A 66,929-nucleotide genomic window follows, 5' to 3' on the forward strand; every position below is an offset into this window, starting at 1 on the left:
GCCAGCCTGAGATCCATGTGAAACCCTGTTGGGAAAAACAAATCAGAAGGGCTGGAGACATAATTCAGCAGTTAAGAGCACTTGTTGCTTTTCCAGAGGACTGGAGTTCAGTTTCCAAAACCCATATCTAACCTCTGCATAAACCTACACCCATGTGGCAGACACATGCACGTAAATAAACAATAAAAACAAATCTTTTAAAAAAATCAGAATTATTTATTTTTTGTTTGTTTTTTGTTTTGTTTTTCAAGACAGGGTTTTTCTGTGTAGCTTTGTTGCCTGTCCTGGAACTAGCTCTTGTAGACCAGGCTGGCCTTGAACTCACAAAGATCCACCTTCCTCTGACTCCTGAGTGCTGGGATTAAAGGCCTGTGCCACTACCACCAAGCCAGAAGTTTTTAAAGGAAAAGAAAGGAATAGAGGGAGGAGTGAGGGAAAGAGAATTGATTTCTCATAGTCAAAGTTCCTAAGTTACAGTGTCTAATGAGTTCAGACCTCCTGGTACTGGTATCGTGCACCCTGTGGCCCCTCACCTGCTGAAAGGCGGTAAGCATGAGTCAGGTTATGCAAGGACTCCTCCCTTCCCCGACTCATCCCATAGCCTATCTGAATATAATATTTTAATTCCTTGAGAATTTCATGCAATGCTCTTTGATCATATTTACCCCCTACTCTTTCCAGTTCCTTCCATATCCACTCCCTACCCTCAATTTCGTGTCTTCATCTTTGTTTTTCATTTTCTTTTCCTTTTTGGATAACCGTGGAGTCTAATTTGTGCTGACTCTAGATCCTGGATGTGGAAACCCGACTCCCTTCCCCAGAAGCCATCAACTGTCACAGCTCCTTCGTTATGCGGTACATTTGAATTTGAATTTCTACTAGCTTTTTTTACAGTCTGGTTACAAAGAAAATTACATATACTAACCGTGCCTGTCAGATATATGAATATGTCTGGGGAGTGTCCAGACCTTTGACATTGCAACATGATCATTAATCTTCAAGGTTTATGCTTGAGTATCATGCAAGTAAGTTATTTTGAAATCCATTTAAAAAAAAAAAAAAGCTCACCTCACAATGTTTTAAGTAGTTTTGTGTTGGGCCATGCTCACAGGCTGGGCAAGCCTGACTTGGTCTCATCACTCCATCAATCACCATTCTCACATATCCACGAATCAGATTTTTGCATCAAGAACATTTAAGTTCTGCCCTTCGCTTGGGCTTGGATGAGTCACCCCTGGAACTCTGAAATCTTAGCATCATTACTGGATATTAAGGGGGGGCAAAGTGAGCTTTTAAGAGGTGATTAGGGGTTTGGCCCTAAGTAGTATCCTTTCATGCAATTAGCTGATTAATAAGTGAATGGAGCATCATGAAAGTGACTGACATCAGAGCCAGTCTGGCTAAATCTCTAGCCCTGTCTCTCACCATGGAAAGCTCTAGGTCCTGCCATCACCCAATGAGATGCCCTCAGCCCAGAGCTGGAACTGAGAGCTCCAGCACTCCTAATTTCCTCACCATCTACCTGATGTGTGATGGTGTGGACAGAAACAAGACAGACCCAGACAGACGCTCTCCCAGAAAATTTTAAGCATGTCATACGTATCATTTACTGCAGCCACTGAGCTGTACAATAGGTCAGCACGATTATCCTGTCTGAAGCCTTCTACCTCTTGACCAGTCACCCCCACTCCCCCATCCATGGTAGCTACCATTCGACTCCATGTTTATGAGCTCAGCCTTCTAAGCATTCTTCATGAGGATGGAACCATGAAGGGTCTGTCTTTCTGTCCTGGCTCACTTCTCTTGGTATAATGTCCTCCAGGTCCGTCCATCTTGACACAACTGACAATTTCATTCTTTTCCCTTTCTCTCTCTCCCTCCCCACACCTCTCTCTGAGACAGGGTTTCTCTGTGTAGCTCTGGCTGTCCTGGAACTCACTCTATAGACCAGGCTGGCCTCCAGCTCACAGAGATCCACCTGCTTCTGCCTTCTGAGTGTGGGGATTAAATGCATGTGCTACCACTGCCTAGCTGAATTCTGTAAAAGGTTGAATTGCACTCCATTGTGTAGGTGTACAACATTTTTTATTCTTTTAAAGAAGTGGGTGGGTGGGTGGGTGGGTGCTCATGCGCACATGTGTGCATATGCACATGTGTATGCAGGTGCTCCTACTCCTGGGGGCCAGAAGGGAGCATCACTCTCGGCCTCTTCCTCTGAGGCAGAACCTGAACTGGGCTCACATCTTGGCTAGGCTGAAAGCCAGCAAGCCCCAGCAATCCTCCAGTCTTCCACCCCCTGGGAGCTGAGGTTGCAGAGATGACTCCACTTGAATAACTGCAGAACAAGCGCCCTGAAGACTGAGCCATCTCCTAGCCCCGGTATACCAACATTGTCGTTAAGTGTGTATTGATTTTGTGGGTGCTGCTTGTTTCCATTTCTTGGTTCTGAGAATAATGCTTCAGTAAGCACGGTAGTGCAGATGTTCTCCTGTATGCTGAGTTCATTTCCTTAAGATATGTGCCCGGTAGCTAGCCATGTTTTTAATCTTGCACAGCACCGCCATCTCATTGTCCACAGTGGCTACTAATTCAGATTCTTACCAACCACTATTAGGTTCCTCTTCTTCATAGGTTCATTCTCACCAACACTGTAAGGGTTCTCTTGTCTTTATATCTTCACCAATCTTTGTTATCTTTTGAATTTTTATTCTTTAGATTGCCACACAAGTATATGCTGTATGCCGAGCATGTTCCTACCCCTCCCCCTCCATTAGTCTCTCTCTCTCTCTCTCTCTCTCTCTCTCTCTCTCTCTCTCTCTCTCTGTGTGTGTGTGTGTGTGTGTGTGTGTGTGTGTGTGTGTTATTCGGGATTTGAGCCCAGGGAGCTACACAAGTCCTCCACTTCACAGCCATCTCCTTAGCAATTTCTGCTTTTCTTTTTCTGCTTTGGTTACCTGTGCTTTGTCATCAAATCCAAAATATCCTTGCCTAGAACAATGCCAGGAAGCATGCCAAACAGGAAAAGCAGCAGCGGGAAAAGCAGAGAATGAGGACTATGGGGAGGAGGGTGGAGAGAGATTCTCATCTTCAGGAAAGGGAGTCAACTCAAGGAAATGCAGTCCCTCTGGGAGGAAGAGAAGCACAGATACTGTGGTTCCTATGAGAAGGGCTGAAGCTCAGGGGCCCTGCACAGTTAAAAATGAACAATTTAGGAACAATTTGGTGGTGATCACTGGGCTGTGCACAAATTGGTATTTGAAGAAGGGTTTAGCCAAGCACCAATGTGGTGGATATACATACACGCAAGCAGAGCAGTCATATACCTAAAATAAGGCTTTAAAAATTAAAAGCAAGAACGCAAAAGCTCAGGTAGTATCCCCAATGTGGCTCTGTGGGTGAACTCTTCTCCCTCTGCCTTTGATCATTACAGCATCACTCGGGTCTTTAGTTGGTGTATAGGGGTGAGTGGCCAAGCCTAACTTCTTGGAACCCCCGAACTTGGGCTTTTGTCCCCTAAACTCTAGATATGCAAACACTAAGCCTTTTCCAGTGGCCTTCTTTTTCAGCATTAACATAGGTTGAGCCTCTAAACGGTGGACAGAGCTGTGAAGTTCTCTCCTGTGTACCTCATGGGTAGGATAAAGTCCTTAACAGAGCAGCCACTGTCCTGCAGCTGGGGCTCAGGTTGGACTTTTGATTTCCAAGGGGCAGGGACACCATCTTAGTTACCATAACTGTAGTCCTCAGAATCCTGGTGTGCTCTACAACCTACAATTAACTACTGTATTTTAAACAAACCAACGGGGTTTCCAGATGAAATAGGGGGGCTCACGACTGTCTGAAAAACAAATCTCACTGTATTTTATCTGGCAACCCTACCTATAATGAAGAGAACAGCTCCTTACAGGGAATAATTATCCAAGCATGAACGTTTTGAGTATGGGGATTGAGAAACCCGCCAATAGCGGTCTACATTCGCTTTTCACAATCACCTCCAAGCCTTGCAAAGCTCAGACTGCTCACACTCCCAGTCAGGAAGTGTGAGGGAGGTCCAGGATCCACAGTTCCACCGTTTCTCCAAGTGATGCCATAGACAGTATGAGTCTATATGTGAGCATCATTGCCTAAGCTAGAGTATTCAAAGCTGAGGAAGCTGCTACTGGGCCAGCACCGCAAGTAGCCCCCACGGTCACAGAGGCACTTTCAATCCTCTGTCTAGGCACCTGGAAGGCCTGTGCTCTCGGTAGATGGGTAGGGTAGGAGACTGGCTGCCCTGGGGGCGTGGCCTAGAGGTGGGCCCAGATGTTGTTGCAGCCATCTCGGCCGCGATCTGAGCTGCCCAACTAGGTGTTGCCCGGTCGGCGCTGCAGGCAAGCTTCTGGCTTTAGTGCAGCGGCAGCGGCAGGCCTGCTGCGTTCCCCAGCAGCACCCTTGCCGTTCGCCGTCATTGCTTGTGCGTGGACGGTGGGCAGACGGGACCCACACCAGGGCAATGGGCCGGCGAAGACTGAGCTCCTAGTGCCGCCAGGGGACGCAGCGGCCACAGGTCTGAGGGCGGGGCCGACTGGGCAGGGGAGGAGCCAGGTCGCGTGGACGACCTGTGGGCGAGGTCGACGGCGGGAGGTTTGAATCCCGGCGACCCGACCCGGCAAGGGTGGGGCGTGATATAGACGGGGCGGGCTGAGATGGGGTGGGGTGGGATGATGGGTGGGAACGGCTGGCTGGGGGCGCAGTCTGGCGAGGATGAATTGGTTTGTGGGCAGGTTGGAAGCGTCTGACTTGGTTAGGGGTGTGGCGAGTAGGCGGGGTCAGTCCGAGTACTACCTAAAGTGAGCGAGGTCAGGATAGTTCTGGTGAAGGAAGGATGAATGGAGCGGGGGTCAGGATAATGGATGGAGAGTATGTCTTAAGTTGCCTTAAGTTGCGTCCTTTAAGGGTGAGGCCAGACATATTAGGCTTAGTGTGAGTCTGATTTTCCATAGCCTAGGGTCCTCGCTCCCTGCCTTTTTCTGTTATTGTTTTGAGACTGGGTCTCACCTGCTAGCCGAGGCTGAACTCTCATCAGTTCTCCTGCTTCAACCTGCTAAGGGCTGCTGTTATGTACCTAGTGCCTTTTAAACAGAAAGTTTTTTAAAAAGGAAGGTGCTTATGTCAACCAAAGCTCTCTTGAACATGGCTTAGGGTTGGGGGGCATTTGTATTTACAAAATGCTTTTATAAATAAAACTCACTTTATTGTAATAAATCCACAAAAAAAAAATTCACACGGCTATATTAAGGTAGCCACTCAATAAACACTAGCCCCGTTCTAAAGTCTGTACATCCCAGTGAACTTCTGAACAACCGGTTAGAAGGGCATTTGAAGCCCTGGAGCGTCTCTCCGGGTTTTACACTTTTGTTTTTCTAGTTCCAATTATGTCATAGTTCTTTCTTCACCTTTTTCTGCTTTTGTTTCTTTGTTTTTCTTTTTGAGGGGTGGATTTTTTTTTTTTTTCGAAACAGGGCTTCTCTATGTAATAGCACTGGCCATCCTGGAAATCGTTCTATAGGCCAGGTTGACCTCAAACTCACAGAGACCCACTGCCTCTACCTCTTGAGTACAGGGGTTAAAGGTGCGTGCCACCAACACCCAGCTAGTTCTTTATTATTTGTAAAATACCTCAAAATTATTTTTTGTTATTGTTCTGTTTGTTAGCTCCCGAGCTGGCCTCAGATTCCTTATGTAACTCAGGGTGACCTTAAACTTCTGATCCTTCTATTTCACCTCCTGAATTCTGGGATTACAGAAATTTGCCTCCAAGCCTGGTTTATTCATTGCAGGGGATGGAATCCAGGGCTTGGTGCATGCTAGGAAAACAATCTACCAATTGATATCTAGTCCCATCTTAAAATAATTTTATTTTGCTATTTTCACAATTTAAAAAAAAAAGTTGCAAAACAAGTTTTTTTAAATAAAAAAAAAACTATCTTTAACTCATCCATACTATTTCATTCTCCACTAAATTACCATCTTATTTAACAGAACAACAGACCTGTACAAACCTTGTTTAGATCCCTACTCGTCTTAAGGATTCGTTGTCAGGGGGTCTAATTACGATGCCCTGTCTCCTTGGAGAAGCTTATGTATCAAACAGCAGAGTTGCTGATTTCCCTTCCCCCACGACCCTGCAGAATGGTCCTTAAGGCTCCAGGTTTCAAGTCTCAGCAGTTAAGCATGGCCACGGCGTCTTGGAACAGTTCTCTCCCCTATCCCATTGGCCCGCCTTCCCCTTCCCTTCATGATGGCATGTGTTTGCCTCCACCAATCTTTAAAGACTCCTTCCTCCAGTCTTCTCATTTACTCTGGGCTTCCATCCGGGATAACCTTTTGTGGCTCTGTCCACCAAACCGGAGAACAAACACATTTATAAGGCTAGGCCAGGTGTCCCTCCCAAACCCACAGGGCTCTCGCTCTCCAGCCTGCTTCAACTGTGCCTGGGCAGGTGTCCGGGACAGGCTGTGGCAGAATGGCTGGTTGGGGCTTGTCAGGCAGCATGTTGGTAAGTAATTGGGGCCTGCTTTTGCACAGCAGAGGAAAAGGCATGAGCCGTGATTAGAAGGCGGGACACCTTCCCTGTCCCAAACACGACGAGAAGTGGGGAAAAGGTCAGGTATCTTTTACCAAGCTCACCCTAAAGCGTTTCTTCGTCGGTGTTTAAGGTAAACATGTGGCTGTCTATCTAGAGCGAGTTATGGCAGGGAGGAGAGGTTGTAAAGAACCTTCCGTCTGCTCAGGATGAGCGTGTGGCAAACTCAGCTTTCAGAGCACTTTTGACTTCTGTCATTGCTTGGGAGAGGCTGGGATCTGAAGCAATCACCTACACCGTGAAGCCAGGCCCATCATCCTCCATCACACACAGGCTCCCTGTTTCCACAGCCCAGCAAAAGTGGGTACCTAAGTGATCCTGTTTGCCCAGATAAGGAAAATAACACGTCAGCGCTGCACACCTTCTCACTGGTGGCTCCAAAGTCCACATTTTCTCCAGACTCGTGTGTGTGCTGGGGAGTGGGACAGGATGCTCAGAGGAGCTGAGGCCAGTGGGGGCTTGTATGAGCCTCTCCAGAGCTGGGATTAAAGGCTTGTGCCACCACTGCCCGGCCCAGCTCAGCCTGCTTTCTTATAGAACCCAGGACCACCAGTCCAGGCATGGCCCCACCCACAATGGACTGGGCTCTCCCCCATTGATCACTAATTGAGAAAATGTCTTACAGCTGGATCTCATGAAGGCAGTTCCTCAACTGGGGCTCCTTCCTCTCTGATGCCTCTACCTTGTGTTGAGTTGACACAGAAAAGCAGCCAGTACATAGAGGCTCAGTTCTGAAGGTCTACTTAATCATTTTCATGATGGTTTCACTGTGGATCTGAGTGTATTTTCAGGGAATATGACTCTGGTTTTGCTTAACATTTTGGTCCTTGTAAAAGGTAAGAGGTTGTTTGTAGTTGTTGGTTTGTTGAACTCACTGTTTAGCCGACGCTAGCCTTTGACTCATAATGATCCTCCTGCCTCAGCCTCCCAAGGGCTGCGATTATTAGATCATATCTAATCATAGTATATTTTCAGAACCATTAATGGCTTGTGTGACTGAGGTTCGTTCCTTTCCTGTTGTATCCATTATGTCCATTCTGTGAGGTACTCGCTCTAGGTCAGAATTCTCTGTATAATCAGGGAAAGCTGCTCTGGGTCTGAGCAGCTGTTGTTGGGGTGTTGCTGCCCTCTAGTGACAAGTGCAGGACATGCTGGGCACCCTGAAACTCGACAAGACAGCTTCCTGGCTCCCACAACTGCGCAGCCCACCCCAAACACAGACAAAGAATTGTCCTATGCCAGGCCAGACTTACAAATCTTAAGGTACAGAAAGATTGTATTTTAGCAGAAGTTTTAGAGAGTTAATTAAACCAAGAACGGGAGTATGAGACAGGTAGCTGCCATCGTTACAGGGAATCATCTACTTTTTAAAATTGTCTCAAAGCATGCTGTGTCTCTCCTGGGCTATTCCCTTTTTTCCTTCCATGTCAGAGTCAGAAGACCTCTCTATCTCCAGAAATGTTGGTGAAACTTTTAAACAAGCATGCTTGGGTTGGAAGAAGGGGAACCAAAATTCAACTCCAGAGCCGGCTTTTCAATGCCATAAAATAGCATAAAACAACACTTCAATATTATCCATACTCAAATGACACCTTAATCTCTGCAAAACTGGATCCAGTGACCAGAAAACAGGATAGTGGGAGGCAAAGCAAGCCAACAACAAAGAAAGTTCAGAGATAAGAGATTTTGTGGGATTCAAACAGCCGGCTCCAATGGGACAGAGACAGCAAGCTCCAGGAGGGAGCTGGGAGAGAGAGCTGGCTAGGGAGGAGGCAGCTGCACTTGATCTGGTTCATGGTGGCAAAAAAAAAAAAAAAAACTTAAAAGCACAATAGAAAACATAGATTCATCAAATAAAAGCAAGCAACATAAAAAGACAGAACAAAAGGGCAGGGGGAACTGTGGTTGGTATGTAAAATGAAGGGAAAAAAACTTTAAAATAAAAAAATGATAAAAAGAACATCCACACAGTCAGAGAGGATCAGACAAACTCAGACATATAATAGCCACCTTCATTCATACACCAGAAGCAGAAGGACAGAGGGACATCTCCTCTGTCCCAGAGACTGGGCCTATGATTGCATCCGATCTTCCCCCGTGTCTCTATAAATGTCCCGACTCCAAAACAGAACAGAAAAACTCAACAATCAGTCCGAGTTTCAGGTGCCCGTTGGCTTGCAGTTCTTACTTTCATTTTGCTCTCAAGGCAAACGCGGTGGAGGTAGCAGTCTGAGCTCCTTGGAGCCTGTCAAGTCCCCTTTGGACTTGCTCCCTCTGGGGCCTAATCCCTACCAACAACCTTTAATTTGTGGTAGCCACGATCTCCGGCTCCCCAAACGTACAAGTCCACTGGGGCCTATTCAGGTCTCAGACTCCCCAGGCTTTCAAGTCTATCCCAGACCCCTAGCCGAGTCCTGGGGTCACCATGTAATCTCCAAATGTTGTAGAGTTTGTAACCCCTGTGAAAAGACCATAGGCTCAACCCAGTTATAATTAAAAGATTTATTAATTTTTGCTGTCAGGACAACAACCTCTGAGCAAACTTGAGGTTACCACGTGGAACAGAGTGAACAGAGGATTTTTAAAGGTGAGACCCGGAAGAGGAGGCTGACCAGCCTCACAAGTGAGCCAAGGCTCTTCCCTGCCAAGATTAGATAGTAGAGGCAACCTCAAAAAGACGTCTGAATAAGCAGGTTACAGAAGTCAGAAAGCAGTTAGTCATATCATAGCAAGTAGATGGTCACAGCAGCACATCTTTGGGCAGGGAAGTCACTGAGTCAGGATTACCTGAAACTTATCTTCCAGGGCCTGGAGACAGAGACAAAAAGCTAGGGGGTAACAAGGTGGATGCCAAGGTGGAGTTTCTTTAGTCATCTAACAAGATTGTTCTTACACGCTGTGCTAGCACAGTGCATTTAGGCCGAATGTGAGCCACAGTACGTGTGGTTGGAAAGTCACATCCGAGTGTTGTAGTCAGCACGTCCACACTCCCCACGGTCCCTCCAATGAAAGCCATTGGGCCCCAGGGTAACAGCCTGATGACCCAGGGCTTCAGAGCTCTTCTTCAAGACTTCTGAGCCTAGGCCATGTTGTCAGCCATGAACCACATGATGATGGGTTAAAACAAGATCTCTTCATTAGAAGGACCATCATTCCCAAACACCTGTCTGTAAATCAAAGTGCGTGCCACGTTCAAGTTGTATGACTGCCAGGGTTCCACAGTGGTTCATACCAATTTCTTTTTTTCTTTTTCCAAAACAGGGTTTCTCTGTGTACCCCTGGCTGTCCTGGAACTAGCTCTTATAGACCAAGCTGTTCTCAAACTCACAGAGGCTTGCCTCTGCCTCCTGAATGTTGGGATTAAAGACGTGAGCCACCACCGCCCGATCTCATACAAGTTTCTTCCAGCAGTGATTTGGGCATTTTGCTGCTCTGAGAGTGAAGGTGGCCTACAAAGAACTGGTTTATAGTATTTGAAAGATTCTGCATCCTAGGTCTTATGGTGAAAGATTTTGTGCTCTGTTAGTGAAACTCTCAGACAGCGACTCAAGAAAGCATTGACTGAGGCACTGTTAAGGGTAAGGAATTTGCTAGAAGAGTTACTAACGCCATAGACAGACAAACAGCAGTGTGACTGGGATGCTGACAGGAGGAAATCAAGACCTCCATGACAGAGGCGGTGGTCTCTAGTACCTTTCTGAGGATGGGGCAGGTTTCACGGCACAAGAATGCAGCCAGGATTTCTGATTCCCAAGCAGGAGGCTGGGAAGCGGGTGGAGAGCAGGATGTGAGGTTTGATGTGTGTTGTGCCTGAGTCCTAGGACCCCCAAGAAGACCACCATGGAGCCACACTTCCAAATGCAAAAGCAAGGTTTCGTGTATTAAGTAGGGGCTAGCGCGGGTCCTCTGCCTCACAGTCTGACACAGCAGACGGAGGGAGAAGGACCCCGTCTACTATTATAATGGGTTCATAAAGACAAAACCACAAAGCAGTCACAAGGTTATAGCCTCAAAATACAAAATTACATACCCTATATCATAATTGGCTGAAGGTTAGGTGAAGCTTAGCTGTTGGTTCCTGATAGGCTATTATTATGTAAGGAGGATAGCAACAGCCCCCCCCCCACTGCCCACCGGTTACATCCTCCAGACAGCTGCTGACCCTTTGCTAACCACGGGGGCTGTTTGAAGTATTACCCAGCTGATAGAGGAAGGTGAGTGGTCAACATTCTCTGTATGACTACGGGTGGGGAAATGGGCTACAGTCAGCAACTTTGTGTAACTTAGGTTTTTCCGTTAGCTGATACTTCCCCTAAAGAGGGGTCCTGCAGCCTTCAGCTTATCGTGGGGGCTGGGGTGTCAGCCTTCAGCTTTTCCTGGAGATGGGGTATAGTTCAAGGTCCCAAAGGGCCCAGCACAGAAATGGAATCTTTTCCAGCCTTTCGACGTCAACTCACTTCAGAGGGTGAAACACTCAAGCACTGGGAAATCTCTTAGCTAGGGACTCAGTGTCTCAGTTGGGCACCTGCGAGAAGAGGCAGCTGTAGGCGCTGCGGCCTGAGCAGCATCTGCATTCCAGCCTTACATGGTGACAGTCATTGATGCTTCAAACCACTCTCTTGTGCTTTCTCACCGTAAAGAACGCTATGCTCATCACATAAAAGTGAGTGAGAACCGCCATCTTGTGACAGTTCCTGGGGAGAACTGAACAAATAAATATCTGTTCATCCCAGACGGGGCACCCACGGCAGCCTGGAGATGCGATTCCACCCAAGTCCAGCTTCCTAAACCAGTCGGTTTATGGGGGTTACAAGAACATAGGCGAAAGGTTACTGATAGATGCAGAATGCTTCAGAGACTACACTGCTGAAAAGCCCCACCTAGCACAGGTCAGAGGTCATGAAAGCTGTATCCATGGAGCTGCTCGGCAGCCCCATTGATTGGAGATGCCCACTTCCCCAAAATTGTTATTCCTTATATAGCTTTGTGGAGAGGGGCCTTGTGAATGTTGTTTACTCCTCAGCATGTAAGCATCCCAGGAGGAGACATGTCAATTCTGTGGAAGTAACCACCCCACAACCCGTAACTGCCCTCCAGCAGAACCTCCTTCCCAAGGAGCAAGTCTGTCACCCAGCAGGCTCTGGGTTCCTGGGCAGTTTTATACAGAGCTCTTTTCTATTGTCTCTCTAGAGCTCATTCCGGTCTGTTTGGAGCAACACACTGAAAGTGACTATGTGTTCATGCTAAAGGGGAGACAAGGCCTAAGCAGAGAGTCAAATAATTCCACGTTGAACTAGCCAGGCCGCCTGCGTTCAGCTTGTTTCTTTGTGTAGACGCTGGGATTTGATGTAGAGAGGGAAGGCTGTGGTGTAGGGGGGCCCCTGTGGTGTAGGGGGCCCCCGTGGTGCAGGGGGGCCCCCGTGGTGCAGGGGGGCCCCCGTGGTGTAGGGGGGCCCCGTGGTTGTGGAAACAGATTTTGACACTTCTGATGTTGTGAGTGAGATTTGAAAAAAAAATGATGTGTGTGTGTGCATGTATGTGCAGCAGGGTGTTTGTGTGTGTGTGCATGTATGTGCAGCAGGGTGTTTTTGTGTGTGTGTACATGTATGTGCAGCAGGGTGTTTGTATGTGTGTGTGCATGTATGTGCAGCAGGGTGTTTGTGTGTGTGCATGTATGTGCAGCAGGGTGTTTGTGTGTGTGTGCGTGTATGTGCAGCAGGGTGTTTGTGTGTGTGTGCATGTATGTGCAGCAGGGTGTTTGTGTGTGTGTGTACATGTATGTACAGCAGGGTGTTTGTGTGTGTGTGCATGTATGTGCAGCAGGGTGTTTGTGTGTTGTAGGGATAAGAACACGCCTTAGGGGGCGTGTTCGCCTCGGGCTAATGTCTGCCTATAAATTTGGCGAGCAAGCTCCGAGCGCTTGCTTCTGCTTTCCTGGTCTCCGCGGGAACGGTGGTTCTGTAAGTCTATTTCTACATTAAAGCTATATATATATATATATATATATATTTACACTCTGTCTGCATTCGTTTACGCCGTTACATTTTGGCGTCCAACGTCGGGCTATTTTGCCCCCGACTCAAGCGGGTAGCCCGCTAGCTAACACAGCACCCTCCCCGGTGCTGTTTTTCAGTTCGTGACTCCGGCCCCAGTGCCGAGTCCGAGACACACTCGGCGACACAGGCCCATTCTGCCTGCCTTGGCTAAGTTTTGCAGCGGAACCCCACTGCCTGAATTAGCAGAAGCTCAAGTACTTGCGGTTTTGCAACAAAAGCTGCCACAGTGTCAGATTTGGTCTGTTACAAAGTGACTTGGCCGGTTGTGGTGGCGCACGCCGGTAGGATTTGCTGAAGGAGGCAGAGGCAGGAGGATCACAAGTTTGAGGCCGGCCAGGCAGTGGTAGAGCACGCCTTTAATCCCAGCACTTGGGAAGCAGAGGCAGGCAGATCTCTGTGAGTTTGAGGCCTGCCAGGCCTTGGTAGTGCACGCCTTCAATCCCAGCACTTGGGAGGCAGAGACAGGCGGATCTCTGTGAGTTCAAGGCCAGCCTGGTCTACAAGAGCTAGTTCTAGGACAGGCTCCAAAAACACAGAGACCACCACTGTCAGGAACCGATCTTTGCAGGTAAAAAAATTTTCTTTTATAAATAAAATGTCTGAACACATTACTGTTCAAGAATTTAATGATTTTTTTAATTGTACCATGTGGGAGATTTTACAAGAGGTGTCTATCACCCCACATATATGGATCCTTCTGGGAGTCGTAGTTTTCATTGGCACCAAATGGTTTGATAATAGAAATATGATAAAGTCTTTACGAGACGAATCCAGGATTCTTAAGGTAGAGATTGAACGCTTAAAAACAATTGAGAATGACAACAATCTTCTCAAGAATCAGTTTGAAGTTCTCCAGGCTGATAACAATCTTATCAAGAATCAGTTTGAAGTTCTCCAGGCTGATAACAATCTTCTCAAGAATCAGGTTGAAGTTCTTCAGGCTGATGTTAAGGAGAAATTCATTAGTATGGAAGAGGGAACAGCTGATCTGGACCATAAGATTCAGTCCCTTTCTGTTGGAAAGGAAACATTAACTGAGAGAATCAAAACTGCTGAATGTGACAATCGGATTTTGTCTAAAGCTTATGACAGATTGACGGAAAGATTGTCAATACAAGAAGGCACGGTTTATGCCATAAAAATTATGTCCAAAGATGAGATGTTATCTCTAACGGACAAACTTCATACATTAGAATCCTCAATGAAGGCTTTGGAACATAATTCTGGACAGGAGTTTCAGACATTGCAGAAGGCAATGGTGAACAGAATTGAAAAGATTGAGGAATTTCTAAATTCTGATGAAGAAGAGCAAAGGGTAGAAAGGCAAATTTTAACTACATCTGTGGGTAAGTCTCTCCGGGACAATTTCCACAAAGCTCTACCTACAGCTCTACCTGCCTTTCCAGTAATAACAACAGAGAAGGTGATTGGTTCCAAAAACCCTAGGGTCATCAAGGAGGATACATGGGAGCCTGTGCGTATGAATGATCTCAAGGAAATAAAACAGGCTGTCATGACTTTTGGGATGCAAGCCTCTTTTGTTAAAGAGATGCTAAGATCTTGGGCCACGACAAGCAGAGCAACCCCCTCAGACTGGCTCCAGCTGAGCTCTGCGGTACTCGAGAGTGGACCGCAATTGAAATGGAAATGCTTATTCAGGCAAGAGGCTAGACTCTTAGAACAGCAGGAAAAAGCGAAGGGAATTGACATTTCCCTAGATCAAATTCTAGGTGAAGGGCTCTTTTCTGATCCTCAGGAACAAGCTAATTTGGATGAAAACACACTCTCCATGTGTACTACAGCAGCCTTAAGGGCTTGGGACAGGGTACAAGACCCAGGACAGAGAATGGAATCATTTGTCAGAGTTAAACAGGGTCAGAGAGAACCCTTTAGTGACTTTTTACAAAGATTAACTAAGGCTGTACAAATAGGAATATCTGACCCAGAAGCAAGACGTATAATGATTGAGTCTTTGGCTTATGAAAATGCAAATGTGGAATGCAAAAGGATTTTGGGTCCTTTAAAGCTCAGATCAGCACCGTTGGAAGAATGGGTCTTGCATACACTCAATGTTGATACATTTGATTATGGCACTGAAGCATGGGTAGAAGAAGCAATTTCCAATGGAAAAAGGAGACACCAGAATACCAAATGTTTTAATTGTGGAAAAATGGGTCATATTAAAAGGAATTGTAAACAACGGATTTTCAGAAATAATAATAATAATAATGCATCTTTCAGAAATAATAATAATAATGCATCTTCTAGAAATAACAGAAATAGGAGGACTCAGCCTTCAGGTTTATGTAGAAGATGTGGAAAGGGCAGACATTGGACGAATGAATGCAGGTCTACAAGAGATAGACAAGGCAACCTGATACAGCCGGGAAACGTGAGAGGGGGGGCCTCACAGGCCCCCATGGCAAACATGGTTCAGTCATATCCAGTTTCTGCAGAGAACGTGCCTCATCAGGACAATTAGGAAGCCCCATGCCTACTGTTACAAGCAATAATGATCAGAAAGATAAGTTACGTGTGTTTTGGCAAACTTCGATAAATGATCAAAGACCTAAACTGAGAGTGTGTGTAAATGGCATTTTTATTACTGGCCTGCTGGACACAGGTGCTGATGTAAGTATCATTACCCCAGAATCTTGGCATCCGTATTGGCCTCTTCAAAATGTAAATGTTCAGCTCCTGGGAATTGGAACCCTATCTCGAGTAAGGCAGAGCACGAGATGGGTTGAATGCATAGGGCCAGAGGGACAAATAGGAAAATTAAAGCCATATGTAGCCAATATCGCAATGAATTTATGGGGTCGTGACCTATTACAACAATGGAATACCGAAATTAACATTCCTGCTAAATCTAGAGCCTATATTTCTGAGAATAATATTAAAAGATATTACAAACAGAGAAAACCGGCCATTCGGGCTGTACAAGAACAAGCAATTGATGTCCCTTCAGAGATACCAACAGCCTTGCCTCTAAAATGGTTGACTGAGAAACCAATATGGACAAAGCAATGGCCTTTAGCTGAGGAAAAGTTACAGGCTTTAGAACAGCTGGTACAAGAACAATTAGATGCTGGACATATAGAAGAATCTACCAGCCCTTGGAATTCTCCTGTATTTGTGGTTAAGAAAAAATCAGGTAAATGGAGAATGGTGACAGATCTCAGGGCCATCAACAAGGTTATTCAACCTATGGGCCCTCTGCAATCTGGAATTCCTTTGCCCTCTTTATTACCAAAAGGATGGCCTCTCATAGTTATTGATTTAAAGGATTGTTTTTTCACTATACCTTTGCAAAAAGAAGATAGAGAAAAATTTGCCTTCACAGTGCCTAGTTATAACAATTCTCAACCTTCGAGGAGGTACCACTGGACCGTTCTCCCCCAGGGTATGTTAAATAGCCCCTCCCTGTGCCAATATTTTGTGAACCAACCATTGCAAATAATACGCAAGAAATTTCCCAAATCTATAGTATACCATTACATGGACGACATCTTGTTATCCGATTCAAACATGGATACCTTGAACAGACTGTTTGAAGAAATAAAGATACTTTTACCTAAATGGGGATTGCAAATAGCTCCTGAAAAGATTCAGAAGGGAGACTCTGTTAATTATTTAGGTTATAAAATAGGTTTGCAAAAAATTAAGACACAAAAAGCACAAATTAGGAGAGATCGCCTACGGACTCTTAATGACTTTCAAAGACTGTTAGGAGACATTTCCAGTCTACGACCAGCTATTGGAATAACACCTGATCTAATAATTCATTTGAACAAAACCTTGGATGGTGATAAGGATTTAAACAGTCCCAGAGAATTAACAGCTGAAGCAGAAAAGGAACTGACAATGATTGAGGAAAAATTACAACAGGCACATGTGGACAGGGTGAATCCAGAGCTCGATTGTATTCTCGTCATACTACCATCAAAAATTTCTCCTACAGGAATTTTAATGCAGAGAGATGATATTATTTTGGAATGGATCTTTTTACCACATAAACCAAGTAAGAAACTGAAAACTTATGTGGAAAAAGTCTCTGAGTTAATTATAAAAGGCAAGCTGAGACTTCGTCAACTAGCAGGCATAGACCCAGCAGAAATTATAGTGCCTTTCACTGCTGATGAACTAAAGAAATTATGGGAAGATAATGAACCATGGCAAAGAGCTTGTGCTAATTTTTTGGGAGACATTAATAACAACTATCCAAAAAGCAAGCGGCTTAACTTCATAAAGAGAACCTCTTGGATTCTTCCTCGAATCGTCCGTGATGCTCCAATAACTGGAGCCCGTACATTCTATACTGATGCCAATAAATCAGGGAAGGCAGGTTACAAATCAGAAGACTTGGATAAGGTGGAACAAAGTCCGTATAATTCTGTCCAGAAGGCGGAATTATATGCCATTCTTATGGTGCTAAGGGATTTTAAAGAACCTATTAATATAGTTACAGATTCACAATACGCAGAAAGAGTTATTTTACATATTGAAACTGCTGAATTTATACCTGATGATACTGAACTAACCTCATTGTTCCTCCAGGTTCAAGATTTGATCAGGAACAGGCTTTGCCCTATGTACATAACACACATCCGTTCCCATACGGGTCTGCCAGGTCCTCTAGCACAAGGTAATGCAGAAATTGATCAATTATTGATTGGTAGTGTGCTACAAGCCTCTGAATTTCATAAAAAACATCATGTTAATAGCAAAGGTTTGAAGAAAGAGTTTTCAATTACATGGCAACAAGCTAAGGAGATTGTAAAGAAATGCCCTACTTGCTCTTTCTATAACCAAACGCCACTGCCTGCAGGGGCTAATCCAAAGGGCACCCAAAGGAATGAAATCTGGCAGATGGATGTGTTCCACTTTGCAGAATTTGGCAAATTAAAATATGTACACCACACCATAGACACGTATTCAGGTTTTCAATGGGCTACTGCCCTGAGCTCAGAAAAGGCTGATTCAGTAATCACACATTTATTGGAAGTTATGGCCATCATGGGTATACCTGCGCAAATAAAGACAGATAATGGTCCAGCATATGTATCTAAGAAAATGAAATGCTTTTTTGAATATTATAATATAAAACACATTACAGGTATACCAAATAATCCTACAGGTCAGGCAGTTATAGAAAGATCAAATCGTACTATAAAGGATATGCTGAACAAACAGAAAGGGACCGAAAATACCCCCAGAAATAGATTACATAATGCTTTATTAACCTTGAATTTTCTTAACGCTAATGAGAAAGGAACGACAGCAGCAGAAAGACATTGGATAATGGAAAAGTCTGCTGAACTAAATCAACCGATTTATTTCAAAGATGTGCTGACCTCTCAGTGGAAGCCAGGAGATGTGCTACGTTGGGGAAGGGGTTTTGCTCTTGTTTCCACAGGAGAAGAAAAATTGTGGATACCATCAAAATTAATAAAGTTTCGATTTGAAGAGGAGAAACCTCTTGGAAAGGAGAAATGACAACTCATCCACAACGATGATATTCATACAGGTGGTAAGAAAAACATATAGAATGGGGGCAGGGTTCTGTTCTTATTTCCACAGGAAAACACTCATCTTTGAGAAATTCAAGGGACCCTGGATGTTTGGATACTGACAGATGGAAAAATACCTGCCCAATAGGAAATATCAAGACAACTGAATGGGTTGTGTAAGTAATATTAAACCATATTTCTAAATTTATAAAGCTGGTTTTGAAGTTGGACTCTGGCTCAGTCCCTCTCCAATTCCAAGCCTGTTAGTAAGAGAAAAACCCAGAGTTTCTGGAGTTTCTGTCTCATGTCAAGAGCCATGATATGGGACAGAAAGAAATATGAGTTTAGAAAACATCTTTGCTTCTCTTCATATCTATCATACTTTTCATTGAATATATCTATCATGTCTTTCATTGAATATATATATATATGTCTATATGATTAATGTTTAAGTTTTTCATAATGAACAATGAGTTTTTCCTGAAGTGACATTTGAAGTTTCCAGGAAGAAGATGGGGCCCCATAACAACAACTCCACCTGGTTGATATGACGTCATGATACTGATAGCGCTACTACAAGACCTGCTTTTGATACCAGCTGCACAAGACAGTTCCAACTTGGTTAGCTGAAATGGTGCACATCTTATACAACATTTTGGCCAGACCTGCACGAAAATACTCAGAGACTATTTGCAATTTTAAAAGACATTATCTTGAAATTTAACCATCATTTTACTTTCACAGGATCCCCCAGAAAGAACGTCGCCCCTATGACAGCAGGAAGTAATTCTAGAGAACGACGTCCCCTCTCCCAGTAAAGTTTGCCCTTGGGTTTAGGGACATCATTTAGGGGTTGATTATAATTAGTATATGATTGAGGGTTGGGAGAGGAATTTTATAAGCTCAAGGATCATTTTGAAAAAAAAAAAAAAAAGAGGGAATGATGGGATAATAGATTTATAATTGTGAGTTACTGCTTTTAGACAAATATATTGGTATCAATTCTTGTATAATGAAACAAAGTTAAATTATATGGACTATTGTACGCATGCATGTTTCTACCTCTGTTTAAAACATTTTTATGTATTGACATATATTGTATTGATATATATATTGTATATATTTACCATATTGCAGTGTACATTTCTACCTCTGATTAAGATACTTATATAATATTTGTGTATTGATATATATTTACCTACTGCAATGTATATTTGTACATTGTTTATATTTGGAGGTCATTGTCCTCATTTGTTTCACAGTCGTTTATTGTCTTAGTCTTTAAGTTAGATAGATATTGAGAATTATATAGACTAATTGTCATCTAAGTTTGTCATTTATAATTAGACTAATCAGGTTCTTTAGATATATAGAGATTATACTCAGTATAGATAGATAATCTTCAACCTCTTCAAAGAGCTGTAGAATATGGCCTTTAATCTAACTCAGAGTTTCGTGATAGTGAGACACAATTGCTCCTGGCAACACCGCTCTATTCCCGAGAGAATGTTGAGCACCAAAAACACTCCACCTGGAGCCTTTCTATTTTGGCAGAACTGGCCTTTGGGCAAAGAAATGCCCATACCTCAACCACTGACACAGATACAGAGCGTGCATCAATGGATAAAACAGGACTGTCATATCCTGCCAAGACAGGGTAAGATAGTTTTGAAAAGTTCCTTGCCTTTAATAATGGTATGTCAGTTATGTTAGGCCTTAGCCAAAATTGGTTGACTCAACGTTGCAAACGAGACTTTGGGTGATTGCCCAGGTAGTCAGTTGTCTCTGTCAATTGTTGCACATTTTGGATATATCTCGTTTGTTGAGTAGTGTTTATTCCCTTCTCAGATCTTTGACTGAGTTGAAGATTATATAATTGTAGTTACTCTTTACATTATTTGGATTCCTTGAGATAGAATGTTTAGCAAAGCTTTTGTTCTCAATATTGTTTGTTATATTTATTATTTGTTGTTATTGTATGTAGTTGTATTTGGTTTAGTTCTGTCTTATTTAGACAAAAAGGGGAGATGTAGGGATAAGAACACGCCTTAGGGGGCGTGTTCGCCTCGGGCTAATGTCTGCCTATAAATTTGGCGAGCAAGCTCCGAGCGCTTGCTTCTGCTTTCCTGGTCTCCGCGGGAACGGTGGTTCTGTAAGTCTATTTCTACATTAAAGCTATATATATATATATATATATATATTTACACTCTGTCTGCATTCGTTTACGCCGTTACAGTGTGTGTGTGTGCATGTATGTGCAGCAGGGTGTTTGTGTGTGTGTGTGCATATATGTGCAGCAGGGTGTTTGTGTGTGTGTGCGTGTATGTGCAGCAGGGTGTTTGTGTGTGTGTGTGCATGTATGTGCAGCAGGGTGTTTGTGTGTGTGTGTGCATGTATGTGCAGCAGGGTGTTTGTGTGTGTGTGTGCATGTATGTGCAGCAGGGTGTTTGTGTGTGTGTGTGCATGTATGTGCATCAGGGTGTTTGTGTGTGTGTGTACATGTATGTACAGCAGGGTGTTTGTGTGAGTGTGTGCATGTATGTGCAGCAGGGTGTTTGTGTGTGTGTGTGCATGTATGTGCAGCAGGGTGTTTGTGTGTGTGTGTGTATGCGTGTGCACACGCACGCACGTGTGTGTAGAAGTCAGAGGTCGAAACCATGTGTCTTTCTCTATTACTCTCCACCTTATTTTCAGAGACAAGGTCTCACAGAACCTTGTCATGTTGCCATTTTGGCTAGACTAGCTGACCAGCAGGCTCCTGGGATCCACCTATGTCCAATCACCTCCTTACAGGCATGTACCACCAAACCTGGCCTTTTACATAGCTGCTAGATATTCAAACTCAGGTCCTCATGCTGTACAGTGGCATTTTTGAGGCATCTCCCCAGGCCCTGAAACTTTATTCTTAAAAAGCCAGTATTAGGGAGGGGAAAGGGATCTCAGAGGTTGGTAGTATATACAGCTCTTGTGGAGGACATAAGCTCTGTTCCCAGCACCTATGCCAGGATCTCAACTGCCTGTCAACTCCAGATGAAGGGAGTCGTCCATCCCTTATACAAACACAGTCTCTCTCTCTCTCTCTCTCTGTTTCTGTCTCTCTCTCTCTCTCTCTCTCTCTCTCTCTCTCTCTCTCTCACACACACACACACACACACACACACACACATACACAAGCACACTTAAAAATAAAATAAATCGAGTTGCTGAGGAATCCCATCAGGACGGAACCTTCATCTGGTGATGGATGGAGATAGAGACAGAGACCCACACTGGAGCACTGGACTGAGCTCCCAAGGTCCCAAGGAGGAGTAGAAGGAGGGAGAACATGAGCAAAGAAGTCGGGACCACGAGGGATGCACCCACCCACTGAGACAGTGGAGCTGATCTATTGAGAGCTCACCAAGACCAGCTGGACTGTGACTGAAAAAGCATGGGATAAAACTGGACTCTCTGAACATGGCGAACAATGAGGGCTGATGAGATGCAAAGGACAATGGCACGGGGGTTTGATCCTATGTAATGTGATGGCTTTGTGGGAGCCTAGCCAGTTTGGATGTTCACCTTCATAGATATGGACGGAGTGGGGAGGTCCTAGGTCTTACCACAGGGCAGAAAACCCTGACTGCTCTTTGGACTGGAGAGGGAGGGGGAAAGGAGTGGGGGGAGGGGGAGAAGGGTGGGAGGAGGGGGTGTAGGGTGGGAGGAGGGGGAGGGAAATGGGAGGTTGGGAGGAGGTGGAAACTTGTTTTTTTTTCTCCTTTTCTCAATAAAAAAAATAAATAAAATAAAATAAATCTTCTTTTCAAATCCATTATTGATAGGTGGTAATGGCACACGCCTTTCATCCCAGCACTCGGGAGGCAGAGGCAGGTGGATCTCTGTGAGTTCAAGGCCTGCTTAGTATACAGAGCAAGTTCCAGGACAGCCAGGGTAAGGGCTACACAGAGAAAGCCTGTCTAAAAAAATCCATTATTAAAAACATTTGGGGGGGGGGGGCTGGAGAAATGGCTCAGTGGTTAAGAGCATTGCCCGCTCTTCCAAAGGTCCTGAATTCAATTCCTGGCAACCACATGGTGGCTCACAACCATCTGGAATGAGGTCTGGTGCCCTCTTCTGGCCTGCAGACATACACACAGACAGAATATTGTATACATAATAAATAAATAAATAAATAAATAAATAAATAAATAAATATTATAAAAAAAACATTTGGGGGTGCCAGGAAGTGATGGAACAGGCTTTTAACCCCGGCACTCAGGCGGGAGAGGCAGGTGGATCTCTGTGAGTTCCAGGAAAGACTCAAAAGCTACACAGAGAAACCCTGTCTCAAAGGACCAATAAAAATAAATAAATAAAAATATTTGGGGGAACACAGGAATATGTGGAGGAAGGAAGGGGTGGGAGTGATATAAATACAGTAGTCATGTATGAAGTTATTAAAAATTAAAAAGAACAAAAACCAATACATATAGTTAGATAGTATACTCTTATTATTTATTTATCATAGAGATTAACACTACATGTATGTTACATGCAATACACAAAATATGTGTATGGTGAATATATAACATGTACATATATTTCTGTCTCTGTGCATAGAGAAGTATGTATACAGAGCAAGCAAGGAGAAAAATCTACATCTATGTTCTAGGACATAGAGAGAATTTACACCCTGCTGTCCCAGTCGGGCCCACAGTGAGCCACAGTCTGCATGTCAGTTTCCTCGGTGCTGGATCCAAACACATACAACCTGAGCAGCAACAGCCGCATGACTTTAAACGAGCAAGCTCACTTTCCCACAGTGAACACACTATAGCAGAATCTACACTACAAACTTGACTTCAACAATGATTTCTGAGCATCATCCGGATGACAAGCAAAACTTGAGTGATTTCTTTGCAGACCCTCCCTGTGAGTCTATCGAATTATGTAACAAAGGAATAAGAGGGTGGAAGGTGAGGCCAGGCAGAGCTGTGCTCACCCTCAATCCCAATCCCACCACCACTGAGACATCCTAGCCCAGCCCATCCTTACCCCAGCATTTAAAGTAGACCTCACTTTTCCATTTGAGTGATTCGTTTTTACAAAGTTCTTGTGCCAGAAAGATGATATAGTTGATGCGTTTTTCTCAACTAATACAATTACATTTTCTTTCTGTCTCAAAACAGATTTTGTTTGAACAATTTCTTTCTGGGTATCAAAACCCATGTGCTAGGCAAGCACTGTATTACTGAGCCACACCCAACCTTCTTCCCAGTGTTAATCAATAAAACTCCAATATACCCCTTTGCTATCACTGTACCTGTGAAGTTAATATGGAATGTCAAATTGTCAGGATCTAGAATAACTATGGAATTTCCGTGAAAGAGTTTCTAAACTTGGCTCACTGTGGTTGGAAGACCCACTCTGAACGTGGATGGTTTCGTTCTATGGACTGAGGCCTTGGGCTGAGTGAAAATAAGAACATGAGCCAAGGAGCAGTGTGCCTCTCTCTCTCTCTCTCTCTCTCTCTCTCTCTCTCTTTCCCTCCCTCCCTCCCTCCTGCCCGACTGTATACACAATGTGACCAGCTGCCCTATGCTCCTATTGTGATGATTGTCTTTTATCTATCATGGGCTGTACTGTCCAACTACCAGGCAAAAATAACCCCTTCCCGGCACAAGTGGCACGGAAGCAGGCATGGTGGGGTGTGACTTTGGTAATGGCTGGAAGAGGAAAGTATTTAGTGTTGTGAAAGAAAGAAGTGGAGGGCACAGAGATGACAGTGTTATTCCCAGATCACAGGGTCCCCCAAACCACCACAGAGTCCGCACTCATATGAAAAAGCAAAGAGCGTTTATTCCGGCTCCAGCTTGGACCCTCCACCCATCTGACAGGACAGTGAGTCATAAAAAACCAGCTAGGGTGTGGTTCTTAACACAGCAGAGGTTGAGGTGAAGGGATTCCTAAGGTTCAGGACCCCTGACTGGATGACATTTGTCTATGGGTGTCTTGGTGAAAGGGGGTGGGTGTGTGCTGGGCTAAGGGACATCTGGTGATGTTGGAATCTACATCTACAATGGTTGGAACATTAGGCATTTCCTTTGGAACATTTGGTATTTTGCCTTTAAAAGGAACATTCCTGGGTGGAGACTGTGTGCTCTGTTTGTGATCTTTCCCCAAACCAGGTATTGCTTTAGGGTAAACTGAAACTCAGGCCTATTGTTTGAATGGTAGGGCTGGGCCCTCCAACAGCACACTGACATCCATTGAGAGGGGGAATGAGAAAAAAGATGTAACAGCACACGGAGAAGCATCTGTCTTAAATAAACACAAACACACACAACTGAGCGAAATGGGAAAGCTCCGTGAGGAAGGGAGAAGGGTCTATGTGTCTGGATAGGGGTTTGACCTGGAGAGTTAGGGAAGGATGAAGAAGTTCAGATCCAATAGGAGATTGTGGGTGCGAAGTGTGAGGGGCCATGACATTCGTGGCACCACTAGGGGTAGTGTGGGGGACCTAGAAGTCTTCCAGTCAGCGCGTTGTGAATCCCGTGACCAGTGGTACAGAGTTAAATCCCTCTCTTTACACATCCGAGGACAGGTCAGAGAACAGGCCTCTACTAGCCATGTTTTCAGACAGTGGGCAGGAACAAGCTCTTCCTCATTCCCGAAGGATGCTCCACCTCGCACGAGAGGGAATAATAGAGAGAGGAAAGACAGAAGCAAAAACTAAGAGGCCTCTAAGAGAAACTACATCAGTCATAGGTGCCAAGGTGACCATGTGTCAAACGTGAAATTCTGGGCAATTCGAAAAAGGAAATGTCTCCTAAATTGGAATCCCAGACAGTTCAATTAAAATAAAATTAAATAAATGGTAAAAAGCAAAACCCATGGCGCTGTTTCCTGAGGGGGACGCCCATCAAGAAAGTCGGCCTATTAGCCTCAAGGAACTTGAAACCCATACAGCAAATAAGTTCAACTGGGGGTAGATGTCGGGTAGAAAGCTGGGGAGAGAACCTCGGTTAGCCTGCCCTTCCTAAGGAAGGAGAGTTTCCTTCAAGATTTTTCTCAGAATTTCCTTGGTTTTCTCAGCAGCTTCATCAAGTACACGTGCCTGTTGCCTGTGTGTTGAGTCAAAACAGCAAAGGACAAAGTTAACAGCTCGAACGGGCAAATGGTACAACTCAGACAGTGTCGAGCCATCTTGTTGGTGATCCTGTATAACCTGAGGCTGATTCATAGTCAGAGCCACCTGGTGGAGAGATTTTTCATCCACACCAAAGTTTTCTTGGAAGACTTTCCGACACTCTACCAGCTTATTTGGATCCGAGATTCCTAAACCTTCCTGTAAATTATTCTCCTTTATGATCCCTTTAATGGATTCCACTTTCTTACTAATAATCTCCTCACAGATTCGGAAAAGGGTTGCGAAGAGACCATGATACCTGATGCTATGGAGGTCTTCGGTCAGTGTTATTCTAAGCTTAGGGAAATCGAGAGAATCAGGACTAAAGTTGGATACTAGGAATATGGGGGGCTCCTCCACCCCCTCCTTCTGGAGGTTTTCCTGGATGTTCTTTTGGATGGTCTCCTGTAGCTGGAGTTCTGGGAGGGCACTTGTGTCGAGGTCCCTGTCCAGCTTTGTCCAGACGACATAGAACCTCCTTCTCATGCTCTGCATGGCTTTGGCCAGCTTCACATGATTCGAACTGAACTGCTCAGAAGCAATGATGATGATCAGGTCATATTTGCTGAAGTCCATCTCCTCCAGGTAGTTCTCCATGCTCAGGGATGTGACCCCTGTGCCAGGCAGGTCCCACAGATCCACATTGGGAAACTTGGAGGAGGAGTATAGGACTGGTTTCTGGGTGGTCCTCACCACCCCAGTGGGAGCTGAATCCTCTTCCTCATGTCCAATCTCCCTAAGAGCATTGATGAAGGATGACATGCCATTGCCGGAGTCCCCAGTTACAGCAATTTTCACTGTTTTTCTTGATGCTTCCTGTTTGATCTCCTTGACTGCAGAGATGACATCTACCCAATTCCCTTTTTCCACAGCAGTCTCCATATTCTTGACAGCTTTCACAGATAAATCACCTTTTTCTTTGTTAATGGCTATAGCATCGGAGAAGCATGTAAATTCTTTATCCTCAGGGGATCCAGCTGCCTCTTCCATGTTGGTGAACAATGGAGCAACCTGCAGATACATTAGGAAGGGAATTAAGGATGGCTGTGAACATGGGTACCTACAGGAAACACTGTTCTTCGTCCAGGCTTTCACATCCACAGAGAATCCTACACCACGACCTGCTGACTACAGAGCAGGCTGAGCCCTCCTGTCCACGAGCACATTTCTTTGACAGCGAGGATAGCTCTGTAGCTGTTACTGCAACACTGAACCCCAAAGCTAAACATTGGAATGCCAGGCAGTTCTCTCTTGGGTACAAATGTTCATACTCACCCCTTCCTGGTTGCCAGGACTACCGAAGACATGCGTTCAGAGCAGGGAACAGCCTGTGCCAGCTCCCTGCCTGGAGGACCCACAAGTCTTCATTACACTCATCCTACATCCGTGGCTGTTTGTTGCTTTGCACTTGGGAAAGTGCTTTTCCTTTCCCGAGAGGTGGCCAGTGGTAGAGGCACAACCAATGCACTACTACACACCAGGCTCAACAGCAAAGCCTCATAGTCTCCAGATCATCGCATTCGGGGCTGAAGAGATGACTCAGTGGTTAAGAGCACTGGCTGTTTTTGCAGAGGACCTGGGCTTGGTTCCCACACCCACATGGTGGCTCACAACCACCTGTAACTCCGAATCCAGGGATTCCACAGCCTACTTCTCGACTCCAAGAGTACCCGTATGCACATGTGCACATACAGACACTCAGGCACACATACACATAAAATTGTATGTTTAAAAATGCTATACAAATTCCACCAATTTTAATTGAGAATATGGGTTGTCTGTTACCACTGCTGCTATTTTTATTAACAGAGATTGAAATTCTTCTGTGAACAGGCTTTAATGTTTTTATTAGCATATATATTTTGTGTTTGTTTTTGTTTCGAGTCAGGGTTTCTCTGTGTAGCCCTAGCTGACCTGGAACAACTTCTGTAGACCATCCTGGCCTCACACCCAGAGATCTTTCTACCTCTACCTTTCTGCGAGTAAAGATATGTGCCAACACACTCACCATTTTTGGTATAGATTAGTACTATGCACTGGGTATTATTATGACATTTGCACACACGAGCACCATGTGTTTTATTATATTCTCCTTCACCTGGGAACCTTTCGAGCCTTCCTCCTGGTCCCAGGGATGTCTCTCCTCTTCCCAGCCTGTTCCCCTTCTACTCTCATAGTTGGTTTTTAGATATCTGTGGGTGTTTTTCTCCTGTGGCCCAGTGTGTTTCCTTTGACTGTTTACAAAGCAGGAGTGAGAATTGGCTTACAGCAGCACATGCATCTTCTCAGTGGCTGCAGACCTGAAGAAAACGTCCCTTCTTCCTTCACCACCCATTTGGTGTGTCCAAATCCTCAGGGAGGACTATGGTCTCACCTTATCCTTCTGTTTCTATGACAAGATGTCAAAGGGCCCAATTGTGTGGGGATCTTTTACAAGTACCCAAGGCTCCAATAGGTTCAAAAGTGCAAGAGGCACACCATGTCCAGAAGTCAGCATTCTACACACACACACACACACACACACACACACACACACACACACAAAAGCAGCCATGCTTCCTATAGGTTTGTTTGTTTGTCTGTTTGTTATGGAAAGAGACAGGGATTTTCTGTGCGTGCAGCTTTGGAGCCTGTCCTGAAACTCGTTCTCTAGAGTAGACTGGCATCAAACTCACAGAGATCCTCCTATCTCTGCCTCCAAAGTGCTGGGGACTAAAGGCATGTGCCACCATTGCCCAGGTACTTCCTACAGTGTTTTCATGCTTCTCTTGTCTCCTGAGCTTCCTTGAGCCCTGGGAAGGGCTGATAGAGATACAGATGTCTCACTTTGATGGGGAATCAATCATATTTCTGTTCCTGACTAAGTCCTTACCATGACACTGGAAGTATTTTGAGGGCAGGATTGGGAAGGATAACCTTTCAACATCAAGGATGGAGGGTGTGGGGGCTGGAGAGACGACTCAGGTTAAGAGCACTTACTGCTCTTCCATAGGACCTGACTTCAATTCCCAGCATCCATATCAGGTAACTCACAACCTCCTGTAACTCCAGCTCCAGATATCTGACACCCTCTTTGGGTCTCCTGGGGGCACTGTACAAATGCGCCTATACTCCACACAGACACATGTACACAAAATTTAAAACAATAAGAAACTGTGCACGGTGGTACACACTTTAATCCCAGCACAAAGAGACAGAGGCAAGAGAATATCTGTGGCTTCCAGGTTAAACAGTGAGGTCTACAGAGTGATACATTTTCTAAAAAACAAGAATAATAATAACTAGTTTTTAAAAGATGGAGGATGTGGAATGCAAACACCCATACACGGCAGAGGAAGCACTAGAGTGTTCGCCTTCTGGAGTGGACGCTGGGACATATCAGTGTGCAGTCAGGACTCCAACCACTTTTCAGTGCCACACCAAATCTCAAGATGCTAGACAGCAGCATATACCTTATCCCACAGTTCTCAGCTGAAAGCCCTAGCTGGGTCAGGCGTGTGCAATCCCACAGTTATGAGTCATTGAAGTGGCTCTTACCCTTGAAGTTTTATTTTCTTGCTTGTGGGAATGAAACTAAAAGCATTTGAAACTCAACGCCACATATTTGAGAGATTTCCTGTCAGTCTCACATACTTCCTCTGTCCTTTAATGGTCTCTCTTCCAGCCAGTGTAGCCAGAACTACAAAAAGAAACCCTGTCTTAGGAAGGAAGGGAGGGAGGGAGGGAGGGAGGGAGGGAGGGAGGGAAGAAGAAAGGAAGGGGAAGGCAGAGATTGAAGGAGGAAAGGGGGGGGGGAGAGAGAGAGAGACAGAGAGAGAGAGAGAGAGAGAGAGAGAGAGAGAGAGAGAGAGAGAGAGAGAGGTCCCTGCCAGACTTACTCTTGGGTCCTGTGAATGGACTAGAATTGTGCCCAAATGTGCACCCTAGATATCCAGGGCTCTCGACTGTGCAAGGGGCTTCTCAGGCACCCTTAAGTCTTTGGTACTGGTTTTTGCTCTGTTTCCCAGTGGCAGCATCCTCTGCCTCCCTTGCTCATCTTCAGAGAAGGACTGTAATGCCTGCAGCACAGCTCTGCTAGCCACACTATGTCAGCCCAAGGAGCTGGCTGCAGGCTCCACATAGGGCAGGCTGACACCTCCTCCTGAGTCCCCAAAGCATCAGGCTTGGTGAATTGTGGACAACTTCCTAAGTCCCTAGTTCTCTGCAGATTACTGGAGTAGTTACTTTTCTCACTCCTGGGACTCAATACCAGCAGGAGTCCTGGAGAGGCTTCCTGTGAACTGCTGCAGATACCACTGCTCAGACCCTGACAAGGCATTGTCTAGAGCCAGCCCTTCAGTGTTCAGCCAGGAGTTCAAATGGCCCAGGCTAACCTATTTGAGGGTGCAGTTCAATTTATGCCTCTAGGTCTCTGGTTTGCTCCTGGGCACATGGCTTAGACAAAAGTCCAGGGGGATGAGAAACAGGCCCTCCTGGCTCACACCCCTGTGGCCACACCTTCCCTGCCCTGCTGGGCTGTACCCTCTCTGACCAGGATCCAAAACAAGCCCTTCTCCCTTAACCTGCCTTCTCTCAGGAATTTTGACACAGCCAATGCCATAGCACATCCTGCTATTTTACAGAGCATATTTCCGTTGTTGCATTTATTGATTTCTTGTGTTGAAGGTGTGCCAGACACACAGGTAAGTTACAGGACCCTTGTGGCCTACAGTTCTCTCCTTCTCCCATGGGGTAATGGAGATCAAGCTCAGGTAGCAATCAATCACTTTTACCCATTTAGCCCCCTCACTAGCCCACTATTATAGACTAATAAAAAGTATACATTTTAAAATGTAAATCACTGTCTACTAAAGCCCGTGCTGGTATAAAACTCACTGTGTAACTTTGAACTGAATCTTCTGTCCCTCTTCCCAAATGCTATGACCAGAAGTGGGATCCACCTCACCCAGCTAAATTATACGTATACTGAAAAATCACCACTTGAAAAGATTGCCCAAACGGGACCACCTTTAGTTCCTTCTGGTACCAGTGACCTTTAGCCTCCCTCAGTGGGGCTTCCAGAGCTGTAGGAACCAGCCTACACTAGCTATGGTTCTGAGCTGTGAAGAACTTGTGTGAACAGATCATATTGGACCTCCACCCCCACTTTGTTCTTCCTACCTTCACTAGTAGGGGACACAGGGAATTTCTAGGTGCTGTGTATTCCAGGAAAGTGTGATCTACCCCAAAAATGTTGGGAATGGCGTTGGACCCAGCATACAAGCTCTGGGAAGGTGGTATGATTTAAATTACCCAACAATATGGACACTCTAAAGCTCCATGAAGGATGGTGTCTGTGGGGTCTGTTTCTCCAATGCAAATGAAATACTTGATCTGGGTTTTTTGTTGTTTTTGTTGAAATTTGATTTTTTTGATAGTTTGTTTTTGGTTTGCTTGTCCTAAAAGGGTCAGTGAGATTACTTAGCAAGTAAACATACTTTGCACGAAGCCTACAAACAAGCCTTACCCTGAGATCGATTGTAGAAAAAATCAACCCCACAAATTGTCCCCTGACCTTCACAAGCAAACAGACACACACAGACGACCACTAAATAATTGATTCTTAAAATATTGAACAGAGCTATACAAAACAAGAGTTTATTTAGAACCTCACTGCTCCAAGTCTCAGTCTCCGTGTGCTCTGAATAAGAACCAATCCTGGCACAACCCCATCGTGCCAGGGGGAAGTTCTGATCCAGGACTCAGCCAGAGGCTGAGAGACAGAACAAAAGCCCACCTGCTTTCTCTAAACTAGGTCCCTTCAGAAGACCCACAAAGCCAGGGATAGGCAGATAAAAAAGGGCTAGTGGGATGGAAGGACTCGACTCAACCAAAACATCAGGATCTCTGGTCCTGAAGATAGTCAGGGCAGGGCCTGCTGCTCAGGATCCCCAAGAGGATCACCAGACCCCAGCAGCCTGCCCTGAGCAGTTTATAACCCAAGCTGCACTTAGGAGTCTCTCACCTACCTGCTCAGAAGCCTTAGAAAACTGGAATCCAGTCCAGAATGTTCAGGAGGGAGAGAATAGAGGTGAGGGGACCTCCCGGGAAGAGCGAGTACAGGAGCTAGAGCAGCTGGAGGGCAGCCTGAGCTCCTGGGTTTCCTCAGACCCTGCAAACTCTGGATCATGCTCCAACTCCTCACTTGTAGGTATGAGCCCTGCCTGCCTCCCACATGGGAGGGGGCCCCTGCCGGAGCAGCTTTCAGTTTCAATTCCTGGAAATGGCTGGTTTGCAGGACTCAGCTGCACAGGCTCCAAATCTCCTTCAGAGAGGGAGGAGTTCTGTCAGAAGGCCAGGCTTGGGGGTGGGAAGTCATCCCAGGAACAGTGGCATCCAAACTGCAGTCAGAGCCTCCTGGTGTGACCCCAGGCCCCATTCCTGGAGCCCCTGCCCGCTCTGCAGCCAACCTCTTCACACCCAGTGAGAGAGGGCTGCAGACACTTCTCAAGTCTGCTCACAGCTGCTGTCCCTGCTCACTGCCTGTCTCTCATCTTAGCTCACAAAGGAAGTAGGATCAGGAGTTCAAGGCCATCTGTTACTAAATTTGTTTGGAAGCCAGCCTGGGACACAAGAGACCCTCTGTACACACACTCACACACACACACACACACACACACACACACACACACTCTCTCTCTCTCTCTCTCTCTCTCTCTCTCTCACTCAGTCACACACACACGTCTACTTGGGGTTGGAGGTAGCTGGAGAAATGGCTCAGCAGTAAGAGCACTTATTTATCTCCTAGAGAACCATCTTCTCAGCATCTTCTCAGCGCCATATCAGGAGCTCACACCTGCCTGTAACTCCACACAGCCTCGGAAGTCACCCACACACCATGGCATACCCAGACACGGACAAATGTGCATAGGGAAAAACCTCTTTTAAAAAATTCTCTGTAGGGCATTTGTAACCAGGGGACAGGGCAGGAAAATAATGACGGCACAGTGACACAAATCAAACAAAATAGAAAGATGACAGTTTGTTCCCTCTTACTTTTCTGAGAAACTGCAGCTCTCAATAGAGAGTTAGGAAATCCTGTGTGGCCAAACAGCCGAGGGACAAGGATAGGAAGGGACAAAGTCAACATAGGCTGATAATGTGCTTTAATATTGGACAACAGTGAAGGGCAGCCGGGAATCCTCCTAGGGAAATGCAGCCCTCTTTGCAGCTCTCTTTGCAGGTTGCAGATGTGGACCTGGGCTGTGGGGTGGAGGTGTTTCATCTACCCCCTGGTCAGAGTGAAATGTCCTCCAAGACCTCCACACATGTCCTCAAGCGGGGGCATTAAGCATGTAACTACTGACCGGATGTGGTGGTACGTGCCTTTAATCCCAGCACTTGGGAGACAGAGGCAGATGGATCTTGTTTATTTCAAGGCCAGCCTGGTCTATATAGCCAGTTCCAGGACAGCCAGGGCTACAGTGTGAGACCCTGTCTCAGATGACAAACAAAATAGATTGCAATTACCCCAAGCACACTTCTCCTTCAGATAAGCACTTTGTCCTGGAAAGAACCCTGGGAAGTTGGGAGTGGGGCCCAGTTGGCAGTTGCTCTCCCTGTCCTGCACAAAGCCCAGGGTTCCATCCTTGGTACTGCAGAAACCTGGGCATGATGGGCACATCAGCACAAACTTGTAATCCCACACTTGAGAGGTTGAGGCAGGAGGATCAGAAATTCAAAGACATCATTGCCTGTATCCCAGGATGTGTGAGACCCTGCCTCAAAACAGCAACAGCAGCAGCACCAAGAAGAATAGGAACTTCTGAGTACTTCCTGCTGAAGAACATATCAAGCGCGGCCTAGCTTAGGACACGTGGAAGCAGAGCTGACACTTTTTTTCATCCTCTCGTCCTCCACAGTCAACTAGCCAGATGCTGACTATACTGAGTGTTCGGGATCCCAGTGGAGCCAGGAGCATCTCTCTGGATGAGGTTTTAAGCACAAAAACTGTATCCTGGTTGAATATACCTCAGTAAATAAGATTAGTTAGCCAGGCTGAGCTTTAATCACAGCACTAGGGAGGTATGAAAACAGACGTAAAAAAAAGAAATCCCACACTAGCTCAGAATTGAGTATAATAAAGGGTTATTTATTTAGGGATAGACTCACATATCACAGTTCTCTGCTACAACAGGGAACAACAACCGAATCCAGCAGCCGGAAGAGAGAGAGAGAACACGTGCTTTACATGGGCATTTATAGTATAAGAAGCCATGCCCAAGTTGGCGGGTAACTTAAAAGCTACTGGCTGAAGGATTTCCTACAGCACCTCCCCCTTTTGTTTAAAAAAGAGAATTCTGAGCCTAATACAAACGTTATATACAATAAGAAGAAATATCAAGTATAAAAATTAGAATTACAACCAGCATAAACAATATCAAGCAAGAAACATGATAAATGTTTCAAAATAATTATTCTATCCTAAGAAGTCTAAGTCTTGTATTATAAATAACTTGACCAAGTCATGAGAGGAAAGTCACTACAACTATGTAGTCTTCAACTCTATCGATTCCTGAGAAGGGAAATAATATTACTTGAGTAAACAGGAAGTGCAATCAAGCAACTTCCAAAATGTGCAACAAATGACAGGAACAACTGGTTAGCTAGGCAATCACCCAAAGTCTCATTTGCATCCTTGGAGCAACCAACTTTGGATGAAGCCTAGAGTAAAGGACAGACCATTTTCAGAGGCACGAAAACTTTCAAAATCGTCTTACTCTGTCTTGGCAAATTTTGACAGTCTTCTTTCTTGTATCCTGCTTGTCCTTTCTGGAAATCATGCATTCTGTCAGTGGTCAATGCATGGACAGCTCCTTGCCCAAAGGCCAGTTTTGCCAAGAAGAATACAAGCTCCAAGTGGAGTGTCTTCAGTGTTCAACATTCTCTCCGGAGAAATTGTCTCAAATCAACGGAACCCTGTGTTATTAAAATACCATATTCTACAGCTCTTTGAAGTGGTTGAAGATTACCTATCTATGTGGAATACAATCTCTATGTATCTAAAGAACCTGATTAACTATAAGTATGACAAACATGGATGACTATAGACCTATAATTCTTAATACCTATATAACTTATTATTCATATTAGAATATTAAACAATCTTTAAACAAATGAGAACAATGATCTCAAAATGTAAACAATGTATAAGTATCTTGATCAGAGGTTGAAATGTATATTGCAATATGACAAATCCTAAAATTGTATCAATATACAAAATGTCTTAAGCAAAGGTAGAAGTTTGCATGCATACAATATGATAAAATAGCTTTGCCTAGGTATACAAATATTGTAAACAAAAATAGGTACATATTCAATATACTTTAAATTTTTATCAATATACAAGAATCTATACCAATGTATATTGTCTATAAATAACAGCTAACATGTATTCACTCTATTACTCACTATTATTATTAGTGTGAGTGAGCTCACACTAATCTATTATCCCATTCCAATTTCCCTCTTTTTTCATTTTTTTATATTTATTTATTATGTATACAGTGTTCTGTCTGCATGTATGCCTGCAGGCCACAAGAGGGCGCCAGATCTCATTACAGGTGGTGGTGAGTAACCATGTGGTTACTGGGAATTGAACTCAGAATCTCTGCAAGAGCAGTCAGTGCTCTCAACCACTGAGTCATCTCTCCAGCCCCTCCCTCTTTTTTCAAAGAGATTCCTGATCCTACATAATTGATGTCCCTAACTGTGAGGACAAACTTTATTGGGACAGGGGAAGTTGTCTTCTAGAATTACTTCAAGTTGTCATGGGGTTGATGTTCTTTCTATGTGATCCTGTGAAAGTAAATGATGGTTAAGTTACAAGATTACTGTCTGGTAAAATTGCAAATAGTCTCTGAGTATTCAGTATGGTTTTTCTGAGGATACTATTTGGAGTTCTGGTAAAAAAAAAAAAATGCACCATTTCAGTTAACCAAGTTGGAACGATTGTGAGCAAATGGTACCCAAAACAGTTCTTATAGCAGCACTATGAGCAACATGACGTCATATCAACCAGGTGGAGTCGTTGTTGTGGGGCCCCATCTTTTGAAATTCTTTCTTCTTTCTGTCCCATACCAGATGGTTCCTACATGAGACAGAAACTATGGATTTTTTTTTGTTGTTTAAAACATGCTTGGATCTAGAGAAGAACAGAGCCGTTGTCCAACTCTAAAACCAGCTTTGATTTTTCAAGCGAGTCATGACTATTATTATATATATATTCAGTGATTCTTACCCTCAGATGACCTGTCCTCATAAGTCATAATTCTCTTTACTTGGTGATCCTATCTAGATAGTTATTTTTCCTCTTTAGACATATAGAGTCCAGGGTCTCTTGACTTTTTGAAGATGAGTATTTTGCTGCAAAGTCAAGAACAGAACACTGCCCAACCCCTATGAGGCTTCCTTACTTTCTGTGTGGTTGTCATCTCTGTGGATGAGCCGTCATTTCTATTTCTCAAGAAGTTTCTCTTTTTCAAAACAAGTCTTTATTAACTTTGATGGTATCCATAGCTTTTCTTCTCCTGTGGAAAGAAAAATGAAAACCCTTCCCCAGAGTAGTATATCTCCTGGTTTCCATTATGAGGTCAAAACATCCTTGAAATGTACCAGCTGATTTAATTCAGAAGATTTTTCTATTATCCAATGTCTCTCTGCTGCTGTTATTCCTTTCTCATTAGCTTTAAGAAAATTCAATGTTAATAAAACATTATGTAATCTATTTCTGGTGGTATTTTCCATTCCTTTCTGTTTTTTTAACATATACTTTATACTTTGATTTGATCTTTCTATAACTGCCTTGTTGCGGGAGGTCCTCCCACTCCTCCAGCCTATCACCGCTGAGGTACCAGCCCACTGGGGCGTGGTTTCTCCCTTTAAAAAAGCGGCCACTTCCCTCTTCTCGCTCTCTTCACTTCCTGCTCCGCCTGCGACTAGACTCCTTTCCTGGTTGAGAAGAGGGCTGTTGCCTGGGACAGTGATCTGTAAGTTTTTTCCCCTTTAAATAAATACCACCCTAATAATCATAACCCCGAATTGGTGTGGCATTGTTTGTGACTTACGCCTTCATTTTGGCGCCCAACGTTTGGTTTTAGAACCTCTCCTTTCCCCACTCGCAGCCGCGAGTTCGGCTTGGCGGCCCCAAGTTCGGCTTGGCGGCTGCGGGCTTGGCGGGTGCAAGTTCAGCTTGGCGGCCGCGGGCTTGGCGGGCTCTAGTTCGGCTTGGCGGGAGCCCCTCCTTCCTCAGCCGCCAGAGGCCTTGGACTCCCCACGTGGATTTAAACTCCACAGGCCCGCGCAGTCTCTGGCCGCCTGGTTTGCTCTTTTCTGCGTCATTTTTAAATCTCCCTTGCAAGTACAGCTCTTAAGTGGCACAAACCAGAGCACGTGGTTGCTGAAAGCTGCAACCCCTCAGGGTGACTTGTTCCGTCTCAGGAATTGATTTAATTAGATTTATTTTGTTGAGAAACTTGCATTTTCCAGTTTTTAACATCTACTAAGGCACTGAAACAGGACCATGTTTTCACCGCGACTCTGCAACAGCGCCACCTGCTGGATAATAGGTAATATTGCAGTTTTTGTTTCTAACGCAAATTTTACTGCTTTGTTTTCACTAATACAATGGATTAGTAAATTTATATTTACTAATACAATGAATTACATCATACAAGGTTTATATGATTATGGGGATACCTTAATTTGCTTGTTACTAGCCTTCAGTTTTCTTTTCCATATTCTATCATTAAGGAAGAATATGGCACTACTAAGAACGATTGAATCTTTACGTACTAATAATGAACAGAAGAATATGGCACTCCTAAGAATGATAGAATCTTTACGAACTAATAATGAACAACTAATTGACAGGATTAAAATTATTGAAAATCAGAGGTTATCTGAACAAGTGGATACTATGACAGACAAAATTGATTCCATATCCAAGGGTATTAGAAAGTTACCTGAAAGGGTTCAGGCTGTTGAATTTGACGTTCAGACTTTATCACAAAGTTTTGATAAGGTAACAGACAGAATGTACCTCCAAGATGGGAATCTACATGATATACAAGAAAAGTTTAAGGAGGACATGTTATCTTTGAAGGAAAAAATTAAAGCTTTGGAATCACAGGTGCAGAATGGGGACCAAAAAAATTAATACCTCAGTGAAATCACTGGAAATATATACAGGTCAGGAGATTCAGGATTTAAGAGAGACAATAATAAAAAGACTTGAAATGATTGAAGAAATGATTGCAGCTGGTGAACAGAGTAAGGAGGCACAAGGACAGGATACAAGGCCTCCACCAGCTATTAGAACTGGCTTACCCAGGGTTCTAGCGACATACCCTATACTTAATTCTGAAAAAGCATCAACTTCTAAAGGCTCAAAGGGAGTCAGAGAAGCTAGATGGACGCCAATAGCAATGAATGATCTGAAAGAAATTAAGCAAGCTGTTGTTAATTTTGGCTTGCACAATGCATATGTAAAGGAAATGATAAGGACTTGGGCTTCTAATGCTAGAGCTACTCCCCATGATTTCCATCAGTTAGTGTCTGCAGTTTTAGATAATGGACCTTCCTTGATGTTCGGAATTTATTTCAGAGAAGAATCCAAACATATGGAACAGCAAGGAAGAGCAAAAGGTATTGAGGTTTCCCAAGATCAAATTCTTGGTGCAGGAGAATATGCTGATCCACAGGTCCAAGCTCTTTATGACAATGAAGTACTGTGTCTATGTCACCAAGCAGCTTTAAATGCTTGGAATAGGATACAAGATCCAGCAAAAAGGGTTGAATCATATACCAGAATTAGGCAGGGACAGAGAGAACCCTTTATTGACTTTTTGCAAAGATTAATTAAGGCTCTGGACATAGGGGTAACAGACCCAGAAGCTAGACGAATCCTTCTTGAATCTCTAGCTTTTGAGAATGCAAACATAGAATGCAAAAAGATAATTGGGCCTTTAAAGTCTAGATCAGCACCTATGGATGAATGGATTCAGCATACGATGAATGTTGAGACGTTTAGCTATAATGATGAATCTTGGGTAGGAGAAGCGATTTCCAAAGCAATGAGGAGACATCAAACTGCCAGGTGTTTTAATTGTGGTAAATTAGGACATTTGCAAAGGAATTGCAGGCAAAGAATTTCTAGGAATAATATCTCTTCTGGGAATGACAAAAATAGGAGACCTCGGCCTTCAGGTATATGTAGGAGATGCGGTAAAGGCAGGCATTGGTCCAACGAATGTAGGTCAACAACAGACAGACGGGGCAATCCGATATCATCGGGAAACTCCTTGGGGGGCCTCTTGCAGGCCCCCAAGCCAACAGTAGCCCAGTCATTCCCAGTCACAGTGGAGAACGTGCCTCACCAAGAAAATTAAAAGCTCCAATTTCTGCTGTAAAAAGTAATACTGGTCTAAATGAAGAATTACGTGTGGAGGATGAGTCAAAAAACCCAATAGGACAGAGTAAACGTATATTTTGGCAGACTTCTATTAATGATCAAAGACCAAAGCTAAGAGTCTGTATAAATGGCACTTTATTGAAGGCTTATTAGACACAGGTGCGGATGTAAGTATCATTACCCCAGAATCTTGGCATCCGAATTGGCCTCTTCAAGAGGTAGATGTTCAGTTCCTGGGAATTGGAACCCTATCTCGTGTAAAACAAAGCACAAGATGGGTTGAATGCATAGGGCCCGAAGGGCAAATAGGAAGACTAAGGCCATATATAGCCAATATTGCCATAAATTTATGGGGCCGTGACCTGCTACAGCAATGGAATACCCAGATTAACATTCCTGTATTTCCAGGAACTCATAATTCTGGGAAGGATATGATGAGGTATTATGGAAAAAGGTCACCAGCCATTCAGGCTGTACAAAAACATACAGCAAATACCAAACCTTTAGAGGTACCAACGGCCCTACCTTTAAAATGGCTAACTGAGAAGCCAATATGGACCAAACAATGGCCTCTAGCTGAAGATAAACTACAGGCATTGGAACAGCTGGTGCAAGAGCAACTAGATGCTCACCATATTGAAGAATCAACCAGCCCTTGGAATTCTCCTGTGTTTGTTGTAAAAAAGAAATCTGGTAAATGGAGAATGGTGACAGATCTAAGAGCTGTCAACAAAGTAATTCAACCTATGGGCCCACTACAATCTGGAATTCCTTTGCCTTCTCTGTTACCAAAAGGATGGCCTCTTATAGTTATTGATTTGAAAGATTGTTTTTTCACTATACCGTTACAAGAAAAGGATAGAGAAAAATTTGCCTTCACAGTGCCTACTTATAATAATTCTCAGCCTAAAAGGAGATATCAGTGGACTGTCCTCCCACAGGGTATGCTCAATAGTCCTACACTGTGCCAATATTTTGTAAGTAAGCCATTGGAAATAATTCGTAAACAATTCCCCAAGTCCATCATTTATCATTACATGGATGACATCTTATTATCTGATTCAAATAAAGATACTTTAGAAAGGATGTTTGAAGAAGTAAAGAAAGTCTTGCCTAGGTGGGGATTACAAATTGCCCCTGAAAAGATTCAAAGAGGAAATTCTATTAATTACCTAGGTTACAGAATAGGGTTAGAGAAAATTAAAACGCAAAAGGCACAAATTAGGAGAGACCGGTTAAAGACTCTTAATGACTTCCAAAGATTGTTAGGAGACATTTCCAGTCTACGACCAGCTGTTGGGATAACACCTGATCTAATAGTTCATTTAAACAAAACCTTAGATGGTGATAAAGATTTGAATAGTCCAAGAGAACTGACAGCTGAAGCAGAAAAGGAACTGACAATGATTGAGGAAAAATTACAGGAGGCACATGTGGATAGGGTGAACCCAAATCTTAGCTGCATCCTAGTCATATTGCCTTCCAGAATTTCTCCTACAGGGATTCTAATGCAGAGGGAAGATATTATTTTAGAGTGGATATTTATACCTAATAAACCAAGTAAAAAATTAAAAACTTATGTGGAAAAGGTCTCTGAATTAATTATAAAAGGTAAGCTGAGACTTCGTCAACTAGCAGGTATAGACCCAGCAGAAATTATAGTGCCTTTTACTACTGAAGAAATAAAAAAGTTATGGGAAGACAATGAACCGTGGCAAAGAGCTTGTGCTAACTTTTTGGGAGAAATTAATAGCAACTATCCCAAAAGTGATAGACTTAATCTCATAAAAAGAACTTCTTGGATTCTTCCTAGAATTGTACGTGATGCTCCAATAACTGGAGCCCGTACGTTCTATACTGATGCAAATAAATCAGGGAAAGCAGGTTACAAGTCAGATGAATTGAGTAAGGTGGAACAAAGCCCTTATAATTCTGTCCAGAAGGCAGAATTATATGCCATTCTTATGGTGCTAAGGGATTTTAAAGAACCTCTTAATATAGTTACAGATTCACAATATGCAGAAAGAATTATCTTGCATATTGAAACCGCTGAATTTATACCAGATGACACAGAGTTGACTTCATTGTTTATCCAGGTACAAGACATAATCAGGAACAGGCTTTGTCCGATGTACATAACACACATCCGGTCCCATACAGGTCTGCCTGGTCCTCTAGCCCAAGGCAATGCTGAGATTGATCAATTATTGATTAGAAGTGTGTTGCAGGCCTCGGAATTTCATAAGAAGCATCATGTCAATAGTAAAGGCCTAAAGAAAGAATTTTCCATTACTTGGCAACAAGCTAAGGACATTATAAAGAGATGCCCTACTTGTTCTTTCTATAATCAAACACCGTTGCCTGCAGGGAGTAACCCAAAGGGTACTAAGAGAAATGAAATCTGGCAGATGGATGTGTTCCACTTTATGGAATTTGGTAAATTAAAATATGTACACCACACCATAGACACGTATTCAGGTTTTCAATGGGCTACTGCCCTGAGCTCAGAAAAGGCTGATTCAGTAATCACACATTTATTGGAAGTTATGGCCATCATGGGTATACCTGCGCAAATAAAGACAGATAATGGTCCAGCATATGTATCTAAGAAAATGAAACGCTTTTTTGATTATTATAATATAAAACACATTACAGGTATACCAAATAATCCTACAGGTCAGGCAGTTATAGAAAGATCAAATCGTACTATAAAGGATATGCTGAACAAACAGAAAGGGACTCAAAATACCCCCAGAAATAGATTACATAATGCTTTATTAACCTTGAATTTTCTTAACGCTAATGAGAAAGGAACGACAGCAGCAGAAAGACATTGGATAATGGAAAAGTCTGCTGAACTAAATCAACCGATTTATTTCAAAGATGTGCTGACCTCTCAGTGGAAGCCAGGAGATGTGCTACGTTGGGGAAGGGGTTTTGCTCTTGTTTCCACAGGAGAAGAAAAATTGTGGATACCATCAAAATTAATAAAGTTTCGATTTGAAGAGGAGAAACCTCTTGGAAAGGAGAAATGACAACTCATCCACAATGATGATATTCATACAGGTGGTAAGAAAAACATAGAATGGGGGCAGGGTTCTGTTCTTATCTCCACAGGAAAACACTCATCTTTGAGAAATTCAAGGGACCCTGGATGTTTGGATACTGACAGATGGAAAAATACCTGCCCAATCGGAAATATCAAGACAACTGAATAGATTGTGTAAGTAATATTAAACCATATTTCTAAATTTATAAAGCTGGTTTTGAAGTTGGACTCTGGCTCAGTCCCTCTCCAATTCCAAGCCTGTTAGTAAGAGAAAAACCCAGAGTTTCTGGAGTTTCTGTCTCATGTCAAGAGCCATGATATGGGACAGAAAGAAATATGAGTTTAGAAAACATCTTTGCTTTTCTTCATATCTATCATACTTTTCATTGAATATATCTATCATGTCTTTCATTGAATATATATATGTCTATATATGTCTATATGATTAATGTTTAAGTTTTTCATAATGAACAATGAGTTTTTCCTGAAGTGACATTTGAAGTTTCCAGGAAGAAGATGGGGCCCCATAACAACAACTCCACCTGGTTGATAGGACGTCATGATACTGATAGCGCTACTACAAGACCTGCTTTTGGTACCAGCTGCACAAGACAGTTCCAACTTGGTTAGCTGAAATGGTGCACATCTTATACAACATTTTGGCCAGACCTGCACAAAATACTCAGAGACTATTGGCAATTTTAAAAGACATTGATCTTGAAATTTAACCATCATTTCACTTTCACAGGATCCCCCAGAAAGAACGTCGCCCCCATGACAGCTGGAAGTAATTCTAGAGGACGACGTCCCCTTTCCCAATAAAACTTGCCCTTGGGTTTAGGGACATCATTTAGGGGTTGATTATAATTAGTATACGATTGAGGGTTGGGGGAGGAATTTTATACGCTCAGGGATCATTTTGAAAAAAAAAAAAAGAGGGATGATGGGATAATAGATTTGTAATTGTGAGTTACTGTTTTTAGACAAATACATTGGTATAGATTCTTGTATATTGATACAAAGTTAAATTATATTGACTATTGTACGCATGCATGTTTCTACCTCTGTTTAAAACATTTTTTATGTATTGACATATATTGTATTGATATATATATATTGTATATATTTACCATATTGCAGTGTACATTTCTACCTCTGATTAAGATACTTATATAATGATTGTGTATTGATATATATTTACCTACTGCAATGTTTATTTGTACATTGTTTATATTTGGAGGTCATTGTCCTCATTTGTTTCACAGTCGTTTATTGTCTTAGTCTTTAAGTTAGATAGATATTGAGAATTATATAGACTAATAGTCATCTAAGTTTGTCATTTATAATAGACTAATCAGGTTCTTTAGATATATAGAGATTATACTCAGTATAGATAGATAATCTTCAACTTCTTCAAAGAGCTGTAGAAAATGGCCTTTAATCTAACTCAGAGTTTTGTGGTAGTGAGACACAATTGCTCCTGGCAACACCACTCTATTCCTGAGAGAATGTTGAGCACCAAAGACACTCCACCTGGAGCCTTTCTTTTTGGCAGAACTGGCGTTTGGGCAAAGAAATGCCCATACCTCAACAACTGACAAAGATACAGAGCATGCATCAATGGATAAAACAGGACTGTCATATCCTGCCAAGACAGGGTAAGATAGTTTTGAAAAGTTGCTTGCCTTAGAAAATGGTATGTCAGTTATGTTAGGCCTTAGCCAAAGTTGGTTGCTTCAACGCTGCTAATGTGACTTTGGGTGATTGCCCAGGTAGATAGTTGTCTCTGTAATTTGTTGCATGTTTTGGAAGTTGTTTTACTGAACTTCCTAATTACCCAGGTAACATTATTTCCCTTCTCAGATCTTCGATGGGGTTGAAGACTATATAAATGTAGTTACTTTCTCTCATGACTTGGCCAAGTTATTTATTATACAAGACCTAAGCTAGTTAGAATAGGATATTTGTACTTATTGTATATAATTTCATAGTAGGTTTAGAACTCTCTTATTTAAACAAAAGGGGGAGGTGTTGCGGGAGGTCCTCCCACTCCTCCAGCCTATCACCGCTGAGGTACCAGCCCACTGGGGCGTGGTTTCTCCCTTTAAAAAAGCGGCCACTTCCCTCTTCTCGCTCTCTTCACTTCCTGCTCCGCCTGCGACTAGACTCCTTTCCTGGTTGCGAAGAGGGCTGTTGCCTGGGACAGTGATCTGTAAGTTTTTTCCCCTTTAAATAAATACCACCCTAATAATCATAACCCCGAATTGGTGTGGCATTGTTTGTGACTTACGCCTTCACTGCCTGACCTGTAGGATTGTTTGGTATACTTATAATATACTTTATATTATAATAAGAAAAACTGCTTCACTTGCTTAGAGACAGATACTGGACCATTATCTGTCTTTATTTGAGCAGGTATACTTATGATGGCCACAGCTTCTAATAAATGCATGATTACTGAATCAGCCTTTCTGAGCTGAAAGCAGTTGCCCATTGAAAACCTGAATAAGTGTCAATGGTGTGGTATTTCAAAATCTGCAAAGGGGAACACATTTATCTGCCAGATTTCATTCCTTTGAGTACCCTTTTGGTTACTACCTGTAGATAGTGATGTTTGGTTATAGAAAGCACAAGTAAAACATCTCTTTATAATCTCCTTAGCTTGTTGCTATGTAATAGAAAAATCTTTCTTTAAACCTTTGCTATTGACATGATGTTTCTTATGAATTTCTGAGGCCTTCAACACACTTTCAATCAATAATCGTTCAATTTCTACATAACCTGTGCTAGAGGATTTGGCAGACCCTTTTGGGAATCAGGTGTGTCTTATGTATATGGGACAAAGCCTATTCCTGATTATTCTGTGAACCTGTAGGAATAATGAAGTCAATTCTGTGCCATCTGGTATAAATCCAGCAGTTTTAATAAAAAAAAGAAATTCTCTCTGCATATTGTGAATCAGTAAGCATATTGAGAGGTTTTTTTTAAATCCCTTAGTACCATGAGGATAGCACATAATTCTGCCTTTTAGGCAGAATTGTAAGGGATTTGTTACACCTTACCTTAAATTGTAACCTGCCTTTTCTGATTTATTTGCCATCAGTATAGCATGTACAGGCTCCACTTATGGTGTGTCCCATACAATGTGGGGAAGGATCTAAGTAGTTCTCTTTATAAGGTTATTTCTATCACTTTTGGGATAATTGCTTTTAATCTCTCCTAAAAAATTAGCACAAGCTCTTTGCCAAGGTTCATTGTCTTCCCATAATTTTTAAATTCATCAGTAGTAAAAGGAACTACAATCTCTACTGGGTCTATTCCTGCTTGTTGAAAAAGTCTCAATTTCCTTTCATGTTTATTTCAGAGACCTTTTACACATAAGTTTTTAATTTTTTTACTTGGTTTATGTGGTAAGAAAAAAATCCATTCTAAGATGATATCTTCCCTATGCATTAAAATTCCTGTAGAGAAAATTTTGAAAGACAATATGACTAAAATGCAATAAAGATTTGGATTTATCCTATCCATATGTGCCTCCTATGATTTTTCTTCAATGACAATTAATTCCTTTTCAGGTTCAGCTCTTAATTCCCTGAGACTATTTAAGTATTTGTCACCATCTAAGGTTGTATTTAAATTAACTATTAGATCAGATGTTATTCCAACAGCAGGTCATGGACTGGAAATGTCTGCTAACAACCTTTGAAAGTCACTAAGAGTCCTCAACCAGGCTCTCCTAATTTGTGCCTTTTGTGTTCTAATTTTCTGTAAACCTATTTTATAACCCAGGTAATTGACAGAATCTCCTCTCTGTATTTTTTCAGGAGCAAGTTGTAAACCCCATTTTGGCAAATCTTTCTTTACTTCATCAAACATTCTTTCTAAAGTTTGAGTCAGATAGCAAAATGTCTTTCGTGTAATGGTAAATTATAGATTTAGGAAATTGTTTATATATTATTTCCAAAGGATGACTTACAAAGTATTGGCATAGGGTGGGGCTATTGAGAGTTCCCTGTGGGAGGATAGTCCACTGGTATCTCCTAGTAGGCTGAGAGTCATTATAAGTAGGCATTGTGAAGACAAATTTTTCTCTGTCCTTTTCTTGTAAAGGTATAGTGAAGAAACAATCTTTTAAATCAATAATTATAAGAGGCCATCCTTTTGGTAATAGAGAAGGCAGAGAAATTCCAGATTGTAGAGGACCCATAGGTTTAATTACTTTGTTGACAGCTCTTAGATCTGTAACCATTCTCTGTTTACCAGATTTTCTTTTAACAACATATACAGGAGAATTTCAAGGGCTGGTTGATTCTTCACTATGGTGAGCATCTATTTGTTCCTATACCAACTCTTCTACAGCCTACAATTTGTCTTCTGTCAAAGGCTACTGTTTAACCCATATTGGTTTCTCAATTAACCATTTTAAAGGGAGGTGTGTTGGTACCTCTAAAGTTTTGCTGGTTGCTTTGTGTTCTTGTACAGCCTGAATGGCTGATAACCTTTGTGTAGAGTACCTTATAATATCCTTCCCAGAAATATGAGTTTCTGGGACTGCAGGAATATTAATCTGGGCATTCCATTGTTGCAGCAGGTCACGACCCCATACTTTCACTAAAATACTAGCCATATATGATCTCAGCCTTCCTCTCTGTCCTTCTGACCCTATGCATTCAACCCATCTCATGCTTTGTCTTACTTGAGATAGGGTTCCAATTCCTAGGAATTGAATATCTGCTTCTTGAAGAAGTCAGTTTGAATGCCAAGATTCTGGAGTAATGATATTCACGCCCTATCAAACCCACAATTACAATGCCACTATACACACTCTTAGCTTTGGTCTTTGATCATTTGTAGAAGTCTGTAAGAATATATATATATTCCGACTGAAATTTTTGATTCATCCTCCATATTTATTCCTTCCTCCAGAACAGTATGGATTTTTCCAGAAGGCACTGTATTTTTTTAATTTTCCTGGTGAGACATGTCCTCCACAGTGACTGAGAATTACTGGACCACTTTTGACATGGGAGTCTGTGAGAGTCCCCCCCCCCCCAAGGAGTTTCCCAATGGTATCAGGTTGCCTTGTCTGTCTTTGTTGATCTACATTCATTGGACCAATGTCAGCCTTTGCCACAACTTCGACATAATCCAGTAGGTTGATGCCTTTTATTTTTGCTATTCCCATAGGAGACATTATTTCTAAGAATTCCTTGTCTACAATCCTTTCTCAGATATCCTATTCTACCACAATTAAAATATTTAGCAGCCAGGCAGTGGAGATGCATGCCTTAAATCTCAACACTCAGGAGGCAGAGGCAGGCAAATCTCTGTGAGTTTTAGGCCAGCCTGGCCTACAGAGCTAGCTCCAGGACAGACTCCAAAAGCTACAGAGAAACTTTGTCTTGGAAAAAAAAAAGAAAACAAAACAAACAAAAAAGAATGTAGAAAATATTTGGCATTTTGATGTTTCCTGACACATTTGGAAATTGTTTCTCCTACCCAGGATTCAATATTATAGTCAAATGTCTCAATGTTCATTGTGTACAGGATCCATGGATCCATTGGTGCTGATCTAAGCTCTAAAAGCCCAAGTATCTTTTGCATTCTAAGTTGTCATTTTCAAAACCAGAGATTTGATAAGTACTCATCTAGCATCTGGGTCTGTTACTGCTATTTGTACAGCTTTAGTTAATTTTGTAAAAAGTCACTAAAGGATTCTCTCTGGTCCTGTTTAACCCTGGCATATGATTCAATCCATTTTCTTGATTCTTGAATCCTGTCCTCTTGCATTTAACGCTGCTTTGTGGTATAGAGACAAGATTTGTTCATAGTAAAGTGCTTAGGCCTGTACATCAGCATAAATGCCCAAGAATTTAATCTTGGGAAATCTCAAGTCCTTTTTCTTTTCTCCGTTGTTTTAATATTCTTGCCTCTCCTCACAAATGACATTTCCACAGTAATTGTGGCCCATCATCCAGGACTGCTGAAACCAATTGAAGCCAGCTGTATGGAGTGTCCTTATTGCTAGACGCCCACGTCTTTACCATCTCCCAGGAGCCTCTCTCAGGGTGGGTTTTTAAGCACAAAAACTGTATCCTGGTTGACATACTTCAGATAATAAGAATAGTTAGCCAGGCTGAGCATATGGCACACACCTTTAAATCATAACACTCTGGAGGCAGAGGCAGGTGGATCTCTGTGTTCAAGGCCAGCTGATCTACAAAGACAGGACAGAACAGGCAGGGCTGTTACACACAGAAAACCTGTCTCAAAAAAGAAAGCATAGTTATCTAGAAATGGAATGACAGAGTTTTAGGACCTGAATGGTACTTCCATCATGGAATCAGTTGTGCTAAGCCCTGATGTGCTGTTGCAGCCTCCACCTGCATGAAATACTCTCTCTCTCTGTCTCTGTCTTTGTCTCTCTCTTTCTCTTTCTCTCTCTCTCTGTATGTGTGTGTCTGTTTCTCTTTCTCTCTCTCTCTCTCTCTCTCTCTCTCTCTCTCACACACACACACACACACACACACACACACACAAACACACACACATGCTCAGGTTGACCTAGTAGGAGATATTTAGTGTTATCGATTGAGGAAGGGACCAAGCTATAGGATTCAGTTGTTTCCCTTAAGAATGGGCCTTTGAGGGGGCTGGAGAGATGGCTCAGTGGTTAAGAGCATTGCCTGCTCTTCCAAAGGTCCTGAGTTCAATTCCCAGCAACCACATGGTGGCTCACAACCATCTGTAAAGAGGTCTGGCGCCCTCTTCTGGCCTTCAGGCATACAGACAGAATATTGTATACATAATAAATAAATAAATTTAAAAAAAATGTGAGCCACCACTGCCTGGTGGCTCTGTTTCTCCTTTAGACTGGATTAATTAAAAAAAAAAAAAAAGAATGGGCCTTTGAAGGACAAAAGGAGCCTGGCACCTGGATCTTTTGTGCTCTATTCTCTTCTACATGAGCTCCTGCCCTTGTGATGACCTCACCAGATGCTTCACACAGGGGTTCCTCATGCTCCAGAACTATGAGTTAATGAACTAGATTTCCTTTTATACTGCCTAAGTTCATAGACTTTGTTATAACACAAGAGATATAGACAGACTTTGTTGTCTAGGCCTTGAGGAAGCCACTCTTCCTTGTTCTGACACAGGGCTGACTCAGCACCCTTGTGATTTCTTTGAACACTGATCACATGTTTGTCCAGGAACAAAGACATCCTCAGCAGGCCATCGATAGGGCTCAGAAGATTAAGGTGATTGCCACCAATCCTGACCACTTGAATTAAGTCTCCAGAACCTATAATGTAGAAAATGAACACGGACTCCATGTTTTGTGGTGTGCATGCAACCACACACATGTGCTCCCATGTGCAACACTGCCCAAACACACAGTAGATTTGCAGGGACTGTTTCCACCTCCCTCTCCACCCTCCAAGTCTATAAGAGCATCTTGGGCCAGTTGAGTCACCACCGGGTTATCTAGGGAAAGATATAGAAGCAGTTTTGATGAAGACAACTTTAATGGTTTAGGAGGAACACCATTTGATGGACACATGCAGGAAAATGAAACTGGAAGCATCAGTGCTAAGTGCTGAGCTAGGAAAGTGTGGCTGATGATTTTGGTGGGCACTTGCTCTTCCAAGGAACGGGGTATTAGAGTTGGGAAGATGAGCGATTTTCTTACCTCCTCTAATGATATTAAGACTTATTACAACATGTTGCTATTGTTCTTCATTTCTAGAAAATAGCTAGGTTCTTAAGCAAAAAGAAGACCCTGAGGCTGCCTGAATTTCACTTGAGGTTTAGTTAGACACTCCTCAAAGGACTTCGGTAAGGTGGGTATTATCCTTTAGGACACTCCTCCAGACAGTCTTGGCGTTCTGCGCAAGTATTTCAATGATGAGGAGCTGTCTCCAGAGTCTTAAGCCACAGGTAAAAAAGTTCCACAAGCCATACCACCACGAGATTTCAAGACACTTGAGGAACATGCACAGAGGAAAACTCATCATGAGTCTCAGCCTTCAGTCCTTCATGTGCAACTCCTGGAACTTCATGGCCATGCAGCCCATCTGCAGTGTCCCTGTCCCTGTCCAGAGCCACCTGCTGAAGGGACCCATCATCCACACCAAAGAGCTTCTGGTAGTTTTCAAAACTCTCCTGGAGGTCAGCAGTATCACACATGCGGCTCACGGCTGTCTCTTGGGGTCTTGTGAGCATGCTATTCTTCAGGGACAACGCCTTCTCGCTGATGCTCCTGTCTCAGATTCCAGAAAGAGTCTCTAAGGAATCTGCATACCTGATGTTGGAGATGTCTCTTCTCAGTTTGTCTCTAAGGTTCAGGAAGTCATGAAAAGAAGGACTAAAGTTGAATACTAGGAATACAAAAAGATGAATGATGTGGAATACATAAACCCATGCAAGGCACAAGAAAGCACTAGAGCGTTGGCCTTCTGGAGTGGACGCTGGGATATATCAGTGTGCAGACAGGACTACAACCACTTCTCAGTGCCACACCAAATCTCAAGACGCTAGACAGCAGCATACACCTTATCCCACGGTTCTTAGCTGAAAGCCCTAGCTGGGTCAGGTGTGTGCAATTCCACAGTTATGAGTGATTGATGTGGCTCTTACCCTTGAAGTTTTATTTTCTTGTTTGTGTGTGTGAAACTAAAAGCATTTGAAACTCAACACCACATATTTGAGAGGTTACCTGTCAGTCTCACGTACTTCCTCTGTCCTTTAATAGTCTCTCTGCCAGCAAGGTGGTGGTGTTGGCAGAGCACGCCTTTAATCCCAGGACTCGAGAGGCGGAGACAGGCAGGTCTATAGAGTAAGTTTCAGGGTAGCCAGAACTACAAAAAAAAAAAAACCCTGCCTTGAGAAGGAAGGAAAGAAGGAAGGAAGGAAGGAAGGAAGAAAGAAAGGAAGAAAGGAAGAAAGGAAGGGGAAGGGAAGGAGGGAGGGAGGGAGGGAGGGAGAGAGAGAGAGAGAGAGAGAGAGAGAGAGGTCCCTGCCAGACTTACTCTTGGGTCCTGTGAATGGACTAGAATTGTGCCCAAATGTGCACCCTAGATATCCAGGGCTCTCGACTGTGCAAGGGGCTTCTCAGGCACCCTTAAGTCTTTGGTACTGGTTTTTGCTCTGTTTCCCAGTGGCAGCATCCTCTGCCTCCCTTGCTCATCTTCAGAGAAGGACTGTAATGCCTGCAGCACAGCTCTGCTAGCCACACTATGTCAGCCCAAGGAGCTGGCTGCAGGCTCCACATAGGGCAGGCTGACACCTCCTCCTGAGTCCCCAAAGCATCAGGCTTGGTGAATTGTGGACAACTTCCTAGGTCCCTAGTTCTCTGCAGATTACTGGAGTAGTTACTTTTCTCACTCCTGGGACTCAATACCAGCAGGAGTCCTGGAGAGGCTTCCAGTGGACTGCTGCAAAAACCACTGCTCAGACCCTGACAAGGCATTGCCTAGAGCCAGCCCATCAGTGTTCAGCCAGGAGTTCAAATGGCCCAGGCTAACCTATTTGAGGGTGCAGTTCAATTTATGCCTCTAGTGTCTCTGGTTTGCTCCTGGGCACATGGCTTAGACAAAAGTCCAGGGGGATGAGGAACAGGCCCTCCTGGCTCACACCCCTGTGGCCACACCTTCCCTGCCCTGCTGGGCTGTACCCTCTCTGACCAGGATCCAAAACAAGCCCTTCTCCCTTAACCTGCCTTCTGTCAGGAATTTTGACACAGCCGAGGACGATAATAAAGGCTCTCCTCATCCACATGTGAAAATGCCATAGCACATCCTGCTATTTTACAGAGCATATTTCCGTTGTTGCATTTATTGATTGCTTGTGTTGAAGGTGTGCCAGACGCACAGGTAAGTTAGAGGACCCTTGTGGCCAACAGTTCTCTCCTCCCATGGGGGTAAAGGAGATCAAGCTCAGGTAGCAATCACTTTTACCCATTCAGCCCCCTCACTAGCCCACTATTATAGACTAATAAAAAGTATACATCTTAAAATGTAAATCACTGTCTACTAAAGCCCGTGCTGGTATAAAACTCACTGTATAACTTTGAACTGAATCTTCTGCCCCTCTTCCCAAGTGCTATGACCAGGAGTGGGATCCACCTCACCCAGCTAAATTATATGTATACTGAAAAATCACCATATGAAAAGATTGCCCAGACAGGACTGTGTGCAGTTCCTTCTGCATCCAGTGCCCTTGAGCCTCCATCCATGGGGCTTCCCAGTATTAACCAATAAAACTCCAATATTCCCCTTTGCTATTGGAAGACCTGGATAAATACAGACCCCTCTAGCAGGAAGAGAAGAGCCAAAAAATCTAGATTAGCCAGTTCAGTGACTCTGTTTCAGGAACTAGGTGAAGACAAAGTTAGATTGTAATCTTGAGAATAATTTTGAGAAACAATGACCCCCTTGTTATTATCACTGGTATTTTCAGAATTTTCAATGATCACTGGTATTTTCAGAATTTTTCAATGACACCCTCCCTACCCCCACTGTATTAATGGGTTATGGTTTCTTCCCTTAAATACCCCTTCTCCCAGGTACTCAGGGTCAAACTCCTCCCCTCCGTGGGTTTTGAGTCTCAGTCCCAGTGCACTGGCTCCTGTCCTGTCAATAAATCTCATGTGATTGCAGCAGGGACAGTCTCTCGTGAGTTACTGGAGGTGTCATGTTATCCCGAGACTTGAGTGAGAGTCACCCTACACTGGGGGTCTTTCATTATCACTGTAACTATAAAGTTAATATTGAATGTCCAATTGTCAGTATCTAGAATAACTATGGAATTTCCGTGAGAAAGTTTCTAAACTTGACTCACTGTGGTTGGAAGACCCACTCTGAACATGGATGGTATCGTTCTATGGACTGAGGCCTTGGGCTGAGTGAAAATAAGAACATGAGACAAGGAGCTTTCTCACTCTCTCTCTCTCTCTCTCTCTCTCTCTCTCTCTCCCCCCCCCCTTCCCTCCCTCCCTCCCTGCCTCCTGCCCAACTGTATAGACAATGTGACCAGCTGCCCTATGCTCCTATTGTGATGATTGTCTTTCATCTATCATGGGCTGTACTGGAAAACTACCAGGCAAAAATAACCGCTTCCCGGCACAAGTGGCACGGAGCAGGCACGCGGGGATGTGACCTTGGAGTAACTGAAAGGAGGAAAGTATTTAGTGTTCTGAAAAGAAAGAAGTGGAGGACACAGGGCTGACAGTGTTATGCCCGGATCACAGGGTCCCCCAAATCACCACAGAATCTGCACTAATATGCAAAAGCAAAGAGCCTTGATTCAGGCTCCAGCTTGAACCCTCCACCTATCCAACAACACAGTGAGTCAAAAAAACCCAGTTTGGGTGGGGTTCTTAGCCTAGCAGAGGTTGAGGTGAGGGGATTCCTAAGGTTCAGGAACCCTGATTGGCTGACATTTGTCTATGGGTGTCTTGGTGAAAGGGGATGGGTGTGTGCTGGGCAAAGGACATCTGGTGATGTTGGAATCTACGTCTACAATGGTTAGAACATTAGATATTTCTTTTGTCCTTGGATGGTCCATAACTGGGTGGTGCCTGAGTGGTCTCAGTTTGTGATCTTTCCCCAAAAAAGGTATTGCTTTAGGGTAAACTGAAACTCAGGCCTATTGTTTGAATGGTTGGACTGGGCCCTACACAGCACACTGACATCCATTGAGAGGGGGAATGAGAAAAAAGATGTAACAGCACACGGAGAAGCGTCTGTCTTAAATAAACACAAACACACACAACTGAGCGAAATGGGAAAGCTGAGGAAGGGAGAAGGGTCTATTTTGATAGGGGTTTGACCTGGAGAGTTAGGGAAAAATGAAGAAGTTCAGATCCAATAGGAGATTGTGGGTGCGAAGTGTGAGGGGCCATGACATTCATGGCACCACTAGGGGTAGTGTGGGGGACCTAGAAGTCTTCCAGTCAGCGCTTTGTGAATCCCGTGACCAGTGGTACAGAGTTAAATCCCCTCTCTTTACACATCCGAGGACAGGTCAGAGAACAGGCCTCTACTAGCCATGTTTTCAGACAGTGGGCAGGAACAAGTGCTTCCTCATTCCCGAAGGATGCTCCACCTCGCACGAGAGGGAATAATAGAGAGAGGAAAGACAGGAGCAAAAATTAAGAGGCCTCTAAGAGAAACTATATCAGTCATAGGTGCCAAGGTGACCATGTGTCAGACGTGAAATTCTGGGCAATTCGAAAAAGGAAATGTCTCCTAAATTGGAATCCCAGACAGTTCAATTAAAATAAAATTAAATAAATGGTAAAAAGCAAAACCCATGGCGCTGTTTCCTGAGGGGGACGCCCATCAAGAAAGTCGGCCTATTAGCCTCAAGGAACTTGATACCCATACAGCAATTAAATTCAACTGGGGGTAGATGTCGGGTAGAAAGCTGGGGAGAGAACCTTGGTTAGCCTGCCCTTCCTAAGGAAGGAGAGTTTCCTTCAAGATTTTATGCAGAATTTTCTTGGTTTTCTCAGCAGCTTCATCAAGTACATGTGCCTGTTGCCTGTGTTTTGAGTCAAAATAGCAAAGGACAAAGTTAAGAACTCGAACGGACAACTGGTGCGGCACAGACAGTGTCGAGCCATCTTGTTGGTGCCTCTGTATAACCTGGGACTCCATTGCATCTGTGAAATAAGTATCCGGCTGATTCATAGTCAGAGCCACCTGGTGGAGAGATTTGTCATCCACACCAAAGTTTTCTTGGAAGACTTTCTGACACTCTACCAGATTATTTGGATCCGAGATTCCTAAACCTTCCTGTAAATTATTCTCCTTTATGATCCCTTTAATGAATTCCACTTTCTTACTAATAATCTCCTCACAGACTTGGAAAAGGGTTACGAAGAGACCATGATACCTGATGCTATGGAGGTCTTCTGTCAGTGTTATTCTAAGCTTAATGAAATCGAGAGAATCAGGACTAAAGTTGGATACTAGGAATATGGGGGGCTCCTCCACCCCCTCCTTCTGGAGGTTTTCCTGGATGTTCTTTTGGATGTTCTGCCGTAGCTGGGGTTCTGGGAGGGCACTTGTGCTGAGGTCCCTGTCCAGCTTTGTCCAGACGACATAGAACCTCCTTCTCATGCTCTGCATGGCTTTGGCCAGCTTCACATGATTCGAACTGAACTGCTCAGAAGCGATGATGATGATCAGGTCATATTTGTTGAAGTCCATCTCCTCCAGGTAGTTCTCCATGCTCTGGGATGTGACCCCTGTGCCAGGCAGGTCCCACAGATCCACATTGGGAAACTTGGAGGAGGAGTATAGGGCTGGTTTCTGTGTGCTCCTCACCTCCCCAGTGGGAGCTGAATCCTCTTCCTCATGTCCAATCTCCCTAAGAGCATTGATGAAGGATGACATGCCATTCCTGGAGTTCCCAGTTACAGCAATTTTCACTGTTTTTCTTGATGCTTCCTGTTTGATCTCCTTGACTGCAGAGACGACATCTACCCAATTCCCTTTTTCCACAGCAGTCTCCATATTCTTGACAGCTTTCACAGATAAATCACCTTTTTCTTTGTTAATGGCTATAGCATTTGATAAGCCTGTAAATTCTTTATCCTCAGGGGATCCAGCTGCCTCTTCCATGTTGGTGAACAATGGAGCAACCTGCAGATACATTAGGAAGGGAATTAAGGATGGCTGTGAACATGGGTACCTACAGGAAACACTGTTCTTCGTCCAGGCTTTCGCATCCACAGAGAATCCTACACCACGACCTGCTGACTACAGAGCAGGCTGAGCCCTCTTGTCCATGAGCACATTTCTTTGACAGCGAGGATAGCTCTGTAGCTGTTACTGCAACACTGAACCCCAAAGCTAAGCACTGGAATGCCAGGCAGTTCTCTTTTGGGTACAAATGTCCATACGCACCCCTTCCCGGTTGCCAGGACTACCGAAGACATGCGTTCAGAGCAGGGAACAGCCTGTGCCAGCTCCCTGCCTGGAGGACCCACAAGTCTTCATTCTCTCATCCTACATCCGTGGCTTTTTGTTGCTGTTGCACTCAGAAACGTGCTTTTCCTTTTCCCAGGGGCGGCCAGTGGTAGAGGCACAACCAATGCACTACTACACACCAGGCTCAACAGCAAAGCCTCATGGTCTCCAGATCATCTCATTCGGGGCTGAAGAGACGGCTCAGTGGTTAAGAGCACTGACTGTTCTTGCAGAGGACCTGGGCTTGGTTCCCACACCCACATGGTGGCTCACAACCACCTGTAACTCCGAATCCAGGAATTCCACAGCCCACTTCTCGACTCCAAGAGTACACGTATGCACATGTGTACATACAGACATTCAGGCACACATACACATAAAATTAAATATTTAATAAATATATAAAAATTCCACCAATTTTAAGTGAGAATATGGGTTGTCTGTTACCACTGCTGCTATTTTTATTAACAGAGATTGAAATTCTTCTGTGAACAGGCTTTAATGTTTTTATTAGCATATATATTTTGTGTTTGTTTTTGTTTCGAGTCAGGATTTCTCTGTGTAGCCCTAGCTGACCTGGAACAACTTCTGTAGACCAGGCTAGCCTCACACTCAGAGATCTTTCTACCTCTACCTTTCTGCGAGTAAAGATATGTGCCAACACACTCAGCATTTTTGGTATAGATTAGTACTATGCACTGGGTATTATTATGACATTTGCACACACGAGCACCATGTGTTTTATTATATTCTCCTTCACCTGGGAACCTTTCGAGCCTTCCTCCTGGTCCCAGGGATGTCTCTCCTCTTCCCAGCCTGTTCCTCTTCTACTCTCATAGTTGGTTTTTAGATATCTGTGGGTGTTTTTCTCCTGTGGCCCAGTGTGTTTCCTTTGACTGATTACAAAGCAGGAGTGAGAATTGGCTTACAGCAGCACATGCATCTTCTCAGTGGCTGCAGACCTGAAGAAAACGTCCCTTCTTCCTTCACCACCCATTTGGTGTGTCCAAATCCTCAGGGAGGACTATGGTCTCACCTTATCCTTCTGTTTCTATGACAAGATGTCAAAGGGCCCAGTTGTGTGGTGATCTTTTACAAGTAACCATGGCTGCAATAGGTTCAAAAGTGTAACAGGCACGCCGTGTCCAGAAGTCAGCATTATACACACTCTCACACACACACACACACACATCCTACAGGTTTGTTTGTTTGTTTGTTTGTTTGGGAAAGAGACAGGGGCTTTTCTGTGTGTGCAGCTTTGGAACCTGTCCTGAAACTCGCTCTGCACACCAGGCTGGCCTTGAACTCACAGAGATCCTCCTGCCTCTGCCTCCCGAGTGCTGGGACTAAAGGCATGTGCCACCATTGCCCAGCTACTTCCTACAGTGTTTTCATGCTTCTCACGTCTCCTGAGATTCCTTGAGCCCTGGGCGAGAGCTGATAGAGAGATACTGATGTCTCACTTTGATAGGATATCAATCATATTTCTGTTCCTGCCAAAGTCCTTACCAAGACACTGAAAGTATTTTGTGGGGCAGGATTGGGAAGGATAACCTTTCAACATCAAGGATGGAGGGTGTGGGGGCTGGAGAGACGACTCAGGTTAAGAGCACTTACTGCTCTTCCATAGGACCTGACTTCAATTCCCAGCATCCATATCAGGTGACTCACAACCTCCTGTAACTCCAGCTCCAGATATCTGACACCCTCTTTGGGTCTCCTGGGGGCACTGTACAAATGTGCCTATACTCCACACAGACACATGTACACAAAATTTAAAACAATAAGAAACTGTGCACGGTGGTACACACTTTAATCCCAGCACAAAGAGACAGAGGCAAGAGAATATCTGTGGCTTCCAGGTTAAACAGTGAGGTCTACAGAGTGATAAACTTTCTAAAAAACAAGAATAATAATAACTGTTTTTAAAAGATGGAGGATGTGGAATGCAAACACCCATACACGGCACAGGAAGCACTAGAGTGTTCGCCTTCTGAAGTGGACGCTGGGACATATCAGTGTGCGGTCAGGACTCCAACCACTTTTCAGTGCCACACCAAATCTCAAGATGCTAGACGGCAGCATATACCTTATCCCACAGTTCTCAGCTGAAAGCCCTAGCTGGGTCAGGCGTGTGCAATCCCACGGTTATGAGTCATTGAAGTTGCTGTTACCCTTGAAGTTTTATTTTTTTGTTTGTGTGTATAAAACTAAAAGCATCTGAAACTCAGCACCACATATTTGAGAGATTTCCTGTCAGTCTCACATACTTCCTCTGTCCATTAAGGAGCGCTCTGCCAGCCAGGTAGCCAACACTACAAAAAGAAACCCTGTCTTAAGAAAGAAGGAAGGAAAGAAGGAAGGAAGGAAGGAAAAAAGAAAGAAAGGAAAAGGGAGGGATTGGGAGAGGGAAGGAGAGGGGAAGAGAGAGAGAGAGGTCCCTGCCAGACTTACTCTTGGGTCCTGTGAATGGGCTAGAATTGTGCCCAAATGTGCACCCTAGATATCCAGGGCTCTCGACTGTGCAAGGGGCTTCTCAGGCACCCTTAAGTCTTTGGTACTGGTTTTTGCTCTGTTTCCCAGTGGCAGCATCCTCTGCCTCCCTTGCTCATCTTCAGAGAAGGACTGTAATGCCTGCAGCACAGCTCTGCTAGCCACACTATGTCAGCCCAAGGAGCTGGCTGCAGGCTCCACATAGGGCAGGCTGACACCTCCTCCTGAGTCCCCAAAGCATCAGGCTTGGTGAATTGTGGACAACTTCCTAGGTCCCTAGTTCTCTGCAGATTACTGGAGTAGTTACTTTTCTCACTCCTGGGACTCAATACACCAGCAGGAGTCCTGGAGAGGCTTCCAGTGGACTGCTGCAAAAACCACTGCTCAGACCCTGACAAGGCATTGCCTAGAGCCAGCCCATCAGTGTTCAGCCAGGAGTTCAAATGGCCCAGGCTAACCTATTTGAGAGTGCAGCTCAATTTATGCCTCTAGTGTCTCTGGTTTTCCCCTGGGCACATGGCTTAGACAAAAGTCCAGGGGGATGAGGAACAGGCCCTCCTGGCTCACACCCCTGTGGCCACACCTTCCCTGCCCTGCTGGGCTGTACCCTCTCTGACCAGGATCCAAAACAAGCCCTTCTCCCTTAACCTGCCTTCTGTCAGGAATTTTGACACAGCCGAGGACGATAATGAAGGCTCTCCTCATCCACATGTGAAAATGCCATAGCACATCCTGCTATTTTACAGAGCATATTTCCGTTGTTGCATTTATTGATTTCTTGTGTTGAAGGTGTGCCAGACGCACAGGTAAGTTAGAGGACCCTTGTGGCCAACAGTTCTCTCCTCCCATGGGGGTAATGGAGATCAAGCTCAGGTAGCGATCACTTTTACCCATTCAGCCCCCTCACTAGCCCACTATTATAGACTAATAAAAAGTATACATCTTAAAATGTAAATCACTGTCTACTAAAGCCCATGCTGGTATAAAACTCACTGTGTAACTTTGAACTGAATCTTCTGCCCCTCTTCCCAAGTGCTATGACCAGGAGTGGGATCCACCTCACCCAGCTAAATTATATGTATACTGAAAAATCACCACTTGAAAAGATTGCCCAAACAGGACCACCTTTAGTTCCTTCTGGTACCAGTGACCTTGAGCCTCCCTCAGTGGCGCTTCCAGAGCTGTGGGAACCAGCCTACACTAGCTATGGTTCTGAGCTGTGAAGAACTTGTGTGAACACAAATCCTGTTGGACCTCCACCCCCACTTTGTTCTTCCTGCCTTTACTAGTAGGGGACACAGGGAATTTCTAGGTGCTGTGTATTCCAGGAAAATGTGATCCACCCCAAGGATGTTGGGAATGGCGTTGGTCCCAGCATACAAGCTCTGGGAAGGTGGTATGATTTAAATTACCCAACAATATGGACACTCTAAAGCTCCATGAAGGATGGTGTCTGGGGGGTCTGTTTCTCCAATGCAGATGAAATACTTGACCTGGTTTTTGTTGTTGTTGTTGTTGTGGTTTACCCTGTTTTGATTTTTTTGATAGTTTGTTTTTGGTTTGCTTGTCCTAAAAGGGCCAGTGAGATCACTTAGCAAGTAAACAAACATACTTCCCATGAAGCCTTCAGACAAGCCTTACCCTGAGATCAATTGTAGAAAAAACCAACCCCACAAATTGTCCCCTGACCTTCACAAGCAAACAGATACACACAGACGACCACTAAATAATTTGTTCTTAAAATATTGAACTGAGCTATACCAAACAAGAGTTTACTTAGAACCTCACTGCTCCAAGTCTCAGTCTCCGTGTGCTCTGAATAAGAACCAATCCTGGGACAACCCCATCGTGCCAGGGGGAAGTTCTGATCCAGGACTCAGCCAGAGGCTGAGAGACAGAACAAAAGCCCACCTGCTTTCTCTAAACTAGGTCCCTTCAGAAGACCCACAAAGCCAGGGATAGGCAGATAAAAAAGGCTGGTGGGATGGAAGGACTCGACTCAACCAAAACATCAGGATCTCTGGTCCTGAAGATAGTCAGGGCAGGGCCTGCTGCTCAGGATCCCCAAGAGGATCACCAGACCCCAGCAGCCTGCCCTGAGCAATTTATAACCCAAGCTGCACTTAGGAGTCTCTCACCTACCTGCTCAGAAGCCTTAGAAAACTGGAATCTAGTCCAGAATGTTCAGAAGGGAGAGAATAGAGGAGAGGAGACCTCTGGGGAAGAGCGAGTACAGGAGCTGGAGCACCTGAAGGGCAGCCTGAGCTCCTGGATTTCCTCAGACCCCTGCAAACTCTGGATCATGCTCCAACTCCTCACTTGTAGGTATGAGCCCTGCCTGCCTCCCACGTGGGAGGGGGCCCCTGACGGAGCAGCTTTCAGTTTCAATTCCTGGAAATGGCTGGTTTGCAGGACTTAGCTGCACAGGCTCCAAATCTCCTTCAGAGAGGGAGGAGTTCTGTCAGATGGCCAGGCTTGGGGGTGGGAAGTCAACCCAGGAACAGTGGCATCCAAACTGCAGTCAGAGCCTCCTGGTGTGACCCCAGGCCCCATTCCTGGAGCCCCTGCCCGCTCTGCAGCCAACCTCTTCACACCCAGTGAGAGAGAGCTACAGATCTTCACAACACTGCTCACAGCTGCTGTCCCTGCTCACTGCCTGTCTCTCATCTTAGCTCACAAAGGAAGTAGGATCAGGAGTTCAAGGCCATCTGTTACTAAATTTGTTTGGAAGCCAGCCTGGGACACGAGAGACCCTCTGTACACACACTCACACACACACACACACACACACACACACACACACACACACACACGTCTACTTGGGGTTGGAGGTAGCTGGAGAAATGGCTCAGCAGTAAGAGCACTTATTTATCTCCCAGAGAACCATCTTCTCAGCATCTTCTCAGCGCCATATCAGGAGCTCACACCTGCCAGTAACTCCACACGGCCTCGGAAGTCACCCACACACCATGGCATACCCAGACACGGACAAATGTGCATAGGGAAAAACCTCTTTTAAAAAATTCTCTGTAGGGCATTTGTAACCAGGGGACAGGGCAGGAAAATAATGACGGCACAGTGACACAAATCAAACAAAATAGAAAGATGACAGTTTGTTCCCTCTTACTTTTCTGAGAAACTGCAGCTCTCAATAGAGAGTTAGGAAATCCTGTGTGGCCAAACAGCTAAGGGACAAGGATAGGAAGGGACAAAGTCAACATAGGCTGATAATGTGCTTTAATATTGGACAACAGTGAAGGGCAGCCGGGAATCCTCCTAGGGAAATGCAGCCCTCTTTGCAGCTCTCTTTGCAGGTTGCAGATGTGGACCTGGGCTGTGGGGTGGAGGTGTTTCATCTACCCCCTGGTCAGAGTGAAATGTCCTCCAAGACCTCTACACATGTCCTCAAGCGGGGACATTAAGCATGTAACTACTGACCGGATGTGGTGGTACGTGCCTTTAATCCCAGCACTTGGGAGACAGAGGCAGATGGATCTTGTTTATTTCAAGGCCAGCCTGGTCTATATAGCCAGTTCCAGGACAGCCAGGGCTACAGTGTGAGACCCTGTCTCAGATGACAAACAAAATAGAATGCAATTACCCCAAGCACACTTCTCCTTCAGATAAGCACTTTGTCCTGGAAAGAGCCCTGGGGAGTTGGGAGTGGGGCCCCGTTGGCAGTTGCTCTCCCTGTCATGCACAAAGCCCAGGGTTCCATCCTTGGTACTGCAGAAACCTGGGCATGATGGGCACATCAGCACAAACTTGTAATCCCACACTTGAGAGGTTGAGCCAGGAGGATCAGAAATTCAAAGACATCATTGCCTGTATCCCAGGATGTGTGAGACCCTGCCTCAAAACAGCAACAGCAGCAGCAACAAGAGGAATAGGAACTTCTGAGTACTTCCTGCTGAAGAACATATCAAGCGCAGCCTAGCTGAGGACACGTGGAAGCATAGCTGACACCTATTTCCATCCTTCATCCTCCACAGTCAACTAGCCAGATGCTGACTATACTGAGTGTTCGGGATCCCAGTGGAGCCAGGAGCCTCTCTCGGGATGAGATTTTAAGCACAAAACCTGTATCCTGGTTGACATACTTCAGTTAATAAGAATAGGTAGCCAGGCTGAGCATATGGCACACGCATTTAAAGCCCAGCACTCGGGAGGTATGAAAAGAGATGCAAAAAAGAAATCCCACACTAGCTCAGAATTGAGTATAACAAAGGGTTATTTATTTAGGAATAGACTCACAGATCACAGTCCTCTGCTTGAACAGGGAACAATAACCAAATAAAGCAGCTGGAAGACAGAGAGCGAGCACGTGCTTTACATGGGCATTTATGGTATAAGAAACCATGCCCAAGTTGGCGGGTAACTAAAAGCTACTGGCTGAAGGATTTCCTACAGCACCTCCCCCTTTTGTTTAAAAAAGAGAATTCTGAGCCTAATACAAAAGCTATATAAAATAAGAAGAAATATCAAGTATAAAAATTAGAATTACAACCAGCATAAAAAATATCAAGCAAGAAACATATGATAAATGTTTCAATAATTATCCTATCCTAAGGAGCCTATGTCTTGTATTATAAATAACCTGGCCAAGTCATGAGAGGAAAGTCACTACAACTATCTAGTCTTCAACTCCATGGATTCCAGAGAAGGGAAATAATATTACTTGAATAAGCAGGAAGAGCAATCAAGGACTTCCACAATGTGCAATAAATGACAGGGACAACTGGTTAGCTAGGCAATCACCCAAAGTCTCATTTGCAACCTTGGAGCAACCAACTTTGGATGAAGCCTAGAGTAAATGACAGACCATTTTCAGAGGCACGAAAACTTTCAAAATCGTCTTACTCTGTCTTGGAAAGTTTTGACAGTCTTTTTTCTTGTATCCTGCTTGTCCTTTCTGGAAATCATGCATTTTGTCAGTGGTCAATGCATGGACAGTTCCTTGCCAAAACGCCAGTTTTGCCAGGAAGAATACAAGCTCCAAGTGGAGTGTTTTCAGTGTTCAACATTCTCTTGGGAATAGATCGGTGCTGCCAGGAGAAATTGTCTCACATCAACAAAACCCTAAGTTATTGAAATGCCATATTCTACAGCTCTTTGAAGTGGTTGAAGATTACCTATCTATGTGGAATACACTCTCTATGTATCTAAAGCACCTGATTAGTCTAACTATAAGTATGGCAAACATGAAAGAATATAGACCTATAATTCTTAATACCTATATAACTTATTATTCATATTAGAATATTAAACAATCTTTAAACAAATGAGAACAATGATCTCAAAATGTAAACAATGTATAAGTATCTTGATCAGAGGTAGAAATGCATACTGCAATATGACAAACATATCCTAAAATTGTATCAATAAACAAAATGTCTTAAGCAGAGGTAGAAGTTTGCATGCATACAATATGACAAAATAGCTTTGCCTAGGTATACAAATATTATAGACAAAATAGATACGTATTCATTATAATTTAAGTTTTGATCAATATACAAGAATCTATACCAATATAAGTTGCCTATAAATAATGGCTCACATGTATTCACTCTATTACTCATTATTATTAGTGTGGGTGAGCTCACACTAATCTATTATCCCATCCATTTCCCTCTTTTTTCTTTTTTTGTATTTATTTATTATGTATACAGTGTTCTGTCTGCATGTGTGCCTGCAGGCCAGAAGAGGATGCCAGATCTCATTACAGGTGGTGGTGAGTAGCCAAGTGGTTGCCGGGAATTGAACTCAGGACCTTTAGAAGAGCAGTCAGTGCTCTTAACCACTGAGCCATCTCTCCAGCCCCTTCCACTTCTTTTCAAAAAGATCCCCGGACCTACATAATTTCCACCCCAAGCCCCAACCCTATATCAATTATAATCAAACCTAATTGATGTCCCTAACTCTGAGGACAAACTTTGTTGGGAGAGGGGACATTGTCTTCTAGAATTGTTTCTAGCTGTCATGGGGGCGATGTTCTTTCTATGGGATCCTGTGAAAGTAAAATGATGGTTAAGTTTCAAGATAAAAATAGGTATGAAGAAAAGTAAAAATTTTTTACTAAATTCTTTCTTCTTTCTGTCCCATAGCAGATGGCTCCTGACATGAGACAGAAACTCTGAATTTTTCCTTTGACAACATGCTTGTATCTAGAATAGGACAGAGCCATTTTCCAACTCTAAAACCAGCATTGATTTTTCAAGCGAGTCATGACTATTATTATAGTAAGTAGCATATATACATATGTGTATGTATATGAATATGTGTGTGTGTTCAGTGATTCTTACCCTCAGATGACCTGTCCTCATAAGTTATAATTCTCTTTATTTGGCGATCCTATCTGGATAGTTATCTTTTCCTCTTTAGACATATAGATGTCCAGGGTCTCTTGACTTTTTGAAGATGAGTATTTTGCCGCAAGGCAAGAATAGAACGCTGCCCCAACCCTAGAAGCCTTACCATCTGTGTGGTTGTCACCTCTGTGGGTGAGCCGTCATTTCTATTTCTCAAGAGATTTCTCTTTTTCAAACCAAGTCTTTATTAACTTTGATGGTATCCATAGCTTTTCTTCTCCTGTGGAAACAAAAGTGAAAACCCTTCCCCAAAGTAGCATATCTCTTGGTTTCTATTGTGAGGTCAACACATCCTTGAAATGTACCAGCTGATTTAATTCAGAAGATTTTTCTATTATCCAGTGTCTCTCTGCTGCTCGTATTCCTTTCTCATTAGCTTTAAGAAAATTCAATGTTAATAAAGCATTATGTGATCTATTTCTGGCAGTATTTTCCACCCCTTTCTGTTTGTTTTAAACATATCCTTTATAGTTTGATTTGACCTTTCTATAACTGACTGACCTGTAGGATTGTTTGGTATACTTATAATATACTTTATATTATAATAAGAAAAACTGCTTCACTTGCTTAGAGACAGATACTGGACCATTATCTGTCTTTATTTGAGCAGGTATACCTATGATGGCCACAGCTTCTAATAAGTGCATGATTACTGAATCAGCCTTTCTGAGCTCAAAGCAGTTGCCCATTGAAAACCTGAATAAGTGTCAATGGTGTGGTATACATATTTTTCAAAATCTGCAAAGTGGAACACATCCATCTGCCAGATTTTATTCCTTTGAGTACCCTTTGTGTTACTCCCTGCAGGTAGTGGTGTTTGGTTATAGAAAGCACAAGTAGGACATCTCTTTATAATCTCCTTAGCTTGTTGCTATGTAATAGGAAACTCTTTCTTCAAAGCTTTGCTATTGACATGATTTTTCTTATGAATTTCTGAGGCCTTCAACACACTTCCAATCAATAATTGATCAATTTCTATATTACCTTGTGCTAGAGGATTTGGCAGACCCATATGGGATCAGGTGTGTGTTATGTATATGGGACAAAGACTAATCCTGATTATTTTGTGGACCTGTAGGTATGATGAAGTCAATTCTGCATCATTTGGTATAAATCCAGCAGTTTCAATATAAAAGACAATTCTTTCTGCATATTGTGAATCAGTAAGCAAATTGAGAGCTTGATGTAGGAGGATCTTCTTTCTATGTATTTCTTTCATTGGTTAAATAGACTGCCTTGGCCTTTTGATAGGGCAGAACTTAGACAGGCGGTGTAGACAGAACAGAATGCTGGGACAAAGGAGGCAGAGATAGAGAGCTGCACACCATAAAGCTGCCAAGACAGACATGCTGAATCTTTCCCGGTAAGCCACGAGCTCATGGTGACATACAGATTATTAGAAATGGGTTGAATCAAGATGTGAGAGTTAGCCATAAGAGGCTAGAACTAATGAGCAAGGAAGTGTTTAAATGAATACAATTTCTATATTGTTATTTTGGGGGTTTAAGCAAGCCTGGCAGCAGGCCCACTGCTCCATTTACTACAATAGGTTCTGTAAAATCCCTTAGTATCATAAGGATAGCATATAATTCTGCCTTTTGGGCAGAACTGTAAGGGCTTTGTTACACCTTACTTAAATCTTCTAATTTATAACCTCCATTCCGGATTTATTTACATCAGTATAACAAGTACAGTCTCCAGTTATTGGTCTGTCCCATACAATGTGGGGAAGGATCTAAGTAGTTCTCTTTATAAAGTTAATTTTATCACTTTTGGGATAATTGCTTTTAATCTCAAGCTAAAAAAACTTAGCACAAGCTCTTTGCCAAGGTTCATTGTCTTTCCATAATTTTTTATTTTATCAGTAGTAAAAGGCACTACAATCTTTACTGGGTCTATTCCTGCTAGTTGACAAAGTCTCAGTTACCCTTTTAGGTTTATTTCAGAGACCTTTTACACATAAGTTTTTTTATTTTTACTTGTTTTATGTGGTAAAAAAAAATCCATTCTAAGATAACATCCTCCCTCTGCTTAAAATTCCTCTAGGGGAAATTCTGAAAGACAATATGACTAAAATGCAATTAAGATTTGGATTCATCCTATCCACATGTGCCTCCTGTAATTTTTCTTCAATGACAATCAATTCTTTTTCATCTCCAGCTGTAAATTCCTTGAGACTATTAGAGTCTTTGTCACCATCTAAGGTTTTGTTTAAATTAACTATTAGATCAGAT

At 43.6% G+C, this 66,929-nt stretch overlaps 2 protein-coding genes and 1 pseudogene across 3 annotated transcripts; all 3 read right to left on the reverse strand.

The window, feature by feature from the left end:
* Positions 1-22,663: 22,663 nt before the first annotated feature.
* Positions 22,664-31,783, reverse strand: LOC121457110 (immunity-related GTPase family M protein-like). Its single transcript, XM_041665783.1, has 2 exons — positions 31,368-31,783; positions 22,664-26,370 (listed from the first exon to the last, which is right to left on the reverse strand). Exon 2 carries the CDS (start codon positions 26,347-26,349, stop codon positions 25,210-25,212), a length of 1,140 nt encoding a protein of 379 aa, XP_041521717.1. The 5' UTR covers positions 26,350-26,370; positions 31,368-31,783; the 3' UTR covers positions 22,664-25,209.
* A 17,588-nt stretch (positions 31,784-49,371) lies between these two features.
* Positions 49,372-51,327, reverse strand: LOC121456359 (annotated as a pseudogene).
* Positions 51,328-53,649: 2,322 nt separating this feature from the next.
* On the reverse strand, positions 53,650-60,607 carry LOC121456588 (immunity-related GTPase family M protein 1-like). 2 transcript variants are annotated; one of them, XM_041664876.1, is made up of 2 exons: positions 60,470-60,607; positions 53,650-55,507 (listed from the first exon to the last, which is right to left on the reverse strand). In XM_041664876.1, the coding sequence occupies exon 2, from the start codon at positions 55,484-55,486 to the stop codon at positions 54,317-54,319; it is 1,170 nt and encodes a 389-aa protein (XP_041520810.1). In that variant the 5' UTR covers positions 55,487-55,507; positions 60,470-60,607; the 3' UTR covers positions 53,650-54,316. The 2 variants fall into 2 exon arrangements, with proteins under 2 accessions (XP_041520810.1, XP_041520811.1); XM_041664877.1 differs by having other exon boundaries at positions 60,576-60,601.
* Positions 60,608-66,929: the final 6,322 nt, after the last annotated feature.

Source organism: Microtus oregoni, unplaced genomic scaffold (assembly GCF_018167655.1).
Source record: "Microtus oregoni isolate MIOR12 unplaced genomic scaffold, Mior012 000015F_ref0000493, whole genome shotgun sequence".
Lineage (NCBI taxonomy): Eukaryota > Metazoa > Chordata > Mammalia > Rodentia > Cricetidae > Microtus > Microtus oregoni.

Excerpts from the sequence above, each read along its gene's own strand:
- LOC121456588 (XM_041664876.1), bottom strand. The coding sequence starts at position 55,486 with ATGGAAGAGGCAGCTGGATCCCCTGAGGATAAAGAATTTACAGGCTTA.
- LOC121457110 (XM_041665783.1), bottom strand. The coding sequence starts at position 26,349 with ATGGAAGAGGCAGCTGGATCCCCTGAGGATAAAGAATTTACATGCTTC.